The 61489-nt window shown below is 43.0% G+C and overlaps 2 protein-coding genes across 6 annotated transcripts; both read left to right on the top strand.

Moving 5' to 3' along the window:
* Positions 1 to 7482: 7482 nt before the first annotated feature.
* LOC117593903 (serine/threonine-protein kinase nekl-2-like) lies at positions 7483 to 41339 on the top strand. 3 transcript variants are annotated; one of them, XM_034290544.1, is made up of 11 exons: positions 7483 to 9919; positions 18017 to 18120; positions 18337 to 18471; positions 31501 to 31591; positions 31693 to 31796; positions 35054 to 35137; positions 38919 to 38980; positions 39084 to 39164; positions 39999 to 40053; positions 40134 to 40322; positions 40429 to 41339. In XM_034290544.1, the coding sequence occupies exons 3-11, from the start codon at positions 18349 to 18351 to the stop codon at positions 41212 to 41214; spliced, it is 1575 nt and encodes a 524-aa protein (XP_034146435.1). In that variant the 5' UTR covers positions 7483 to 9919; positions 18017 to 18120; positions 18337 to 18348; the 3' UTR covers positions 41215 to 41339. The 3 variants fall into 3 exon arrangements, with proteins under 3 accessions (XP_034146435.1, XP_034146436.1, XP_034146434.1); XM_034290545.1 differs by lacking the exon at positions 7483 to 9919 and having other exon boundaries at positions 17236 to 18120; positions 39090 to 39164; XM_034290543.1 differs by lacking the exon at positions 7483 to 9919 and having other exon boundaries at positions 17236 to 18120.
* Positions 41340 to 47257: 5918 nt separating this feature from the next.
* LOC117593904 (apolipoprotein L3-like) lies at positions 47258 to 57022 on the top strand. Of its 3 annotated transcripts, XM_034290547.1 has the most exons (9): positions 47258 to 47616; positions 47737 to 48539; positions 48684 to 48787; positions 49064 to 49147; positions 53731 to 53792; positions 53902 to 53973; positions 55385 to 55439; positions 55520 to 55708; positions 55803 to 57022. In XM_034290547.1, the coding sequence occupies exons 2-9, from the start codon at positions 48479 to 48481 to the stop codon at positions 56688 to 56690; spliced, it is 1515 nt and encodes a 504-aa protein (XP_034146438.1). In that variant the 5' UTR covers positions 47258 to 47616; positions 47737 to 48478; the 3' UTR covers positions 56691 to 57022. The 3 variants fall into 3 exon arrangements, with proteins under 3 accessions (XP_034146438.1, XP_034146439.1, XP_034146437.1); XM_034290548.1 differs by having other exon boundaries at positions 47258 to 48539; positions 48694 to 48787; XM_034290546.1 differs by having other exon boundaries at positions 47258 to 48539.
* The last annotated feature ends 4467 nt before the right edge of the window (positions 57023 to 61489 follow it).

Raw genomic sequence — 61489 nt, 5'->3', positions numbered from 1 at the left:
CCCCCAAAACATCACCATGCTTCACAGTGGGGATGGTATTCTGTTCACTATAGGCCTTGTTGACGCCTCCCCAAACATGGTTGTGACCATAAAGCTCTATTTTGGTCTCGTCGCTCCAAATTACAGTCTGTCAGAGGCTGTGAGGTGTGTCAAGGTGTTGTCAGGCTTTTTTGGGGCGTTGGCACAGTAAAGGCTTCTTTCTGGCAACCTGACCATGCAGTTCATTTTTGTTCAAGTATTGTCGTATTGTCAATGTCCTTGAAACAACCTCACCGTCTTTTCCAGAATAGCCTGTATTTCTCCTGAGGTTACCTGTGTTTTTTCTTTGTATCCCAAACAATCCTTCTGGCAGTTTTGGCTGAAATCTTTCTTGGACTACCAGACCTTGGCTTTGTATCAAGAGAACACTGAATTTTACACTTTTACACTTAATGAGTATTTGAACAGTACTGTCTGGCATTTACAATGCATTGAATATCTTTTTATATTATTTTCCATCTTTATAAAGTTCCATTACCTTGTTACACAGCTCTTTTGACAGTTCTTTTCTGATCCCCATGGCTCAGTATTTAACCTGCTCAGTACATCCACGTGAGAGCTAACAAAGTCACTGTTTATTTATACACAGACACTAATTGCAATTTAAAAAGCCACAGGTGTGGGAATGATAGTTACAAGGTAAACTATGAGACTAATCTACAGTAGCTTAGAGTATCATCAGTACTTATAGAACAAAGCTGTTTGGTGAGATACAGCAAAACTGTCTCATGTCAACACTACATGTTCCCTTCCTAATAGTTACCTGAGTGGGCAAATTGCCCCTCCTTCCAATAAGGGGCTAAAGGGGCTTTGTAAAAGACCCATTTAAGACAACTGGCCACATACCTACTGATAGATATTGGGCATGAAAAGTAGCTGAATTACACAATGTATGAGAGTATTAATGATCTCTGTACGAAGGACACTAGGTAGGAAATGTGATGACACATTTCTGATGGTTTCCACACATCCTGTCCATACCTCCTTGATAGGAGTTTTCCATCTAACTTTCATAGACCCTATGAATAGACCCATGGACCGTAGGTTGGCACATACCATTGTGAGGAAACCTGTCTTTACTTGATGATATGCATGTATTTTAGTTCTATTCTCTTGTTAGAAGAAGTGGTTCGTTATCTTGTGCTATATGAGGTACCATATCGCAAGCAGTTGGTATCTACTACTGAGGGGCCCCACACAACCTGATAAGCTGTGGAGCCAAGAAACTTAAGAGGGACACTATTAGGCCATGTAAGGTTAGGATGTAGAATACACATATGTGATTGGAAGACAGCTAGATATTGGTGGGGATGTGCTGGGGCATAAAATACTGTGTTCACTTTGTAATCATTGGAGAGAGAAAAATGAGAGAGATGGACACATTTACGAGTATGATTTGTTTCGTAGCTGTTTGATGTTCCATTTGGGTTTAATGGACATCTAAAGTCATAGACCCGCCCAGCTCAATTTCATTCGCTGATTTCGGCAATATTGTTTGAGATATCAACTTTCCTTAGATAACATTTAAAGATAATGGTTCAAAGGTCCTTCACACCAAACAGCATGCAAATCCGTTCAGCGGTCTCGGAGGAGATGTTGTTAACAAGTTTTTCACAGAAGTCAAAATGGAGGCCATATTGTTTGAGATATTAACTTTTCTTATATAACTTTTAAAGACAATGGTCCAGTGGTCCTTTTTACCAATTGTCAACCAAATCTGTTGAGTGGTTTCAGGGGATGTCGTTTATGTGTGTTTTTATTAACGGCAAAATCATGAGAAACATCGGTGATGTTTATAGCGCCCCCAAGAGGTATTTCTGTATGGGACTTTTTCTGTCCATTCTTGAGACACATATGTACTAGTATGTTTTGTTTCATAGCTGTTGGATTTTCCATTTGGGATTAATGAATGTGTAAAGTCATAGACCCGCCCAGCTAAATTTGATTAGCTGATTTTGGCCGTACTATTTAAGATATCAACTTTCCTTATATAACTATTAAAGATAATGGTTCAAAGGTCCTTCACACCAAACGGCATGCCAATCCGTTCAGCGGTCTCAGAGGAGATGTCGTTAACATGTTTTTCACCAAATTCAAAATGGAGGAAAATCCAAGGGGCGAATTTGAACGACCCCAGAGACGTTTTTGGTCAGCATGTGAAGGGGAATATCTGGAATTTGGTTGCATGTCTCTACAACATTCGGTTCATGAGATCTGAGCATCACTTTTTCCATTTTCGACTGAGTGCTACAGCGCCACCATGAGGAGTATGGGTACCATGATGGGTACTTCGTCTACAATCAGGCAAAGTTTGGAGCGTTTTGAGCCAGAGGGGACCGAGCTATGGAGCTCTGAAAATGGCCCTGGAGAATAATAATAATAATAATGAAACGTACAAACATAAAAGGGTTCCAGCAACTTCGTTGCTTGGCCCCCTAATAATAATAATAAAAGATCACAAGTCAACTTATTGGTGACTTAAGTGCAACTTGAGTCCAAGTCTGTAACTTGAGTCACCAACTCATGTGTGAACCTACTCTCATCTGTGCAGAGAACGGGGCGCCAATGGCGGACCTGCCAATTCTGGTGTTCTCTGGCGAACGCCAATCAAGTTGCATGGGCTGGGATGTGAGCACAAGGCCCACAAGAGGATGTTGGCCCTCATGCCACCCTCATGGGGTCTGTTACAAACAGTTTGGTCAGGAACATGCACACCAGTAGCCCGCTGGAAGTCATTATGTAGGGCTCTTACAGTGCTCCTCCTGTTTCTCTGTCTCACAAAAGAGCAGATACTGGTCCTGCTGCAGGGTTGATGCCCTGTGCAGCTTTCCTCGTGTAACGGCCCGTCTCCTGGTATCTCCTCCATGTTCTTGAGACTGTAGTGGGAAGCACAGCAAACCTTCTTAAGTCGGCATGTAAGGATGTGTCATCCTGGAGGAGCAGGACTACCTGAGCAACCTGAATGGGCTGCAGGAACCGCTACCAGTAGTGACAAGAACACTAGCAAAATACTAAACTAAAGAAGAATCAGTCAGGAAGGATAATGAGAGAGCAATTAGGGTTAGCCTTCCTGGATACTCCCCGTGGCATCAGTCCCATAGTAGAGAAACTCCCTAACTTTCTGCAGGAGAAATGGATATCTCAAGGCTCCAGTTTAAAATCCAACAATAATGGCTGGTTCCCCTCATTCAATTTCTTCATTGAATTTATCCACATGAGGCCCGTACCAGGAACAACAATATGTATGCAATGCTGGAAGACTAGAGCAACCGCTAGCAACATCTGAATTCTTTGCATTGTTCAACATCAACAGCGATTCATCTCAATTCTCACTAAGAATGTGTGCAGGACTTGTTGAAATGTCTGGCAGAAAAGCTGGAGGGTTCCGGATTAGGAAAAAGAGTCAGCCTCACTCTTCCACCACTCATCGAGGGCAACCAGATACTTACCAATAGGTCTGAGATACCAACTCCAAATTTATCCTCACCTGAAGTCTGTGGTAAATTACATCCCTGAGCTTGATCCTAATGCCCAAATCCTTCTCTTATTTGGGAGAGACATTGTCAGAGTACACAAGGTGAGACAGCAGATTAATGGTCATCACAACACACCTTTCTCCTAGGGGTTGGACCTGGGCTGGGTTGTGGTTGGAGACGTATGTTTGAGGAAAGTTCACAAACCAAGTGTGAACACCTTCAACATGAATGTTGCAAAACATCTATCCTTCCTTCCTCCTACCTTGCGAGAGCTTGGTGGAACTGAAAGAGGTGTGTCTTAGCGGACAGCGACATGATAGTTCTTCCTTTAATATCGTTCAAGCATGGAAAGAGTTAAAAAACATGATCATGGAGTTTTCCAAAGAATAGAGAATGATCACAAACTCGCTCCATCCGACAAGGATACAGTCTTTTTAAGCGCCATGGGCTCAGAGGACTACAAATAAGAGAATAACAGCTGGGTTGTGTTATGGTAATTCCATCAATTAGAACTCTTAATGGAAGTAAGTACAGAGACACAATTCCCTTGGCATAATAAGCAGTTTATTACTTGCAAGGATAGCTTACAAAATAAACCAACCTGTGAGGAATCTCTGAAGAAAACACAGAACTGTCAGTATTTATAAAGTTCAAAGGGGTGTGGTAAGATACTGCACAGCTGTCAACAATACATAGGCTTTACCCAATGGGCGGGCTGTCCCCCCACCTTATCCCAAGGAACTACGGACACTGTAGGTAACCATTTCAACTCAGAATGGACACACACCATCTGGGCAATGAACAGATACACCTGATGGTTTACACAGATAGACAGATTGACGAAGGACCCAATGATCCTCTGATACCATTCAATGGTGACCATTAACAAATAACGGATCCTTCTCCTACATTCCTTCTCGTATCTAAACTTGGGGACTCAGTTCTTTTAACTAGTAACTCATTTACAGAATTAAGTATACATCAGTTCAAGAAATTCCATAACAGTTGCACCACTGCCCTTCAGGGTGCCAAGACAACCCCTCCCGAATAACTGAGGGCAGGCTCTCATTTGTCTCACCAGCCTGCAGCGTACCTTCAATAAGAAACCAGAAATGAAGCAACAGTGCATTCATGGGAAAGATCTTTGAGAATCACCACACAGAGTCAGCAACCTCCCAACTTTTGGAGCAAATCAGGGAGGTGTTCGATTCCATTGCACAGCAGCATGGGGTTGCCCTCAGCAATGTTCTACTCACCTTCCCAGATCTTAATAATGCCCTTTTGTGGGGTTTTCATCGGCTTCTGAAAAGAGCTAGTGCCAATCACAGCGGACATTCAGCAAATGTTCCACTGCTTTCTTGTGGATGGACTGTGGATTCATGTAAACAAAACATGGTGTACAAACACTAACCAATCTGGAATACCTGATGATTAGATGTAGGCCTTTTTACTTGCCTCTGGAGTTTACATCTATTGTTGTTATGGCAGTCTACTTACCCCTGGATGCTAATGCTAAGCTAGCAATGAAAGAACTACAGGCTGCCATTAGCAAACAGCAGACAGAACACCCAGTTGGTGTTTTGGTGATTGCAGGGGATTTCAATCATTCAAATCTTAAAACAGTTTTTCCCAAATTCCACCAAAATGTCTCCTGCTCCACCAGAGGAGACAATACATTAGACCATGTGTACACAAACATTTCGGAGGCTTACAAAGCCATTCCCCTCCCCCAACTGGGTCAGTCAGAGCACCTCTCATTGTTCCTTCTCCCCAAGTATTTATCCCTCATTAAACGGATGAAACCATCAGCGAGGTCAGTCAAAGAGTGGCCAGAGGGAGCAGACTAACTACTACAACACCAGTTTCAACACACAGACTGGAGACTGTTTGCCACTCAAGCCAGCCTTGACTCCCATACGGACATTTAAACGTGTTTCCTCCGTTCTGGATTACATCAACACCTGCACCAGTGATGTCACCACCCATAAACTAATAAAGACCTTCCCCAAATAATAAAGACCTTGGATGAGGTCTGGCAACTGCCAAAGGCACATGAAGTTGCATTCAGATCTGACGATGAGGAGGCCTACAGCTCATCCAGGGCCAACCTGAAAAAAGGCATCATAGATGGGTAAAAATTACCACAAACGCTTCAAGATCACAACCATTGTGCCAGTGCCAAAGCAGTCGACTGTGTCTAGCCTGAATGACTTTCAACTTGTCACACTCACCCCCACAATCATGAAGTGCTTTAAGAGATTAGTTCTGGCCCACCTTAGGTCCTGCCTCCCCCAACACTGGATCCCTACCGGTTTTCCTACCAGTCAACCAGGTCTACAGAGGAGGCTGAAGAAAAGCCCGCCGGTCCACCAAGATCCCTGTGAACTTTCACCACTGCACAATCGAGAGCATTCTGACAAACTGCACCCCAGCTGCTCCATAGCTGACCGGAAGGCCCTGCAACGAGTGATAAAAACCGGCCAGCACATCACTGGTGCCCACCCTCTGTGAACTCTGTGACCCATTTCTTACCATACCCCCCTCTCAGGGACTTTGTTGCATTACTCCCTTGTACTACACTACCTTGCAAAGCCTGATAATGGAAGTTTTTCAGTTATTAGATGTACATGTCTACCTCAGGAACCTCACCGCTGCTATCACTGCATTTTAGTTGCACACACACCTTGTACATTCAATTGCCTCTTATTTAGAACTATTGTGCTTGCATTTTTTCAGTTTTTACACACGTGTCTACCACAGGGACCTATGGCTACACATGCCACCTTACTACATCACTCCTTCATTTGCCTCATTTGCACAGCTAGAATGCCATTTAAAAATGTTCCCACTTGGAACATACACTATACCTAATACTTTAGCTATTTGCCTTATTGCACATTTAGCATTGACATTTGTACTGCATTTGCCTTCATAACACATCTACACATTCCACTTATAATATACATATACTTAATTCTTGTGAATATGAGTATTTTCTGCCCTCTTTTTGCACTTCTGGTTAGACACAAACTGCATTTTGTTGTACTGTAATTGTACTGTTCAATGACAATAAAGTTGAATCTAATCTAATCTACAAAAAGCACTTCTATGTGTATGCACACAGCACTGTACAGAAAATACACGAGTCGACCAAACCAGAGCGGTGGCATTATGTGTCAACAGAGCACGATTCAACTGATCATGTCTCTAGCCTATTAAATATCAGTTAGGGTTAGGTTAATTAATGCAGAAAAGTATAACACAATTGATTTGGCAGAAGATAAAACAAACCAAAAACATGTGTTTTTTGTAAAAGCATGTTTGAAGTGCAGTTGGGAAGGCCAAACATGGAGACACTTCCACTACATCCACTAGATGGCAGCAGAGTCTGGGTAAAATGTCAGGCCATAATGTTGCAAAATTCATTGAGCAACGGACTCAGGTCTAAAGCAAGGGTAAAGTGTGCTTTACACTTTTGCCACTTTTTGTTCCAAATTGGACACTTTGGACACATTATGATTTTTCACGTACATATCTACACAGAACATACAACAATGCAAAGGTGATTTAAAATAAGGGTTACACACTCCCAGGAATGTTATACATGATGGAAAATTAGCTTCCCTACATAAATGTACTAACTGGAGGCGCGACAAGAAGACAGATCCAATGCCTCCTACACATAGATAAACCTTTTATAATAAGGGCCAAGTTAGCAGACAACACTGATCTAACATCATATGTGCAAACACCACAGTCAACACACAAAGTGGAAGCAATACTATTTACACACCATTTACATTTACACTATTTACATTTAGATTGTTCCAATGATTCCAAGTCCCACAGCCATATCTTTCTGTACTGTCTTTTCTCAGAGGTAAGTTAACAGGAGTAGAAAGGAAAAGAGTAGAAGGGAATAGGAGAAAGAAGGCGGAGACTTATCGACTTCTGGGAAATCTCTGAAATGGCCAGCCAGGTGATGATGTCACAGTGGGGGTCAAGAGCCAGAGGGACCTCCTGAATCACTGTTGGGGAATGAGGCTCATTGTAAGTACAACATTTAACATCAGACCCAAAACTATCAACCCCGGTGCCTTACAAAATCTGCTGTGTGGTTGTTGACTTTACTCAAACACTTGTATAGCACTTAGTCACCATAATAGCTATTTGAAATTGTATACTGCAGTTAGAGTAATGAGATTCTAAGCATTCTTTACATATATTACATGCCTATAACAGAAAATAACACTTCACTCAGGTTTTGACATGTTTTGTTATCTGGCAAAAATGTCCTGGCGGCTGTACGCCCTGAACAAAGACTAGAGCAGTTCCTGCACCCCGCCTTAAATAAACAACATGGCTCTGTGGAACAAAATGTTTTCATAAACCGTATAAGGCCACTCAAGATGAGTACAATCCCTTCAAACTTGTCAGTCCAGAACATAACATTGAATTAAGGCCTGATGCATGTTATCACACGCAAATCCAAAAGGAAAACCTCACCGCTGCCCAGGTCCGAGTGCTTCTCTAACTGGACTTCTCTAATCAGAGCTGTGGCCTTCCTCATCCATATTGCTAGTTCATACAAGCTTGCAGACCGTTCCACAGATTGTAGTGGATGGGCCCAGTGCAACAGACATTGGACACAAGATGAACTGTCTCAAGCTGCGAAGGTCATCATATTTGCAGTCCAAAAAGAGGCCTTCCCAGCTGCAAAAAACCGTGCCCAAGAACAGCTGGGCTGGAATAAGGCTTGATTGGAATTGGTGGCAGTCTCAAGCATGCACCAATGGACTCTGGGGAGAAAAACCTGATGGTTCTGCCCAAACAAAGCCACATTTCCACATTGTTTGTCCACAATCATCATGAAAAGGTGAATCATCAAAGTCGTCACTTCACTGAAGGAGCACTCAGATCTTCTGGTCTTTGGATCAGCAGGAGCAAACGACTTGTCAGTTCAGATGTACATGAATGCATCAACTGCCGACAGCTCTGTGGCAAGATAGATGAGCAAAACATGGCAGACTTGCCACCAGAACACCTAAACACATCTCCCCCCTTTACCTACATGGGACTAGATGTGTTTGGACCTTGGTCAGTTGCCACATGACGGACGAGAGGTGGGTATGCTGAGAGCAAACGTACCTGCCTTAGTATCAGAGAGGTGCACATTGAGGTTATTGAGTCCATGGACACCACCAGCTGCATCAATGCACTTAAGGCACTTTTTTGCAATTCGTGGACCTGTGAATTACATAACATGAGATTGTGGAACAAACTTTGTTGGAGCCAGCAAGGAGCTCGGACTCAGCAAGCAACGACAGGATGCTAATGTTGTAGATACCTGAGTGACCATGGCTGTTCCTGGGAGTTCAACCCCCCTCATGCTTCGCACATGGGAGGCACCTGGGAATGGATGATTGGAGAAGCCCGCAGAATTCTTGACTGCATGCTACAACAAACACATACTCATCTTTCCCATGAAGTCTTGTGCATACTGAAGCCTCTGCCATCATTAATGCTAAACCCCTTGTCCCAGTTTCCACTGACGGTGATTCACCATTCCTCTTGACGTCTGCAACACTACTTACCCAAAAGGCTGGAACTCCTCCTCCACCATGTGAAATCACTGACAAAGACCTACGCCATAGGGCTTCAATCCTCTCATGGGGACGCCCCCAGCCATCTCACAGTTTAATTGTTGCCCTGAAATAGCTCACCTGAATCAAAACAGGTTAGGGCTTGTAAATTAGTTAAAAGGTTGATCCAGGAGTGCTAGCTCTGGGATACATCTAATAGATGGAATGGCTGGGGGGTCCCCAGGAGAGGGTTGGAGACCTATGACCTACACCAAAGCCATTGAAGGCAGGTGTATGTTTTTGCTAAACAGTTTTGAACCCGCTGGAAACGCCAGTACTTACCAACGCTTCAGAGTCATCACAAGTGGAATGAGTCGCTGTGATCTGCAGAAAGGTGACATGGTGCTGCTAAAAAACAGTCACACTACATGTAACAAGTGGCCTATGGCACTGATTACCTCTACCTTTCCAAGCCAGGATGGAAAGATGCAAAAGATCAAATAAAGGACCATGGCTCAAGGTACAATGACCTGCGTCATCGGTCAATGTTCTTTTCTCCAAAGGGGACTGAAAACTCTGTTTTGTTTATTGTAAATAATTGTTAGTGGCATCACAGATGCCAAGCAGGGAGAGTTCAGCCTTCCCGGCCTTATATTTCTTTTAGTTTATTTAGCACTGGTAGTGGCCACAATCAGTACTGCAACAGTAGGAAATGGGAAGTAGAAAGCACATTGTTTACATATTTCTTGATGGATGAATGTTTGCAGGCTGCAACAACATCTTTCATCCATCCTTTGATTTTCACTACCGTAAGCATCGCATGTAAGTTATCTTTGCATTATTTATATGGTCATTTGCCGTGTCAAACAATATTGTTGTAGATTGGCTGTTTATTGTTGTTTAATGTTCATTAATTAATCTACCTAGAATGTGAAAGGTTCAATTTGCTATGTACCAGTAGGATTTGCGTGGAGTTGATATTTGATCACCATAGGAGTTTGATTTTAGGATGATGATTATAAGCAACAATATTAGTTTTCCTTTCTTATTACATTTAGTGATTAATGCTGTGCATGTAATTATCATAACTCATTTTATATGTGTTTTCAATTTCAATTCTTTTCATGGTTTCATGCACTACAAGTAGCTACAATCAAACCAGAGCTTGTGCGCTATACATGTCTCTCATTTAATTAATTAATGGAATTTTGGTTAAGAAACACCATTAGGAGGACAGTATCATTCCCATGGGTAATACTGATATAAACATCACGCTGGCCTGATGTTTATATAACTCAATGGCATTTCCCAGTCATAATAAACATGAATAGTAGCAGAACCTCAACATGATTGAAGCTGTGTGTGGAATCACTTGGTAAAGGAAAAAAAATAAGTTGATAAGGGACAGCACACAAAATAATAACTTATTTGTAATTAAAAAATAATAATCTAAAGCTTTCATCATAATCTTTTTCTGTTTACCTTAATGTTATATGTGTTTTTTAAACAAATAACCACTCATTACTCAGCAATGTTTCCCCTAATGGTTTTGGTTACTGTGCACTGTTTGGTTTCCTGTGCGGAAATTGTGAAAGTTTTGTGCAGCTTTGGTTTGCAATTACAGTAAACGCGGTCCCACTTTCCAGTTAAGGCAGTACAATATTGTGCTTATTTAAACAAAATGAAGCCCATAAGAGTTCTCTACCAACAAAACTAGTGTACCTGATCATATATATTTGTTTATTTAGAAATAGCTTTTAATTTAATTGATGTAGCCTACAGTAATGTTTGAGTGGTGCTCAGTGCTGGCCTACATGCAATTAGTCTGACATGCATGACTTTGTACTTGGTCTGTAACACAGTTGCTCAAAACATGTGGTAAGACAGTCAACTTCCTTTTGAGGTATTTGCATTGATAGGTTCATTGTAAGATACATTTGACAAGCTGATGAAAAACATGAGAGGGTTTATTTAAATTTAGTTTGTTCACATTAGCTTATTGCTCTGGCTAATAATGGTCTAAAATACTGGAGGTTGCAGTGCGCTACTGAGGGAGGGATGATGGCATGTTCCCAAATGTCAGACTCATGGAGTATTTACTCATTGATAGTAAAACATGCAGGGGGGGTTTTGTTTAACAAACACTTTTGAACTGTTGATATTTGAAATTATGCTACAGCATGTAAACAGTTTAGTTACTGAGATGGCAAATGGTATATCTGCATATTGTCCTACTGTATCTCTGATTGGCTCTGACACACAGAACTGTATTGGGTCCAGGAATTAAGGTCTTTATCAGGAGCGAAACAAATAAACTAAACAAAAAACCTGTTTAAACTAATTTCAATTCCCTTCTTGTCTACTGTCCATCAAATGTAAAGTTTTGTTTTGCAGCATTTATTTGATTTGTTTCAAGGTCGAATTTTACAACAACGTTTTTTCCTTGAGTGACTACGTAATATCCACAGCACCAAACATGGTGGATCAACTAATGTTTAGTTTCACAACACAAGTACTTTTTGACAAACACACAAAGAATAAAAAGACACTGATTTTAAGGACAATATTTGGGAGAGCATAGCCATAGAACTCCAATGTGAAGATGGTGAGCTTGTGAATGGCAGCATAGATCTTTTAAGTCCTTCATGGTCTTTGTTTCTATGTTAGCTAGCTAATTTGAGCTAGTGGCTACGTAGGCAGCTATGTTAAATGTTGGTTTCTGTTGAAGTGTATGAATGTAGTGGAAGTGGAAGTATAAGGGTGCCTTGACTTTCCTTGAGAAATCAACAGCTTTCCGGAGGTATTGGTTATATTACACATAACAATAAAATAAAAGTACTAGACCAAATCAAGGTCACATTTTAAAATGTCCCATCAACAATAGGTCCATCTGCTTTTGAACAGGACCTGTAGTAACTTCAATCAGCAGGACAAGGATGAGGTGCTGGACAAGGATGAACGTCAGTTTGAGAAAGGGCCAGGGGACCAGTCAGGGCAGGGCCAGGGGACCAGTCAGGGCAGGGCAAGGGGACCAGTCAGGGCAGGGCCTGGGGACAAGTCATGGCAGGGCCTGGGGACCAGCCAGGGGACCAGTCAGGGCAGGGCCAGGGGACCAGTCAGGGCAGGGCCAGGGGACCAGTCAGGGCAGGGCAAGGGGACCAGTCAGGGCAGGGCCTGGGGACAAGTCATGGCAGGGCCTGGGGACCAGCCAGGGGACCAGTCAGGGCAGGGCCAGGGGACCAGTCAGGGCAGGGCAAGGGGACCAGTCAGGGCAGGGCCTGGGGACAAGTCATGGCAGGGCCTGGGGACCAGCCAGGGGACCAGTCAGGGCAGGGCCAGGGGACCAGTCAGGGCAGGGCCTGGGGACCAGCCAGGGGACCAGTCAGGGCAGGGCCTGGGGACCAGCCAGGGGACCAGTCAGGGCAGGGCCAGGGGACCAGTCAGGGCAGGGCCTGGGGACCAGCCAGGGGACCAGTCAGGGCAGGGCCAGGGGACCAGTCAGGGCAGGGCCAGGGGACCAGTCAGGGCAGGGCCAGGGGACCAGTCAGGGCAGGGCCAGGGGACCAGTCAGGGGGATGAGAGTGAGGGAGGGTTTGTGTCAGCTGTTGGGCAGCAGTCCACAGCCAAAGGAAACGGAAGGGAACACAGAGACCTGTCTGAGGATACCTGGAAAGGAAGGAGGCCAGAGAGCTTTAAAAGAGCCAGGAATAACTGTCAGGTTGATATCAGACAGTTTCTTGTGAGCTTAGCCCCATGTATTAGAAGGCTGTCCGTTGAAAGGCAGACTTGGGTAAAACTTACATTTCAGAAGTTTCTCCATGAGGCAGAGATTGGGGTGATGAATTCTCAGTCCTAAACAAGTCATTAGACCAGGTTACAAATACTATATAGCCTAACCCATGATGGCGAATCAGTCTACCTAATATTAATACTAATACTAATATTTTGTTCTGTTGGAAACATATCTATCACAGTTTTTACAAATAAACAATGCAAAAATTGCAAACTGACTTTTGCTTTACACATGTTTTATTGTCAATTGTCATTTATAAGGTTTTAGAAATGCATAGTTGTAAAAACAAAATACAAAAAGCTGTGAATTATATATATTTTTTTCAATTAATTGTACTAAAATGTAAGTATCAATCAATGTATTCATTACTTATAAAAACTTTTATTGAACACTATATTAGAATGATTTACAAGGAACAACTGAGAATTGGCCATCAGAAAGATAGACCTCTGCACACATGGTCAAACTGCCAAGGAACCTGTCGGACAGGTGGGACAAAATAGTTCTTCAAATGTATTTATAAAGCCCCTTTTTACATTAGCAGTTGTCACAAAGTGCTTTTACAAAACACCTGGCCTTAAACCCCAAGGAGCAAACAACAGTAGTGTTGAATTTCAAACTAGTTCTTAAAAGTATCCCACACCCTCAACATCTCTGCAGATGCCCTGTTTCCCCGAAGGCTTCTGATGGGGCTTAGTAAGCCCTCATCCTCAACTTCATCTCTGCTCATGTCCTCTTCCTCCTTGGTGATGAGCTTCTGGCCCCAAGTAGTGGCAGAGGATGCAACTGGCTTTGATGATCCTGTTAGGTGTGTCTGGACAGACCATGCGACGCTGGTACACTCTCCAGCGCTGCGTAGGAATGCCAAAGGCATTTTCTGATATGCGACGGGCTCTTTGCAGGCGGTCATTGAATATGCGCATATCTTCTGGGATGTGCCGTCCAAGATATGGCCAGAGTAGGTAAGGCTTCATGGGGAAGGCCTCCTCTCCTACCATCACAAATGGCTCTGGCCTCAACTTTGGTGCAGATGGGAGTGGAGATGGTGGTGGCACATTTAAATTCCACATCCGGTATATAGATACACAGGACCCACAGCAGACCACAACAAAGGAAGTGGTCTAGACTATGGTTGGTAGACATAACCCTCCTAGTCAGTTCCCAAGGGTAAAATGTACATAAACAACAGGCTGGCATTTCTCATTCAAATGAACATGAATATTAGCAAAACTTCTACGTACAGTGGGGAGAACAAGTATTTGATACACTGCCGATTTTGCAGGTTTTCCCACTTACAAAGCATGTAGAAGTCTGTAATTTTTATCATAGGTACTCTTCAACAAAAATCCAGAAAATCACATTGTATGATTTTAAAGTAATTAATTTGCATTTTATTGCATGACATAAGTATTTGATCACCTACCAACCAGTAAGAATTCCGGCTCTCACAGACCTGTTTTTTTTTTTTTTTACTGTGCTCAGCTTGGTAAAAAATATAAAAATTATAAACATATTGTTTTTCTGTGGCAGTGCTTTACATTTAGCATAAACATTTTAAACAAATATGACAATAAAAAACATTAAATAAAAAAATATTATATATATATAATTCTTTCAATACCGTATTAGTCTGAATTCCACATTTATGTCTCGATTCTGCAATTCTGTCCACTTTCAAAATGTTCTTAATTAGTGACGTATTGATGACACTTTTAGGTGTTGAAATGACATGACACTTTTGGGTATTGAAATACATACATATACATGCATGTATTTAGTTGTTAGCCCACTTGACTTAAAAGCCAGATATTATGTGTTTGAGATACAGCCTGCCAAATGTTTCATTTTTTAAATATATTTCCCAAATGTACTGTACAATATATTTAGTATGTATTTTCCATCCATCCATCCATCTTCTTCCGCTTCATCAGGGGGCGGGTCGCGGGGGCAGCAGTCTAAGCAGAGATGCCCAGACTTCCCTCTCCCCAGACACTTCCTCCAGCTCTTCCGGGGGACACCGAGGCGTTCCCAGGCCAGCCGGGAGACATAGTCCCTCCAGCGTGTCCTAGGTCTTCCCCGGGGTCTCCTACCGGTGGGACGGGACCGGAACACCTTCCCAGGAAGGCGTTCCGGAGGCATCCGAAACAGATGCCCAAGCCACCTCAGCTGACCCCTCTCGATGTGGAGGAGCAGCGGCTATACTCTGAGCTCCTCCCGGGTGACCGAGCTTCTCACCCTATCTCTAAGGGATTGCCCAGCCACCCTGCGGAGGAAGCTCATTTCGGCCGCCTGTATCCGGGATCTTGTCCTTTCGGTCATGCCCCAAAGCTCATGACCATAGGTGAGAGTAGGAACGTAGATTGACCGGTAAATCGAGAGCTTCGCCTTGAGGCTCAGCTCTTTCTTCACCACGACAGACCGATACATCGACCGCATTACTGCAGAAGCTGCACCGATCCATCTGTCAATCTCCCGTTCCATCCTTCCCTCACTTGTGAACAAGATCCCTAGATACTTAAACTCCTCCACTTGAGGCAAGCACTCTCCACCAACCTGAAGTGGGCAAGCCACCCTTTTCTGACTGAGGACCATGGCCTCGGATTTGGAGGTACTGGTTCTCATCCCCACCGCTTCACACTCGGCTGCAAACCGTCCCAGCGCATGCTGAAGGTCCTGGTTTGAAGGGGCCAACACGACAACATCATCCGCAAAGAGCAAAGACGAAATCGTGTGGTCCCCAAACCTGACACACTCCGGCCCCTGGCTGCGCCTAGAAATTCTGTCCATAAAAATTATGAACAGAACCGGTGACAAAGGGCAGAGTCCAACATGCACTGGGAACAAGTCTGACTTACTGCCGGCAATGCGGACCAAGCTCCTGCTTCGGTCGTATAGGGACCTGACAGCCCTTAGCAAAGGACCCAGGACCCCATATTCCCGAAGCACCCTCCACAGGACGCCGCGAGGGACACAGTCGAATGCAGAGACTTGAGGTACTCAGGGCGGATCTCATCCACCCCCGGTGCCTTTCCACCGAGGAGTTTCTTGACTACCTCTGTGACTTCAGCCCGGGTGATGGACGAGTCAACCTCTGAGCCCTCATCCTCTGCTTCCTCAATGGAAGACGTGACGGCGGGATTGAGGAGATCCTCGAAGTACTCCTTCCACCGCCCGACGACATCCCCAGTTGAGGTCAACAGCTGCCCACCTCTACTGTAAACAGCGTTGGTAGGGCACTGTTTCCCTCTCCTGAGGCGCCGGACGGTTTGCCAGAATCTCTTCGAGGCCAGCCGATAGTCTTTCTCCATGGCCTCACCGAACTCCTCCCAGACCCGAGTTTTTGCCTCCACAACCACCTGGGCTGTAGTCCGCTTGGCCTGTCGGTACCCGTCAGCTGCCTCAGGAGTCCCACAAGCCAACCAGGCCTGATAGGACTCCTTCTTCAGCTTGACGGCATCCCTTTCTTCCGGTGTCCACCACCGGGTTCGGGGATTGCCGCCTCGACAGGCACCGGAGACCTTGCGGCCACAGCTCCGAGCGGCCGCTTCGACAATGGCAGTGGAGAACATGGTCCACTCGGACTCAATATCTCCAGCCTCCCTCGGGATCCAGTCGAAGCTCTGCCGGAGGTGGGAGTTAAAGATCTCTCTGACAGGAGACTCGGCCAGACGTTCCCAGCAGACCCTTACAGTACGCTTGGGCATGCCGAGTCTGTCCAGCTTCCTCCCCCGCCATCGGATCCAACTCACCACCAGGTGGTGATCAGTTGACAGCCCCACCCCTCTCTTCACCCGAGTGTCCAAGACATACGGCCGCAGGTCAGATGAAACGACAACAAAGTTGATCATCGACCTGCGGCCTAGGGTGTCCTGGTGCCATGTGCACTGATGGACACCCTTATGCTTGAACATGGTGTTCGTTATGGACAAACTGTGACTAGCACAGAAGTCCAATAACTGAACACCGCTCGGGTTCAGATCAGGGGGGCCATTCCTCCCAATCACACTCCTCCAGGTGTCACTGTCGTTGCCCACGTGGGCGTTGAAGTCCCCCAGTAGAACGATAGAGTCCCCAGTCGGAGCACTTTCCAGCACCCCTCCCAGAGACTCCAAGAAGGTCGGGTACTCTGCACTGCGGTTCGGCCCGTAGGCACAAACAACAGTGAGAGACCTATCCCCGACCCGTAGGCGCAGGGAAACGACCCTCACGTTCACCGGGGTAAACTCCAACACATGGCGGCAGAGCTGGGGAGCTATAAGCAAACCCACACCAGCCCGCCGCCTCTCACCATGGGCAACTCCAGAGTGGTGAAGAGTCCATCCTCTCTCAAAGAGTCCATCCTCTCTCAAGAGCCCAAGCCGTGCGTAGAGGTGATCCCGACTACCTCTAGTCGGAACCTCTCAACCTCACGCACGATCTGGTAGATGTTATCGGAGCATCAGGGCACATACTTTCAGACTCACAAACAGTTTTTTCCCCCAGGCCATAAGGCTTCTCAACCAGCAACATTGATCTATGCTCATATTGATCACATGATCACCTTAAATGTTCGGATGACTTTCTATACATATTCAATGTACATTAGCATATTTTAATGTACCGTTTATAGGCACTATAACATATATTTATATTAATAATATTTCTTTCATATTGCCCACATACCCCTTTTCAACACTCTTTTTAATTGCTGTTAGTTCACATTGTTATGTATACTTTCTATGTTTTTTCTTTCTATTTTACTTAATGCATACTACGTAGATGTCGAATACCATGTCAAAAGAATTTCACTGCTCAGAACAACACTATGTTATTTTGTGCATTTGACAATAAAAAGACTGACTTGACTTTCAATTCCTTACTTGAAAGCAGTGCCTTGGCTGAAGGGATTTTCCGCTATATTCCTTAAACCGGTCAGTTTTTTCTTAAATGCATGAGAACGCTGGAGTACTGGAAGTCAGATAATCACTTTCGCCTGTAACTTTTCAGACACTTGGGTATTTCAAGCCGATAGTCAAGAGTTAACTTTTACTCCTGTTTACAAAGTAGTGGATATACATCTGTTGTAATGAATGTGGTTTGTCCTATCCTGTTTGTCATTGTTTCAGTATTGATCTATGTTTTCTCAGGTGAGATAGACAAGTGGGTTTATCTAACTCAGCAGTGCCTTTGTGTGTGACAATTGGGCTCATACAGGTAGAAATCGTGTTTCCTGGGAATCAGGCAAGCTAAGGTAAGCGAAGGGCTACGTTTCATGCTGCATTTAAAAACAGCAATTTCACATTTCACAAAATGTTTCTAGATCCATTATAGTTGTTTAAATTGCTATTCATGTGTTGGCATGACACAAACACCCATTTTTATCATTAGATATATTATAGCCTAATGTATATAAAAATATTTGACAATTGAAATATCACATTGAAGTTTTAATATTAACATATTCCAGTGAAAAACAACAATGGGAAACAACCAGAGTCTCCTTGAGAAGAAAGGATACAATATACAGAACGAGATAGAGAATGGTGTCATTGCTACAGACAAAGATGGTGACGCATTTGTAATCAAAGAAATCAAACTTGAGGTGAGTGGGCACAGATATATATGAAATAAATATAAAATATATTACATTTAATATTATATATCATATATTATTACATACTTTTACATAATTTACTTGAAAGTGTATTGTGATTTAAAATGAACACTTCATAAAAATGAACACTTCATTTGGGGTTTGATTTGTAAAATATATTTATAAGCTGATAGAAGAGCAACTTTGACTGAAATAACCACTCGTTACAACCGAGGTATGCAGCAAAGCATTTGTGAAGCCACAACACGCACAACCTTAAGGCTTCCAGCAGGATAATGCACCATGTCACAAAGCTCGAATAATTTCAGATTGGTTTCTTGAACATGACAATGAGTTCACTGTACTGAAATGGCCCCCACAGTCACCAGATCTCAACCCAATAGAGCATACACTCACCTAAAGGATTATTAGGAACACCATACTAATACTGTGTTTGACCTCTCTTCGCCTTCAGAACTGCCTTAATTCTATGTGGCTTTGATTCAACAAGGTGCTGAAAGCATTCTTTAGAAATGTTGGCCCATATTGATAGGATAGCATCTTGCAGTTGATTGGTGGGATGCACATCCAGGGCACGAAGCTCCCGTTCCACCACATCCCAAAGATGCTCTATTGGGTTGAGATCTGGTGACTGTGGGGGCCATTTCAGTACAGTGAACTCCTTGTCATGTTCAAGAAACCAATTTGAAATGATTCGAGCTTTGTGACATGGTGCATTATCCTGCTGGAAGTAGCCATCAGAGGATGGGTACATGGTGGTCATAAAGGGATGGACATGGTCAGAAACAATGCTCAGGTAGGCCGTGGCATTTAAACCATGCCCAATTGGCACTAAGGGGCCTAAAGTGTGTCAAGAACACATCCCCCACACCATTACACCACCACCACCAGCCTGCACAGTGGTAACAAGGCATGATGGATCCATGTTCTCATTCTGTTTACGCTAAATTCTGACTCTACCATCTGAATGTCTCAACAGAAATCGAGACTCATAAGACCATGCAACATCTAACCCACGACCGTAGAGAGCGTTTTAGGTTGGTTAGAAATCCCTGATTTCCCCACCAGGTCCCAGACCTAGACAACGTATCCCTGACACGTTTTTGATCTAACCCACGACTACAGTTTCTTAGTGGTTTCCACACGACTCTCTACTTTTCTCTAAAAGATAACGAAAACTTTTACCGTTTCTCTGGCTCCTGGTGAGGTCTTGGTTCGACGGGATCCTTCACTGTCCCCCGGGACGGCCGCGGATCAACACCTAGGTGGTCCCCCTCCGTGAAGGTCGGCGGGGCTGTCGACACGTTTAATGACCTGTTGTTCCTCCGTCGCCCCGACGGGCAGGTATCGGATCCCGGGTTTCGGCACCAGTTAATGTTGGGTTCAGTTCACCAAACTTCTATATAGTCTATTTTGTCTAATGAGAAAGAACCACACCAAGAGTCAGAAAGACGTTTCAGAAGTCACTTCTGCAGAAGGGAGAGAGCCGTTGATCTCAACTGAGCCAGGAACGAGCCTGCCAGTAGGATTCAACTCAGCAACTCACACTTCTGCATGGGTGAACTCGTTTTTATTTAGAAGCACAGCGTTCAGTAGTCATAACACACATGTCCTTTTCCTCTTGGTTATCTCTAGTTGTTATTGCATACTGGAACATCTTGTTATTGCTCAAAGGTTGTACTGTCTCTGAGCGTTATAGGTAGGAAGCATGTGGTTTCATATCTGACAGTAATGAAAACCACATAACTGTTTCAATTGGAACATGTTATTCTAGGCTTTTAGATAGACTGGCGAAAGCTTTCACAATGATTGCGACAGACCCTATATGAAACATTAACTTCTTACAGTTTACAATCACAACTTGATTCCTTTTGATTTGTAAGGTTATCAATTACATACTCTTTAAAAAGGTGTCCAGTGAAAAGCTAATTGATATCAAATATACAGTGCTCAAAAGTTTGCATACCCTTGGAGAATTGGTAATATATTTACCATTTGTAAAGAAAACATTAGTGAGCAGGCAAAGCACGTCTTTTATTTATTTTGGTATTCACATTAATGTGTAGGTCATAATAGAATGACACAATCATAAAACAAAGCATGGCAACAAAGAACAAAATGAAGTGACCCTTGATCAAAAGTCTGCATACCATTGGTTCTTAATACTGACAGCGTCAATGACAGTGTGCAGTCTTTTGTAATAGTTGTCTATGAGGCCCCAAATTCTTGCAGGTGGTAGAGCTGTCCATTTGTCTTGGCAAAATGCCTCCAGGTCAAGTAAAGTCTTTGGTCGTGTCATGACATGTATGTTTGAGATCTCCCCAGAGTGGCTTGATGATATTAAGGTCAGGAGACTGAGAGACTGTCACAACTGATATCAGGACAATCTAAGACAGGCACTGTTTGAAACATTTTAAATATCTTACTAATTTATCATAGATCATAGCAAACGCTTTATGAATTGAATATATTACAGCATACGATAATAAGATAGAAGTGTTGTTTTTGTTCTCTACAGGAAAACAGGAAATAAGACTGTTAAGGGTAGAAATGATCTGATGAACTGCCTAAAAGAGCAGAGTTGTGGTTAAGGGTGATAAAACCTCACTTGTTTCTATTTTCATTGCTGTGTTTCCTGTTTTCCCCGTATGTTCTAGAGTAGATGAAGTGTAGAAAAAGGGCAGACAAAGGGCATCCTGCCCCAAGTGTCACATTATAACTGTTTCAGTGTACATGTAACCAATACGAAGGAAGAGAAATAGGACAGGGCGGGCTGAGGAAGTATTCAGAGTTGTTTACTGAGGGGTATAAAATGTATGTGTTTTTGACCCAGCAGACATCTGTAGATAAACTAGTCCATCCAGGAGAGGTGGACATCAGAGGTCCGAAATAGACTAAATAGCCAATTCTTAATAAATAAGCTAGGTCAACCCAGGAGTTGATTGCAGATGGTCCATATTTGACAATAAGAGGCCTAACATAAACTAAGTCCGCCCATGGAGAGGTGGAAGTTGTAGATCTGTATTATCTTGTGGACAGTCATTATTCTAGGAATTATTGGATGGTTAATCCATCAAGTAATACAGAAAGGAGATTCACAGTAAAATCTCCGGGAGAGGAGTCGAGTAAAGAGAGAGGAGACGAAGATTATATAGGTGAAAATAGGTGTTATTGATCCATAAAAAAGGAGGGAAAGTAGATATGGGTCAGTGTTGTGGTTCTAGTTTGAGTTGTGAGGAGACTAGAGAAGAGTCTCAGGAAACAAAGAGTGGAGAAGAAGATGAGACAGGAGATACGAGATACATGAGAGAAAATACTGTGTATCGCCCCTTTAGCATCAATGACAGCGTGCAGTCTTTTGTAATAGTTGTCTATGAGGCCCTGAATTGTTGCAGGTGGTGTAGCTGCCCATTCTTCTTGGCAAAATGCCCCCAGGTCATGCAAAGTCTTTGGACGTCTTGCATGAACTGCACGTTTGAGATCTCCCCAGAGTGGCTTGATGATATTAAGGTCAGGAGACTGTGATTGCCACTCCAGAACCTTCACCTTTTTCTGCTGTAACCACTAGAGCAGTGCTTCTCAATCTTTTCTCTATGACGTACCCCCTATCAAATTTTTTCCCAGCCAAGTACCCCCTGACCGGCCCCAACCATTTGAGATAGAAATAAAAGCTATGACTACGATATAGTGACGTGCCATTATTATGAGATTTATTAAACATTGTAAATGAAAAACATTTGCAATATTAAACATTTGCAATAATAGACATTTGCAATAATAAACATTTGCAATAATAGAAATTTGCAATAATAAACATTTTCAATAATAAAAATGTTGACTGGCCCCAAGCATGTTTGATAAAAGAAACCTATATAAATTATATATATATATATACAGTGTATATATATATATATATATATATATACAGTGTATATATATATACAGTGTATTATATATATACACTTACCTAAAGGATTATTAGGAACACTGGTTCAATTTCTCATTAATGCAATTATCTAATCAACCAATCACATGGCAGTTGCTTCAATGCATTTAGGGGTGTGGTCCTGGTCAAGAAAATCTCATGAACTCCAAACTGAATGTCAGAATAGGAAAGAAAGGTGATTTAAGCAATTTTGAGCGTGGCATGGTTGTTGGTGCCAGACGGGCCGGTCTGAGTATTTCACAATCTGCTCAGTTGCTGGAATTTTCACGCACAACCATTTCTAGGGTTTACAAAGAATGGTGTGAAAAGGGAAAAACATCAAGTATGCGGCAGTCCTGTGGGCGAAAATGCCTTGTTGATGCTAGAGGTCAGAGGAGAATGGGCTGACTGATTCAAGCTGATAGAAGAGCAACTTTGACTGAAATAACCACTTGTTACAACCGAGGTATGCAGCAAAGCATTTGTGAAGCCACAACACGCACAACCTTAAGGCTTCCAGCAGGATAATGCACCATGTCACAAAGCTTGAATAATTTCAGATTGGTTTCTTGAACATGACAATGAGTTCACTGTACTGAAATGGCCCCCACAGTCACCAGATCTCAACCCAATAGAGCATACACTCACCTAAAGGATTATTAGGAACACCATACTAATACTGTGTTTGACCTCTCTTCGCCTTCAGAACTGCCTTAATTCTATGTGGCTTTGATTCAACAAGGTGCTGAAAGCATTCTTTAGAAATGTTGGCCCATATTGATAGGATAGCATCTTGCAGTTGATTGGTGGGATGCACATCCAGGGCACGAAGCTCCCGTTCCACCACATCCCAAAGATGCTCTATTGGGTTGAGATCTGGTGACTGTGGTGGCCATTTCAGTACAGTGAACTCCTTGTCATGTTCAAGAAACCAATTTGAAATGATTCGAGCTTTGTGACATGGTGCATTATCCTGCTGGAAGTAGCCATCAGAGGATGGACATGGTCAGAAACAATGCTCAGGTAGGCCGTGGCATTTAAACCATGCCCAATTGGCACTAAGGGGCCTAAAGTGTGTCAAGAACACATCCCCCACACCATTACACCACCACCACCAGCCTGCACAGTGGTAACAAGGCATGATGGATCCATGTTCTCATTCTGTTTACGCCAAATTCTGACTCTACCATCTGAATGTCTCAACAGAAATCGAGACTCATAAGACCATGCAACATACTTCCAGTCTTCAACTGTCCAATTTTGGTGAGCTTGTGCAAATTGTAGCCTCTTTTTCCTATTTGTAGTGGAGATGAGTCGTACCCGGTGGTGTCTTCTGCTGTTGTAGCCCATCCGCCTCAAGGTTGTGCGTGTTGTGGCTTCACAAATGCTTTGCTGCATACCTCGGTTGTAACGAGTGGTTATTTCAGTCAAAGTTGCTCTTCTATCAGCTTGAATCAGTCGGCCCATTCTCCTCTGACCTCTAGCATCAACAAGGCATTTTCGCCCACAGGACTGCCGCATACTGGATGTTTTTCCCTTTTCACACCATTCTTTGTAAACTCTAGAAATGGTTGTGCGTGAAAATCCCAGTAACTGAGCAGATTGTGAAATACTCAGACCGGCCCGTCTGGCACCAACAACCATGCCACGCTCAAAATTGCTTAAATCACCTTTCTTTCCCATTCTGACATTCAGTTTGGAGTTCAGGAGATCGTCTTGACCAGGACCCCACCCCTAAATGCATTGAAGCAACTGCCATGTGATTAGTTGATTTGATAATTGCATTAATGAGAAATTGAACAGGTGTTCCTAATAATCCTTTAGGTGAGTGTATATGATGTGTATAACATTTTAGCTCAAAAACACTTACACAAAATATTTACAAAATTAGATTTTTGATAAATAATCATCTGTAATGTGGATATAATGACTAAGTGGGTAAAGGCAAATAATAGAACAGTTACAACAGTCTGGTAAGTTCAGAAAATGAAATCACTTTACTGTAATGCAGCCTTTAAAACCAGGAAAAGACAACACTATATCGCATATTACGATATTACGATATCCAAAATCTAAGTCGATATCTAGTCTCATATCACGATATCGATATAATATCGATATATTGCCCAGCTCTAGTTGCACTTATAATTCAGTGTGAAACATGTGCTTGTGCTTCACTGAGGATCTTGGTCATCCTCGGTGGCAGGGAGGACACAGCAGTGATCAGACTTTTTTCCAGGCCTAGTCTGTTTCTCTGCTTTGTTTTGATCACAGTCATTGCAGAGAATGAGGCCTCACACAAATATGTGGATCCAAAGGGCAGTATCTGCTGCAAAGCTTTTTCTCCCAGCTCAGAGTACTCCTTTTTTACACACACCCAAAACTGCGTTAGAGTGGAGTTTTCATATTTCATCCGTAGGCCATAGTCAGATGACACATCCAAGAGTTTTTCCTGGTGACAGAGAGGGAGCATGTTTCTGATTTCTTCTGACAAAATAATGGGTTTCTCACCCAACTGAGCTGTGCAGATTTCTCCTCCATGTCAGGAAAGTATGAGTTAAAACTCACAATCAGGTTGGCCAAATGTTCTTCTATGACAGACTTCACTGGTGCTCTGTTCACATCTTTCCTGGAGAGGAAAACATACACCTAAGAAAAGAAGGTGAGATCCCCCTGTACACATGCCCGTTTCCACAACTCTGCTTTCTTCAGAAAACCACCCACCTTGTCATAAAGGTTCAGAACGTGGGTGTCCTTGCCCTGCAGACACACATTTAGCTCATTCAATTTGCTGAATATATCTGCCAGATAGCACAGCTTTGCAAGCCAATCTTTATCTTCAAACAGGGTGGCATATGGAGATCTTTGCTCTGACAAAGAGGTGTGCACCTCCGCCCGTAGTTCCAACAGCCTGTTCAGTAACCTCCCTCGAGATAGCCAGCGCACTTCTGTGTGTAGCTGCAGTTGTATGTGTTCAGCACCCATGTCCTCACAAAGGCGGTGAAACAGTCGTGCATTGAGTGGCCTTGACTTAATGAAGTTAATCAATTTATTGCTGTCATTCAAAACGTCATGCAACACAGGACTTATATTTTTGGATGCCAGTGCTTCCCTGTGTATGACACAGTGATTCCACTGCACTTCTGGATGTTTATTTCTAATACGCGCCATGAGCCCTTTTACACAGCCTGTGATTGACGCAGCTCTGTCAGTGCAGACACTCATGCAGTTTTTCCAGTCCAGCTCGTTTTCAATGAAGAAATTATTCACAACATTAAAAAGGTCCTCTCCTGTTGTTTTCCCCTCTAAGCTCTTGCAGATAAGTACATTTTCATAAATGTCGTTGATATCCACATACCTCACAAAAGCAATGAGTTGTGCCTTGCCACTGACATCGGTCGACTCATCAAGCTGTAGTGAAAATGTTTCGCCAAGTTTTCCCACAACTTGTTCAACAATATCCGCTCCCATTCTTTCTATTCTGCGGGAAACGGTGTCATTAGACAAAGGCACCGTTTTTAATTTATCCGCGGCATTTTGTCCAGCATTGTCTCAGCTAATACAACAGCGGCTGGGAGTAACAGGTCCTCAGCAATCGTGAACAGCTTTTTTGCTTTAGCCACGAGCAGTGACACCGCGTATGACGCCTGTAGCGCTTTGGCTGATGTTGTGGAGACTTTTCGCATTGTTTCCTGCGATGATCTAAACTCAGCAAGTTTTCTCTTGAAAAAGTCTGGTGGTTTTCCAACATGATACTGATGTTTGGTGCTGAGATAAATCTGGAGGTGCGCCGGTTTCATCGAGCTGTTAGCTAGTTTCTCCCCACAGAAAAAACACAATGCCTGGGGAGGGTTGCCGTTTGTTGCCGTGAATCCCATCAGAACATACCCCTCCTGATATTGACGGTATTTTGTTGGCTCCACTTTGGCTTTCTTTTTTTCTTCATCCTCCCTGTTCTCCGCTGTAGTATTACTACGTTTTAACCAGGATTTCATTTAAATGTCTGTTTGTTTCCAGTAGAGTAACTGGCTTCCCGCTAGGTGTGATTCAAATTCTTCTTCTCTGATTTAGGTAGTTTACAATCAAACATTTTATATAAAAATGTGGTTTACATAAACATTTTATTAAACCTATTTTTTATTAAACGTATGATATTTTTAGTAATCATGGATGATTTTGTATATATTTTAAATTAATTAATAATTTAAATGAATTAATCTATTTTTTTTTATGAATAATAATAATAATAATAATACATGGGATTTATATAGCGCTTTTCAATGACCCAAAGACGCTTTACAAAAACAAGCAAAACAAAGAACACTGAGAAATAAAATATACAACAACAAAGGGGCTATGGGAAGGCTTGTTTAAACAGAAATGGCTTAAGGCGGAGGCGGAAGGTGTTAAGAGAGTCAGAGTCAAGGATGGATTGTGGCAGTGAGTTCCAGAGCCGGGGAGCAACCCTGGAGAATGCCCTGTCACCAAAGCTCCGTAGCTTGGATCTGAGGATGATGAGGTGGCCTGCTGTACAAGAGCGGAGTGAGCGTGAAGGTTGATAGTGTTGAAGAAGGTCCGAGAGGTAGGGGGGAGCAAGTTTGTGGAGGGCTTTGTAAGTCAGGAGGAGTATTTTGTATTCAATGCGCTGTTTGACAGGGAGCCAGTGAAGCTCACAGAGGATGGGGGTGATGTGCTGCCAGGACTTTGAATGAGTAAGAAGCCTCGCAGCAGAGTTTTGAACCATTTGGAGCTTATGAGGTATGAGGAGTTGATGCCGGACAAGAGGGAGTTACAATAGTCAAGACGGGAGGAGATGAATGCATGAATCAGAGTTTCAGCTGCAGATGGGGGGAGGGAGGATTTGAGTTTTGCAATGTTACGAAGATGAAAGAAAGATGATTTGACAGTCTGTTTAATGTGTTGCTTGAAACATAGGGTGGAGTCAAGGATGACCCCAAGGTTGCGAGCACAGGGGGAAGGAGAAACTACAGTGTTGTCAATGGTGAGAGAGAATGTGCCAGTTTTACTAAGGGTGGATTTGGTGCCAATGAGAAGAAGTTCTGTTTTTTCACTGTTGAGTTTGAGGAAGTTGTGATGCATCCATATTTTTATTTCAGAGAGACATGATTCATAATGGGCCAGAGGTGGGTTGGTGAGAGATTTGGTGCTGAGATAAATCTGTGTGTCATCAGCGTAGCAGTGGAAATTAAGGTTGAAGTGGCGGAGGATCTGACCAAGGGGGAGGATGTAAATAATGAAGAGTAAGGGACCCAGAACAGAGCCCTGGGGGACCCCCTGCGTGACTGTAGATATTTCAGATTTTTGGTGACTGAGGGAGATGTAATGGGTTCGATTTGTGAGGTAGGTTTGCAGCCAGGAGAGTGCGGTTCCCTCAACACCCAGACCCCTGAGCCTGGTGAGGAGGATCTGGTGGCTCACGGTGTCAAATGCGGCACTCAGATCCAGGAGAATCAGGATGTTGAGGGAACCAGCATCAGCAGAGATGAGGAGGTCATTGACAACTTTGAGTAGTGCAGTCTCTGTGCTGTGGAGTGGGCGGAAACCAGACTGGAGGGGTTCAAACAGGTCATTGTGAAGCAGGTGTTGTTGGAGTTGAGAGGCAACCGTCCTTTCCAGGGTTTTGGCAAGGAAGGAGAGGTTGGATATCGGGCGGAAATTGTTCAGGATGGTGGTATCTAGTCCAGGCTTCTTTAAGATGGGAGTGACAGCAGCAGTTTTATAGATGGATGGGACAATGCCATGGGTGAGGGATAGGTTAATGATGCGTGTGATGTAGGGACAGAGTGCAGGCAGGCAGGCTTTAATGAGAGAGGCTGGAATGGGATCAAGGGAACAGGAAGTTGATTTGGACGAGAGTATAATTTTGGTGATATAGTCAGAGTCAATGGGGGAGAATGTATGAAGGTGAGTGCAAAGGACAGGCGGTGGACAGAGTGAGTAATCAGCGGTTGGAGAAAGGGAACAGGGAAACTGACCTAACAGTGATGCATTGATTTTTTTGATTTTGTCTTTGAAGAATGAAAGGAAAGTGCTGGCAGGGAGAGTATGTGAGGTATGGTTGTTATGGCGAGGCTGAAGTAGCTTGTTGACTGTTGAGAATAAGGTATGTGAGTTCATATTAGAGCTACTGATAATGTTGCAGAAGTAGGAGGACCGAGCAGTACTGAGGGCATCTCTGTATGTAGAGAAGTGATGTTTGTATGCTTCGGTGTGAATAGTGAGCCCCGTTGATCTAGCCAGGCGTTCCAGGCGTCTGCCAACCTGCTTCAGAGAACGGAGCTCAGGAGTAAACCAGGGAGATGAGGTGGTGAATGAAACATGCTTAGCTCTAAGTGGTGCCAGAGTGTTAAGGGAGGAAGAGAGAGCGCTGTTGAACTGATTTGCCAGATCATCAGGGTTGTTGGGAGCATGTTCCAGGGGTAGTGCAGAGCAAATGGCAGTGGAGAGATGGAGAGGGTCGACAGCTTTGATATTACGGAAGGAGATTAGACGCTTATCAGTGTTGTGGGGTATTTTGGAGGAGAAAGAAAAATGTAAAATCTTGTGATCAGACAGGGGGAAAACAGAAGGGGAAATATCTGAGAGGTTAAGGCCGACAGAGCAGACAAGGTCGAGTGTGTGGCCCTTAATGTGAGTGGGGAAATGGACGTGCTGGGTGATATTAAAACAGTCCAATACAGCAATAAAATCAGAGGCAAGTTTGGAGTTTGGTGTGTCAACATGAATATTCATATCACCGAGCAGGAGTAGGTGGGGTGAGGAAGGTGTAATGATTGTGAGTAGGTCTGCTAGATCAGATACAAATGATTTGTTGTGTTTTGGGGGACGATATATAAGAATGGTGGTCAGGGAGCATGATGCTTTGAAAGCAATGTATTCAAATGAGGAGAATGAGGTAAATGACAGTTCAGTTAATTTGTTAGTGGAATTGTATAATACAGCTAGGCCACCACCACGACCAGTGAGACGGGGGTGGCACAGATAATTGTAACCAGGGGGAGTAGCTAAATTGAGTGATAAAAAATCATCTGTCAGTTGCCAGGTTTCCGTGAGAAAAAGGAAGTCCAGTTTGTTATCCAGTATTAATTCATGTAGCAGTGGAGCTTTATTGTTAATAGAACGGGTGTTGAGGAGAGCAAGATTGGTAGTTCGACAGGGTGCAGTGGGGGTACAGATGGTCATAGGTTGGAGGGGGCGAAGAAAAAAATGATTTATAGTTCGATATGGAGGGTATCTAGGGGGACGGGACTGAGACCATATGGAGATTATGTTGCTATAGGTGTTAGAGTTGGTAGACCAGTTACGTCGGGAGCCTCGATGTTGATAGAGACGTCTACAGAAAATGCCAGACGCACGGGCACGCTGGGTTACAACAGGAGGAGGTGGGTAGTTGTTATTCAAAGCTAGTAGATCCAAACGGGAGTAGAATATTGTAGGAGGACGAATGTTGGGTGTGAGCCTTAATAATCCAGGGTACAATGTCAACAGCAGAAGTAGGTGGAGGTATGGTTGCTGATACATGGCAAAGATTATGGATCCAGTTGAGTTGACAGAACAATCACACGGAAACACAAGACAGACTATAAAACCAACCTAGCCAGTACCAGACCCTGGCTGCTAAAAGACCCCACAGCACACACAGCCCTCACCAGTAGACAACAGACAAAAAGACAGTGGTGACTTACTCAGAGTAAGTCGTCTGCTGGAGCCCAGGTCACAACAAACAGGTGAAGACCAGGATGACACAACGCAGGCCAAAGAGGGATATATGAACTGTAGAGCTAGCCAGCCAGCAATGTGGTAGTCTGGAGGAAAGTATGAGACAATCAAGTTTAAAACGTGTTTCAGGTGAAATCCGGTGTGATGTTGATTTTATCAAAATGCAGAGGTGTCCATTGAAGTGGAATAAAATCGGAAGTCCTTCAACACAGTTCAACGCGGTTGTAACATTAGCGTTTCGGCTACCCAGCTCACAAACCACGCCAAGATTAGCTACTAGCTTTATGATGTTAGTGATTTTCCAAAACGAGGCAGCCGACTGATGTCCAACTTCACATCCAGAATAGCCAGAGGGTAAAGACAATAACATAAAGCAAACCCATAAAAACAAAAGACAAACAATACGTTACAAGGACAGTTTCTAAGGAAAAGCGGCAATTCAGAAACAACACCAGCAGATACTCTCCCCGGAAGTCAAACGGACAAACGGACAAACGGACGAGGTGTCAACACACCCATCATCACCCATCATCACCCAATAATCTTTCTTCCCCCTACAGTACCGCAACGTACCCCTAGGGCTACACGTACCCCCATTTGAGAATCACTGCACTAGAGGGTCAACTTGGCCTTGTGCGTAGGGTCACTGTCGTCCTGGAAAGTCCAAGGGCGTCCTATTCACAGCTTTCGTGCAGAAGAATGCAAACTGTCTGCCAGTATTTTATGATAACATGCTGCATTCATCTTGCCATCAATTTTCACAAGATTCCCCCTGCCTTTAGAGCTCACACACCCCACATCAGTGAGCCACACCCGTGCTTCACAGTTGGAATGGTATTCTGTTCACTATAGGCCTTGTTGACCCCTCTCCAAACATAGTGCTTATGGTTTTGACCATAAAGCTCTATTTTGGTCTCTTCACTCCAAATTATAGTGTGCCAGAAACTGTGGGGCATATCAAGGTGTTGTCAGGCAAATTGTAATTGGGCTTTATTGTGGCATTGGCGCATTAAAGGATTCTTTCTGGCAACTCGTCCATGCAGGTCATTATTGTTAAGTATTATCGTATTTTGCTCCTTGAAACAACCACACTTTTTCCAGAGCAGCCTGCATTTCTCCTGAGGTTACCTGTGGGTTTTTCTTTTTATCCCAAACAATTCTTCTGGCAGTTTAGTCTGAAATCTTTCTTGGTCTACCTGACCTTGGCTTGGTATGCAGATTTATGAGCACAACTGTAACTTCCCATTGATTTAAAAGGAAACACAAATTTAAAAAAGGTCACATAAAAACCTCTATTACCTCTATTGCCCAGTATTTAGTATGTATTGTGTACTGTTTTTTTGCTTCACCAGACTGCTGATGCTCAAAACATACTCTCTAAGATGAGATCTCTCATGGAAATAAGTCACCCTCATATTGCAAGCTACAGAAACTCTTTTCAAGGTAATTAATATTCCTAAGTTATTTTTCCGTTTTGAGAAATAGTTTTATAGAGGCATTTAAAAACATAGTAATATTTTCACACAAACTATGTATTTTTACAGATGGTAATAGTTACTATGTAGTTATGGACCTTTGTGAGGGTGGAGATCTGTCACAGAAGATAAGAGAGAGAAGGAAGACTGGGACCCCTTTCTCAGAAGAACAGGTGTTTCAGTTTAATATCATATTAGTTAATTAGTTAACCACCCACAGGAGGGACCATAAGGGGCCGGTGCGGAGAGGATCGGGCGGCAGTCGAAGGCAGGGGCCTAGACAACCCGATCTCTGGACACGGAAACTAGCTCTAGGGACGTGGAATGTCACCTCGCTGGCGGGGAAGGAGCCTGAGTTAGTGCGTGAGGTTGAGAGGTTCCGATTAGAGGTAGTCGGGATCACCTCTACGCACGGCTTGGGCTCTGGAACCACACTCCTTGAGAGAGGATGGACTCTTCACCACTCTGGAGTTGCCCATGGTGTGAGAGGCGGCAGGCTGGTGTGGGTTTGCTTATAGCTCCCCAGCTCTGCCGCCATGTGTTGGAGTTTACCCCGGTAAACGAGAGGGTTGTTTCCCTGCGCCTATGGGTTAGGGATAGGTCTCTCACTGTTGTTTGTGCCTACGGGCCGAACGGCAGTGCAGAGTACCCGACCTTCTTGGAGTCTCTGGGAGGGGTGCTGGAAAGTGCTCCGACTGGGGACTCTATCGTTCTACTGGGGGACTTCAACGCCCACGTGGGCAACGACAGTGACACCTGGAGGGGTGTGATTGGGAGTAACGGCCCCCCTGATCTGAACCCGAGCGATGTTCAGTTTTTGGACTTCTGTGCTAGTCACAGTTTGTCCATAACGAACACCATGTTCAAGCATAAGGGTGTCCATCAGTGCACGTGGCACCAGGACACCCTAGGCCGCAGGTCGATGATCGACTTTGTTGTCGTTTCATCTGACCTGCGGCCGTATGTCTTGGACACTCGGGTGAAGAGAGGGGCGGGGCTGTCAACTGATCACCACCGGGTGGTGAGTTGGATCCGATGGCGGGGGAGGAAGCTGGACAGACTCGGCAGGCCCAAGTGTACTGTAAGGGTCTGCTGGGAACGTCTGGCCGAGTCTCCTGTCAGAGAGATTTTTAACTCCCACCTCCGGCAGAGCTTCGACTGGATCCCGAGGGAGGCCGGAGATATTGAGTCCGAGTGGACCATGTTCTCCACCGCCATTGTCGAAGCGGCCGCTCGGAGCTGTGGCCGTAAGGTCTCCGGTGCCTGTCGAGGCGGCAATCCTCTAACCCGGTGGTGGACACCGGAAGTAAGGGATGCTGTCAAGCTGAAAAAGGAGTCCTATCAGGCCTGGTTGGCTTGTGGGACTCCTGAGGCAGCTGACGGGTACCGACAGGCAAAGCGGACTGCAGCCCGGGTGGTTGTGGAGGCAAAAACTCGGGCCTGGGAGGAGTTTGGTGAGGCCATGGAGAAGGACTATCGGCTGGCCTTCAAGAGATTCTGGCAAACCGTCCGGTGCCTCAGGAGAGGGAAACAGTGCCCTACCAACGCTGTTTACAGTAGAGGTGGGCAGCTGTTGACCTCAACTGGGGATGTCGTCGGGCGGTGGAAGGAGTACTTCGAGGATCTCCTCAATCCCGCCGTCACGTCTTCCATTGAGGAAGCAGAGGATGAGGGCTCAGAGGTGGACTTGTCCATCACCCGGGCTGAAGTCACCGAGGTGGTTAAGAAACTCCTCGGTGGCAAGGCACCGGGGGTGGATGAGATCCGCCCTGAGTACCTCAAGTCTCTGGATGTTGTGGGGCTGTCTTGGCTGACACGCCTGTGCAACATGCCGTGGCAGTCAGGGACAGTGCCTCTGGGATGGCAGACCGGGGTGGTGGTCCCTCTTTTTAAGAAGGGGGACCGGAGGGTGTGTTCCAACTATATGGGGAACACACTTCTCAGCCTCCCCGGGAAAGTCTATGCCAGGGTTCTGGAGAGGAGAATACGGCCGATAGTAGAACCTCGGATTAAGGAGGAACAGTGTGGTTTTCGTCCAGGCCGTGGAACACTGGACCAGCTCTATACCCTCTACAGGGTGATGGAGGGTTCATAGGAGTTTGCCCAACCAATCCACATGTGTTTTGTGGATTTGGAGAAGGCATTCGACTGTGTCCCTCGCGGCATCCTGTGGAGGGTGCTTCTGGAATATGGGTCCTTTGCTAAGGGCTGTCAGGTCCGCATGGAGCTTGGTCCGCATTGCCGGCAGTAAGTCAGACTTGTTCCCTGTGCATGTTGGACTCCGGCAGGGCTGCCCTTTGTCACCGGTTCTGTTCGTAATTTTTATGGACAGAATTTCTAGGCGCAGCCAGGGGCCGGAGGGTGTCAGGTTTGGGGACCACACAATTTAGTCTGTGCTCTTTGCAGATGATGTTGTCGTGTTGGCCCCTTCAAGCCAGGAACTTCAGCATGCACTTGGACAGTTTGCAGCCGAGGTTGAAGCGGTGGGGATGAAAATCAGTACCTCCAAATCCGAGGCCATTGTCCTCAGTCGGAAAAGGGTGACTTGCCCACTTCAGGTTGGTGGAGAGTGCCTGCCTCAAGTGGAGGAGTTTAAGTATCTAGGGGTCCTGTTCACGAGTGAGGGAAGGATGGAACGGGAGATTGACAGACGGATCGGTGCAGCTTCTGCAGTAATGCGGTCGATGTATCGGTCTGTCGTGGTGAAGAAAGAGCTGAGCCGCAAGGCGAAGCTCTCGATTTACCGGTCAATCTACGTTCCTACTCTCACCTATGGTCATGAGCTTTGGGTCATGACCGAAAGGACAAGATCCCGGATACAGGCGGCCGAAATGAGCTTTCTCCGCAGGGTGGCTGGGCGATCCCTTAGAGATATGGTGAGAAGCTCGGTCACCCGGGAGGAGCTCAGAGTTGAGCCGCTGCTCCTCCACATCGAGAGGGGTCAGCTGAGGTGGCTTGGGCATCTGTTTCGGATGCCTCCGGAACGCCTTCCTGGGAAGGTGTTCCGGTCCCGTCCCACCGGGAGGAGACCCCGGGGAAGACCTAGGACACGCTGGAGGGACGCTCGGTGTCCCCCGGAAGAGCTGGAGGAAGTGTCTGGGGAGAGGGAAGTCTGGGCATCCCTGCTTAGACTGCTGCCCCCGCGACCCGGCCCCGGATAAGCGGAAGATGATGGATGAATGGATGGATCATATTAGTTTTGTTCCAAGCTGACTATTTTACATATGTTGTTTGGATAAAAGATCATCAACTGTGCAGTCCGGTATTACATTGGTTTATCATTGAAGATATGTTTACCTGACCAGGCTTTTTTGCAAATTAGGCAAGTTCTTCTGCAGCTAGTCAGCCTGGAACACAGCCATTTACATCATTGCATCCAAACTATGTTGCTCCATGTTAAACCAAAAATATTAACTGTATTTCATCCCAGATCATGGACTGGCTTGTTGAGATCTGCATGGCTCTGAAGTGTGTCCATGATAAGAATCTTCTTCACAGAGACCTGAGACCACAGGTAAACACTGGCCTTTCAAAAAGTGCGTATTTATGATATAGAAATTGGGGAACAAAACAGGAGAGTGTTTCTTCTATAACAGCAGTGGGCTGGATTCAGACCCATTCTGCATTGGGTCTAGTCCCCTGGACCATCCTAGGCCATCACACTGGTCTGTCATGTGGTTCTCAACACCCTGATTGGGGAACCCCAGGTTTCATTGAAATAGCACACCTGATTCAAATTGTCTACCATTCTGAATTTACAGCCTACAGTCAGCTGTATATTTATTTTCTTTGAATCCACTTATAGAAGGTAATCATGTAATACATTTAATGTCCCAGATACAGAATGGATGCATTGTCATCTTCTCAACAGGAGACACACTGGTCACTGTGGACCCTTTGGTTTTCTAGCTCTTTTACCCTTTGTCAAAGCAGCTCTGGTCAGGTTATGGTCTTAGCAGCACCAGTCTCACTGGGGACAACACTTACATTATTCACAAAACGGCCAAGAGTTCCCTAAAACTTCAAACAGCCAAGCCATCCCTGTCAGATTATGTGAAAAACTTGGGAATTCTAAAATAATTCTTATACTACATTCACTGTAATCCTGGTAAAATATTTTATTTTTTTACTCCGATTTCTTTATTTCTTAAATTGGTAGATGTGCCACACTTGTTTGTGCAGTTGGGTACTTCATCCTAATGTGATTCTGGAGAGATTTTCACCTGTAATATTGTATAGGACATATATATGTAGTGTTCACAAAACAGTTGTATGTGCTTCAATAGTTTCTTGTGGCTAAACATTATTTCACAGAGTGAACAATGCATTATGAAGCTCACAATCAAAGGCAGTTCTCTTCATTAAAACGCTTCTCTTACAATTTAAATGGACCAACATTAAATTAACGTGAGGTATTAAACATTGTGGTAACATCCAATAACTAAATCCATGTAACGATATATACATGATCAAATTGTAAATCACCCTCTGGATAGATCTGGGCCCTAGCTGTTTCCCAAAGCACTATGATCTTCATAAAATGCACTTATGTGCCTCGATATCTTCAATACGTTTCCGAAAGCATCATTACTTAAGTGGCACGTATAGGTGGCAAGTTCATTAACGAGTGTTCCGGACCACTCGTTTGTCCATCGTAAAAGGAACTTAAGTGTTTTTATGTCTTCCTTTAACATGAGGAGTGATCGCAAACAGATAATATTAAGGCAATAGAACGAACAAAAATTATCAAAACAGTTTGAATTTGATCAATTTATTTAGACAAATTCTATAATAAGTGCGTGAGTGGATGAAAATATAATTTAATGCAATTGGTCAACTGAGGATAAAGAAAAACGTATGTTAAACAAGTAAAAATTAAGAAAAAAATCTAAATTAACTGTTGACTAGTCTGAAACCCCGCATCGTACTGGTCCTGTCTTTGATGGGTGCTGGTGCATCTCTACCTCGTCAAGAAGAACACTGATTTCTTCAGCTCTGAATGCTTGTTTTCTTCTGCGTTCCATTTTTAATCCAAACAATTAGAATGGATTTTCCTACTATGCCTCATATTCCCATATAACCATTAATGTGTTAAATGCTGTAACAGGCTATAATATAGCTACCGGAGGAACCGGTTTGATGTGACGTGATCGATTTCCTAAAATATAATTTTGATTGGCTGAAGTCCGCACCATTGGTTGGATATAACGGTTTCCTCCACACTTCTTCGAGTTTAACATTTTCGTACTGACACCTAGTAGAATACATCGCCAACGATATTATATATGCTTTTGGTATGTAATCCAGCTGGCTACAGTCAGCTGTCTATTTTCTTTCTCCGAACATCAAACATGGGCTAAGAAAATTATGCCATGTTTGGTGTTTGGAATGGAATTTGGCCATGAATACATTTTAATTAATCATAATGTCCCATGTGTATTTTACACATAGTGCCTTCACTGTGCATGTCCTGACAACATAAGTGCACATAAATTGCAGTTATAATGGACAACGGCAGTATAGGCGGAAATCTGTCAATCAAATTTCAATCAAATCAATCAAATTTATTTATAAAGCCCTTTTTACAACAGCAGTTGTCACAAAGTGCTTTTACAGAGACACCCGGCCTTAAACCCCAAGGAGCAAACAACAGTAGGGTTGAATTTCAGTGGCTAGGAAAAACTCCCTAAGAAGGTTGAATTTTAGGAAGAAAACTAGAGAGGACCCAGGCTCAGAGGGGTGACCAGTCCTCTTCTGGCTGTGCCGGGTGAGATATTAAGAGTCCAATTGGACATTTCTCTGGGCTAAATCCAGAGTTTATTAGATTTTATACTAGGTCAGAAGTATGACCAGGTGGACAAGGACAGCAACGGGCCCCCCAAACCATAAATTTATTAATTTACTTTGAAGAGGTTAATATTAACTGTTTGCGATCACTCCACGCATGTTGAGGGAGCCGCTATTTCACAAGAACAGTGCCTGTTAGGATCGGTTAAAATGGACCAACGAGTGGTCCGGACCACCCCTCAATTATCGAGCGATGTTACGTGCCACTTAAGTAACGATGCTTTCGTGAAACGCACAGAAAAATTACGACGCATTTACGTGCATTTTACGATCATCTTAGTGCTTTGGGAAACCGGGCCCTGAGCTGTTGCATTTGTGTTCATTTCTAAATCACAACAAAAAAATTCTGTTAAGTTGGTGTTTCCAGAATGTTTTATTTAGTGTCAGTTTCAATATTTTCTGATTTTATTTAATTAAACAAATGTTTATTTCTGGTTAAATATTAAATTATAAATATTAAATTACAAAAAGTTATCTATTTATAGCAACTTATTATTGATTAGAAGGCTACAGGAATCTGCCCCCTTCCTCTGTGGCTTATTTCTAGGTGAAAATCAATATTGACATTATTTGAAGGAAAAGTTTTGGCAAGCCACGTGCACAGGCTGCTATAGTGTTTCCAGTTTAGCAACTGTATCAACAGTTTTGGACAGTTTTTTAGACCCCTCTGTCCTAGTGATTTTTGGTTGATTGAACTCTGGTACTCTGCTCAATCTCTACTGCCCCCCTAATACTCATCAACAATGTTGCGGGGGCAGCAGTCTAAGCAGGGATGCCCAGAAGCATATTTTGAAATGAAGCAGCGTGCTTGTGCACTGATAGGAAACTACATAAACGATAACCAATGAAACACAGACTAGATACAAATGTGCCACTGAATCACACAATTACAAGCCTACTAAAGTTAGTTGCAGGAAGACAAGCAATATCTACCATGGTATTAAAGATGAAGCCTGAGCAGATAGCTAGTTTGCTTTGTGTTATAAACCAAATGGTTTGGACTCAAAATTATGTTTGAAGTCTCTAATATATGAAACCTTATAGCAGAAAGATGACAAATAAGTAATTTTTACTTTGATAACCAGTTAGTACCAATAATGCCTCAATCAGGGTTTGTGGTATAATGTCAGTATAACATGGGTAAGGCCTGTGTCCAGGTGCAAGGTAATGGGGAACACTACTCTTGTATACGCTTGTATACTAATAGCACATACCATACAGTAAAGTAGTTCAGGAAAACAACCAATTGTTAATCCTATGGGAGTTTCTGAGGAGAGGTTTGTGAACCACTAATGACCAGAGGAATTGTGTTACATTTATTATGTAATTATCTAGAATACAGCCTTTTGGCAGGACAATGAACTGTATTATTTCATGTGATATAAAGTGTGACGTTCCATGTGGCTTTCAGTGAACAATCCATAGGTCTATTTCTTTTCATTCAACAGAATATCTTCCTCACTAAGTTTGGGACACTTTGTTTGGGAGATTTTGGAAGAGTCACTGAAAAGTGTGGTACTTTTTTGATAATAATAATTACATGTAAAATAAATTCCAGTACATCAGAGATGTATCCCGTTTGATGATTGACTGCTGTGTTTCTGTTCTACCAATGGTAGAAGACCTTCAGATAATGGAGAATTGGCCTATTTAGGTCCAGAGATTCTGAAAGGTGGAACTTATAACAACAAAAGGTAATTTCAAAATGTTTCCAAACAAATTATATCAATAGCAAAATGGAGGCATGTGATAAAATATGTTTGGCCTGAAGAAAAGATAACTCACACTGAGGTCATGACCCCAAATTCAAGATCATCACAAAGCAAGGATCCAAACAGTCCTTGTATTATAAATAACTACTATTTTTTTATGAATAGTATTATTTACACATGATACTGTACATTGTGGTTTTGTTTCTCTTAAACATGACATATGACATCGGCAACAGGACAGAGGAAATGGTTACAAATTTCAGTGACAGGATGGCACAAAACCATTTATGTCTAACATCTTGCAAAAATCATCCAGTGCCCCCCATTTGGATGCCAAAATGTAGTTAACCTTCTCTTTTACCAAGAACCGATGGACATCGTGGTGCCCTGAGAAAAAGTAGGATTGTCCCAGTGAATAAAATATGTCATGTAAAATGTTTATATTAAATTGTGTATTTTAGCGTTGCCAGAACATTCTAACAACTTGTTTGATTCCACATATTTCTATCAAGCATAGAGTTGAACTTGCACTTCCATCCTCTCAGGCCCTGGGTACAATTTAGGCATTTCATATAATCACTGGCCATTAAAGAGAGTTTTGTAAAATCCCTTTCTCCATGCATTGCTATATTTGAAAAAGGTTGAGTTTAGCTAGCTAACACAAATGAAAACAACATAACCAGGAGATTTTATTTTGTGTCATTTCTTTCACAAGGTACACTCATTTGACACATGTGGGAACATGTCATACTCTTTAGCTAGAAAGCATCACATATTTGGCCTACACAATATAGTGTTATTTGCCCCTCTTTGCAGTGATATATGGTCCCTGGGGTGTGTGCTGTATGAGATGTGCATGCTTCAGTCTGCAGTAAGTTAGACTTCCATCTCAATGTTGGCCACTTGATAATAAAAAAAAGCTGTGTAATATTGACAGTTCTTTCTTTACAGTTCCATGCAGAGAGCACAGTCAACCTCATCCCTAAAATATTAGGTAGCTCTTACCCATCTCTCCCAGCGAGATTCCCACCTGAGCTCCGTGACCTGCTACGTGACATCTTCCAACAAGACACATCCAGAAGGCCTTCTGTTGATGAAATTCTTGCAAAACCCTTCATTATTTGTTTCCTCAGGGAAAAGGTTTGAAAAAAGACCATTTGTATGTTAATTTGTTTATTTATCTGTTCAATAAATAATTAATTGATTATACCAATTGATTAATCAGTCTGTAATAATTTGTTTACAGAATTGGAAAACAATGAAAGTACTCCAGACAAATGTGGACAAGCTGAAAGCGTTGGCAGACGGCTTGGAGCGTGTGCACCAGGGCACCACCATAGGCAGTCTGACAGGAGGTGTTATTGGGGCCGCTGGAGGAATCACCTCCATAGTGGGACTCATCCTAGCTCCCTTCACTCTGGGCGCCTCCCTAATCGTTACTGGGGTCGGTGTTGGGGTGGCTGTCGCTGGTGGAGCCACAGCCGGAGTATCAAACATAACCAACATGGTCAATCAGTCTACAGACCGAAAAGCCATCAAGAACATCATCAAGGAGTTCCAGGAGAAGATGACCTGTGTGGTGACATCTATCCAAGACATGGCTAGGGGGTTGGAGGCACTGAGGACAAGTGTCCACTTTGACGCAGAAAGTTACCAATCTACAAATGAGAATGCGTCAAGGGCTAGTGCACGAGTTGTAAGGGGCCTAGGGGGCATTCCTGAGCTTGTCCGATTGGTCCAAGTGACCAACATCGGCAGGGTTGCAGCCCAAGCTGCCAGGGCAGTGCGTGTGGCAGAAGTGTTAACAGGAATATTCTCAGCCTTTTTTGTAGCGGTTGATGTTTTTTTCATCGCTGTGGATGCCAAAGAGATCCACAACATTCGACAAGTGAAGGCAAACAAGCAGTCTGGTGATACCTCAGAGGCTGAGGTTAAGTCAGAGACCATGAAGTTCATCCAGACAATCCGACAGACAGCTGATCAGCTGCAGGATAGCCTGGATGAACTGAATAGCGTAATTTCAGACCTGTAATAACTGAGTGTATAGTCAGTTGAAGTGATGCCAAAACAACAAATAGAGCAGATTTTATTCATTCAAGTCATCATCATCTTCCGCTTATCCGGGGCCAGGTCACGGGGGCAGCAGTCTAAGCAGAGATGCCCAGACTTCCCTGTCCCCAGACACTTCCTCCAACTCTTCCGGGGGACACCGAGGCGTTCCCAGGCCAGCTGGGAGACATAGTCCCTCCAGCGTGTCCTAGGTCTTCCCCGGGGTCTCCTCCCGGTGGGACGGGACCGGAACACCTTCCCAGGAAGGCGTTCCGGAGGCATACGAAACAGATGCCCAAGCCACCTCAGCTGACCCCTCTCGATGTGGAGGAGCAGCGGCTCTACTCTGAGCTCCTCCCGGGTGACCGAGCTTCTCACCCTATCTCTAAGGGATCGCCCAGCCACCCTGCGGAGAAAGCTCATTTCGGCCACCTGTATCCGGGATCTTGTCCTTTCGGTCATGCCCCAAAGCTCATGACCATAGGTGAGAGTAGGAACGTAGATTGACCGGTAAATCGAGAGCTTCGCCTTGCGGCTCAGCTCTTTCTTCACCACGACTGACCGATACAAGAAGCTGCACCGATCCATCTGTCAATCTCCCGTTCCCATCCTTCCCTCACTCGTGAACAAGACCCCTAGATACTTAAACTCCTCCACTTGAGGCAGGCACTCTCCATCAACCTGAAGTGGGCAAGTCACCCTTTTCCGATTGAGGACCATGGCCTCGAATTTGGAGGTACTGATTCTCATCCCCACTGCTACACACTCGGCTGCAAACCGTCCCAGTAAATGCTGAAGGTCCTGGTTTGAAGGGGCCAACACGACAACATCACCTGCAAAGAGCAGTGATGAAATCGTGTGGTCCCCAAACCTGACACCCTCCGGCCTCTGGCTGCGCCTAGAAATTCTGTCCATAAAAATTACGAACAGAACCGGTGACAAAGGGCAGCCCTGCCGGAGTCCAACATGCACTGGGAACAAGTCTGACTTACTGCCAGCAATGCGGACCAAGCTCCTGCTTCGGTCGTACAGGGACCTGACAGCCCTTAGCAAAGGACCCAGGACCCCATATTCCCGAAGCACTCTCCACAGGACGCCGCGAGGGACACAGTCGAATGCCTTCTCCAAATCCACAAAACACATGTGGATTGGTTGGGCAAACTCCCATGAACCCTCCAACACCCCATAGAGGGTATAGAGCTGGTCCAGTGTTCTACGGCCCAGACGAAAACCACACTGTTCCGCCTGAATCCGAGGTTCTATTATCGGCCGTATTCTCCTCTCCAGAACCCTGGCATTGACTTTCCTGGGGAGGCTGAAAAGTGTGATCCCCCTATAGTTGGAACACACCCTCCGGTCCCCCTTCTTAAAAAGAGGGACCACCACCCCGGTCTGCCATCCCAGAGGCACTGTCCCCGACCGCCACGCGATGTTGCACAGGCGTGTCAACCAAGACAGCCCCACAACATCCAGAGACTTGAGGTACTCAGGGCGGATCTCATCCACCCCCGGTGCCTTGCCACCGAGGAGTTTCTTGACTACCTCTGTGACTTCAGCCCGGGTGATGGACAAGTCCACCTCTGAGCCCTCATCCTCTGCTTCCTCAATGGAAGACGTGACGGCGGGATTGAGGAGATCCTCGAAGTACTCCTTCCACCGCCCGACGACATCCCCAGTTGAGGTCAACAGCTGCCCACGTTGGTAGGGCACTATTTCCCTCTCCTGAGGCGCCGGACGGTTTGCCAGAATCTCTTCGAGGCCAGCCGATAGTCCTTCTCCATGGCCTCAACGAACTCCTCCCAGGCCCGAGTTTTTGCCTTCACAACCACCCGGGCTGCAGTCCGCTTGGCCTGCCGGTACCCGTCAGCTGCCTCAGGAGTCCCACAAGCCAACCAGGCCTGATAGGACTCCTTCTTCAGCTTGACGGCATCCCTTACTTCCCGTGTCCACCACCGGGTTCAGGGATTGCCGCCTCGACAGGCACCGGAGACCTTACGGGCACAGCTCCGAGCTGCCACTTTGACAATGGCGGTGGAGAACATGGTCCACTCTGACTCAATATCGCCAGCCTCCCTCGGGATCCAGTCGAAGCTCTGCCGGAGGTGGGAGTTAAAGATCTCTCTGACAGGAGACTCGGCCAGATGTTCCCAGCAGACCCTTACAGTACGCTTGGGCCTGCCGAGCTCTTTACCCGAGTGTCCAAGATATACGGCCGCAGGTCAGATGAAATGACAACAGGTCGATCATCGACCTGCGGCCTAGGGTGTCCTGGTGCCACGTGCACTTATGCTTGAACATGGTGTTCGTTATGGACAAACTGTGACTAGCACAGAAGTCCAATAACTGAACACTGCTCAGGTTCAGATCAGGAGGGCCGTTCCTCCCAATCACGCCCCTCCAGGAGTCACTGTCGTTGCCCATGTGGGCGTTGAAGTTCCCCAGTAGAACAATAGAGTCCCCAATTGGAGCACTTTCCAGCACCCCTCCCAGAGACTCCAAGAAGGTTGGGTACTCTGCACTGCCGTTCGGCCCGTAGGCACAAACAACAGTGAGAGACCTATCCCCGACCCGTAGGCGCAGGGAAACGACCCTCTCGTTCACCGGGGTAAACTCCAACACATGGCGGCAGAGCTGGGGAGCTATAAGCAAACCCACACCAGCCCGCCACCTCTCACCAGGGGCAACTCCAGAGTGGTGAAGAGTCCATCCTCTCTCAAGGAGTGTGGTTCCAGAGCCCAAGCCGTGCGTAGAGGTGATCGCGACTACCTCTAGTCGGAACCTCTCAACCTCTCGCACGATCTCAGGCTCCTTCCCCGCCAGCGAGGTGACGTTCCACGTCCCTAGAGCTAGTTTCCGTGTCCAGTGATCGGGTTGTCTAGGCCCCCGCCTTCGACTGCCGCCCAATCCCCTCCGCACCGGCCCCTTATGGTCCCTCCTGTGGGTGGTGAGCCCACGGGATGGCGGTCCCACGTCGCTCCTTCGGGCTGAGCCCGGCCGGGCCCAATGTATTCATACTATTCAATTATATGACTAAAACAACATTGTATGTGCACAGGTTTTGAACCTTGTCTCTTCTCAGATGCGTCTAATAACTTCATTATTAGGTCATAGAAATCTAAGAATGTATCCCAGACAGGTCTACTATTGAGTACACATTAAAGCTTTAATTAAAAATTGTTCACAGAGATAATAAAGTAGTAAATCTACCTTTGGGCTATTTATTTAAAACATTAAACTGTGGAGTGTATTAGCAAATATTAATTAACCACAAATAAGATCCTCATTTGGATCACTCATAGTAACTCACCTTTGTAAAGAGAGGCTTATTACTGTAGTTACACATAACAGTTAACACTTGCAGGGAAAGGTGGGTGTGATTCACTGGGCCTGAGGCTTGGCAGGGCCCACTGATCTTAACAATGTCAATGTCATCTGTGAGGGGGCCTATGCTAGGTCCTGAGGATTCCTGGTGACTGCCACTAGCCCTCTGTTCTTCTCTCCCCTTGTGATAGGCTGTCTTCCCTCAACGCTATTTCTCTGTCTGTTCACTCGTTTTAGTTACAGCCTTTGCTGACTGACTAAACTGTAGCTTTGCTCGATAACTCCAGCTACCACTGACCTGACCACATACAGTACTAAGTTACTTATCTGGCTTCCACTCGAAGGTGACAGCTGAACTAACAACATATTGTACCAACTGTGTCAAAGTTTCCTGTTTACTCATATGCACACTAAAGTACACATGATATTTAACTTTTTTGGCGAATGTACACTCTTGACTATTGGTTCTCTACTTGCTTCTCTTGGTGCCACCTGCTGCCTAGACATCTCACGCCACTTCACCCTTTTACGCTCTGGCCTGCCTTGCGCCAAATGAATTGCTGTCCACAATTATCCTTCAGCATTCAATTGGCTCTTTCGACTGTTAAATATCATCATTTACAGGAGCTAGCTAGCTAACTGAATTTGGTATGCCAATTCTGATAAGTTTACATAATCAACGACGGTTAGCTTTCTCATTCATTGATTAAAAACATGCTAAATAAATGTAAGTATGTTCTCATGTTGCTTTCTGCAGTATTAATGCCGCATAGAAAGTGATTCTACCCTCCCTCGTATCGATTGTCATTTTTGTGGAGCAAGTATAATCTGAATTGCACCCCCCTCTCCCCTATCAGCTGAGGGCCCCCTAGAGGTCGGGGCCCAAATGGGGCAATACTGTTAAAATTATTTTGATGAAGATATCAATTTGCTTGCTGTTATTAGAGGAATTATTATGGACAATGACTATTTAAAATATCTGTCCACATCTTAATGGATTGGATTGCATTGCAGACGTTCTTATTTGTTACTAAAGTCAAATAAACTGGACAGGTTCCCAACCTCTAGGTAGCAGTCAGTTAGGGAAATCAACAGTTTACAGATGCCATAGAATGGGGGCTGTGATTCCAGGAACATGCAATTTGTTGTTTTTCCTAGAAATATGCAGCTAAATCAAATGATAAATACTCTTCATCAAGGTTGGAGAGACAGCTAGAGAGAGTTCTAAAAAAGTGGAGACAACATGTTTCATTCCACATCCTGTATATAGTTACGCAGGGCCCACAGACGACCAAACCAAAACGAAGTAGTTCACACTAATGATGGGCAGGCAACACTATTAGTCCATTCCCACGGGTAATATTGACATAAACAACAGGCTGGCCAAAACCCAACTCACTGGCATTTCCCAGTCATAATGAGCCCTCTGTTTTCGCCTTCGCCTAGTGCTATTCTTATATCGATTCCTGTGTTTTGACCATTGCCTGATTTGCTCCTTGACTCTGTCTCTAGCCTTGTGATTCTGCATTTGTGAGTGTCTCGTGATTTTGACCCTAGCCTGTACGACTATTCTGCGCTTTGCCCTACCCGGAGTCATTACATTGGTAAAGCCACATGTAATGACTTTACCCACTCATTACATGTGGCAAATAATATATCTGCATATTTCCCTACTGTAACTCTGATTGTCTCGAACACACACGTCTGTATTGGGTCCAAGAAGTAACAAATGAAAGGAAAAAACTACATAAAGTGTCTCAGTTAGGTGTTGGGCCACCAGCTGTAAGGACAGCTTTAATGAGCTTTGGCAAAGATTCAAATGATGTTTGGAACAAAATCACACACATTTGTTTTTCTATTATGGGGACCTGATACCTAACAAATAAAACTAAACTTATACCCTGAGCTGGAACTTTTGCCAGTGGGGACCTGCCAACATCTCTGAACATCTTTATATCCTGCACCATCAAAGAGTCATTGAGTAATTTGATGTTACACCTGAATATTCTGACAAAAGGGGTAGTAGCTTTGACACAATACACACAAATATATACATATACATACACACACTTACACACATTTCAAACAGCTTGCACACATTGTACTTAAATATGCATACACCCACACACACATTATTTTCACTGTAAATATATTTAGCATCTCCACAGGTTAAATAAAGACACGTAACTGTCTTACATGAAACGTGTCTGTGATTCTGTTTCATGCTCCTCTTTGTTTTTGCCAGACTGTGTAAGCGGAGCCGGCCAAGAAGCGCGAATGTCTCTTAGCTGAGTGGTTAGAGGCGCGGATTTCAATTTACATAGCATAGTTCACATTGCGTAGTGGTTAGCAAATGAACTGTCATTGTTTTCTAATAAAACAAACCAGCCATGGATTGATTGTAGTCATTGTTTTCATTATAGGTACTGTATAGCTATTATAGCTAATAGCAATTATATCTACAGCAATCTCTTTCTAATTTAATGTAATAAATGTAGTGTAGCGATCCTGTTATACCTGTTGTTGGTTTGGATGTTAACTAATGAAGGGACCTAGTAACGAGAACCATAGAGTTTCGATTAATTGATTTGACAGTGTAAGAAGTAAACAGACACATCTCTACACACGTATCTCGTTCACCCACACCCACTGTTTAAATAGCGTAGTGGTTAAAGACAGTCTATCACATCATAAACCAGGGATCGATCCGGAATAGCTTTTCTGTGTGACAGCGTCTCAGTACGGTTCGCTACTGAAATGATTGTCAACCTTCAATTTTCTGCCCTTCTCCAGAAGTGTGTACTACTTCCAATTCCCTTCATGAAAGCCTTGCCTTGGCTTTTGGGAATTTCCACTATATTCTTTTCACCGGTCTTTCATTTTTTAAATCCATGAAAGGGACTGTGCAAATGGTTTGTCCCTTCAAATCCCTTCTTGTGAAGAACTGGAAGGCAGCCAATGAGATGCGCCCATAAGTCAGCTGACACTTTACTATGTCAAGCTGATTTGAAGCTTTCACTTTCACTTCAGTGTAGCGTAGTGGATTTTTTTTAAACAGTTGTTGGTATGAATTTGGCTTACGCTCATCCTGTTTTTCATTGTTTTAATATTGATCCACCATTGCTCAGGTAAGATGGACAAGTGTGTTTGTCTAACTCAGGGTGTCTTTGTGTGTGATGATCAGGCTCATGCACGTAGAGATCCTGTTTCCTGGAAGTCAGGCAAGCAAGGGTAAGGTAAGTGCTACGTTTCATGAACTATGTTTAGACTACAATATTATGTATGCCTGCATTAAAAATATAGCATTTTTATATTTCACAAAATGTTTCTATTTCCATTTTAGTTGTTTCACTTGTTATTCATATCTTGACATGACACAAACACCCCTTTTTATCATTACAAATATTATAGCTTACAGTATGTACAAATATTTGACAGTTAAAAAAAAGTTTATATTAATAAATATATGTGGGCACTGGGAACCAATGCATTTATTTTGTTTCTTAAATGTTCTTTTTGTTTGTGTTTTGTTACTGAATTATCAGAGTAAAGAAGGCATAAAGATGGTCAGATCAAGGAGTGGAGTCATGTTAAGTGGCATATTTCAGGTTAAAACCATGCCTTTAGGTTCATTAAGTGGTTAATTAATATTTTATCTTTACTTTTACTTCATGAGGAACTTTCTAAAGTGTGCTCTCTAGGACTCAAAACTGCTATTACTTCTATTGCCCGGTATTTGGTATAAACAGCTCCGGAGACCACTGCACCTTTTTCTTTCCTTTCCAAAAAAGTCAAAAAGGAAGGTGTGGAGTGAGGAACAGAAGCGTGGTTTAGTGGTCTCTTAATTTTTTCCGGAGCTGTATTTTGTTCTGTAATTTTTGCTTCAACAGACATTAGATTTGAACACGGATGCTGAATACTCTGAGATGGGAACTCTACTGCAAATAAGTCACCCTCATATTGTAAGCTACATAAACTCTTTTCAAGGTAACTAGTATTTCTAGGTCATTTCTTTGTTTTAATAAATTATAAATAATAAATATTTTGGAGGGGTTTCCATAGACTAAATTATTATGTAATTTAAATTTAAAAACATAGTATTCTTTCCCCATGAACTATGTATTTTTGCAGATGGTAATAGTTACTATGTAGTTCTGGACCATTGTGAGGGTGGAGATCTCTCACAGAAGATAAGAGACAGGAAGGAGACTGGGATCCCTTTCTCAGAAGAACAGGTATTTCAAATTAAAAGCATATTAGTTGTGTTCCTGGCTGACTGTTTTACTGATGTTGTTTGCATAATAGGTTGCATTTCAAGTCATCAACTGTGCTGTCTGGTTTTACATTGGTTTATCACTGCTGATATGTTCATTTTACCTGGTGTTTTATTAAATATGACAAGTTCTTCTGCAGCTAGTCAGCCTGGAACACAGACATTTTCATTTATAACACTGCATCCAAACTATGTTACTCCATGTTAAACCAAAGTTATCAACTGTATTTCATCCCAGATCATGGACTGGCTTGTTGAGATCTGTATGGCCATTAAGTGTGTCCATGACAAGGGCCTACTTCACAGAGACCTGAGACCTCAGGTAAACACTGGCTTTTCAAAAAGTGTCTTTATGATATAGAAATTGGGGAACAAAACAGGAGAGGGTTTCTTCTGTAACAGCAGTGGGCTGGATTCAGACCCATTCTGCAGTGGGTCTAGTCCCCTGGACCATCGTAAGTCACCACATTGGTCTGTCACATGGTTCTCAACACTCTCATTGGGGACCTCCAGGTTTTCCATGTATTTGATCTATTCAAGAAATAGCACACCTCAAATGGTCCACTAATCATTATGCTTTTGATTACATGAATTGGAGCCCTGTGCTACAACAGAGATTAGCAGGGTAACTTTATTCACTCTGAGTTCAACAGAGGATAACTGTATGATAAAAGCGGCTTATAATTCTTACGTAGATAAATGTGTATCACAACATATTATTTAGAAGTACGGTGTCCTATGAAAGTACCCACAATGTTTGGCAAGAATTCCAAAATACTCTAAAAACCAAACTCTACAAGTAGAGTACAGAATACTTTTGCAAGGTATTATATTTACTTAAAATGGAATTGTCTTGAGATGTCTATACAGACATAATAATTGTAAGTATACTACTTTAAGCAATATTCTCAGAAATTTTATAAAAGAAGTGTAAAAGATATGTTATTTATTTGTCATGTCCGTGACCTGTGATTGCATTGGTTTATTGTACTCACATTCTACTGGACTCTACAAGACACAAAGTAGTAGGGGCAACAGGCAAGTTGTGACTACCGACATGTTTGATCATGAAAGAGTTTCTGATTTCTATGAGGGGCGGAGCGTTCTCTACATTCTGGATTTACTGGCAAAAGCCGGCTGTCCCATATATTTTTTTTTATCCACTTATAGAAGGCAATAATGTAATACATTTAATGCCCCAGATACAGAATGGATGCATTGTCATCTGCTCAATAGGAGACACACTGGTTTTCCAGCTCTGCCTCATCTATGTGGCTCATCCTGTAATGAAAATCAATATTCACTTTGTTTGAAAGAAACGTTTGGGAACGCCACATGCACAGGTTGATATTGTGTTAAGAGTTTAGCAACTGTTCCAACCGATTTGGCCAGTTTTGTTGACCCCTATATCCCAGAGATTTTTGGTTGACTGAACTTAGGTACTCTGCTCGATCTCTACTGACCCCCACCAACGAAAAGCATGCTTAGGAATGAAGTAGGGTGTATCGACGAGGGATAGAATCAGGACACAAGCGCAAGGAGAACAGAGGATTTCTAAATGGAAAATAAAAATATTTTTGCAATGCAAAATGCATGTAGAATGTATGATGAATATACAGTGGGGCAAAAAAGTATTTAGTCAGCCACCAATTGTGCAAGTTCTCCCACTTAAAAAGATGAGAGGCCTGTAATTTTCATCATAGGTACACTTCAATTATGAGAGACAAAATGAGAAATAAAAATCCAGAAGAATCCAACTTTTTTTTAATGAATTTATTGGTAAATTATGGTGGAAAATAAGTATTTGGTCAATAACAAAAGTTCATCTCAATACTTTGTTATATACCCTTTGTTGGCAATGACAGAGGTCAAACGTTTTCTGTAAGCCTTCACAAGGTTTTCACACACTGTTGCTGGTATTTTGGCCCATTCCTCCATGCAGATCTCCTCTAGAGCACAGACTTTCAACTCTCTCCAAATATTTTCTATGGGGTTGAGATCTGGTGACTGGCTAGGCCACTCCAGGACCTTGAAATGCTTCTTACGAAGCCACTCCTTCGTTGTCCGGGCGGAGTGTTTGGGATCATTGTCATACTGAAAGACCCAGCCACGTTTCATCTTCAATGCCCTTGCTGATGGAAGGAGGTTTTCACTCAAAATCTCACGATACATGGCCCCATTTATTCTTTCCTTTACACGGATCAGTCGTCCTGGTCCCTTTGCAGAAAAACAGCCCCAAAGCATGATGTTTCCACCCCCATGCTTCACAGTAGGTATGATGTTCTTTGGATGCAACTCAGCATTCTTTCTCCTCCAAACACAATGAGTTAAGTTTTTACCAAAGAGGTTTTTTTTGGTTTCATCTGACCATATGACATTCTCCCAATCCTCTTCTGGACCATCCAAATGCTCTCTAGCAAACCTCAGAAGGGCCGGGACATGTACTGGCTTAAGCAGGGGGACACGTCTGGCACTGCAGGATTTGAGTCCCTGGGGGCGTAGTGTGTTACTGATGATAGCCTTTGTTACTTTGGTCCCAGCTCTCTTCAGGTCATTCACTAGGTCCCTATGTGTGGTTCTGGGATTTTTGCTCAATATTCTTGTAAAAATTTTGACCCCACGGGGTGAGATCTTGCGTGGAGCCCCGGATTGAGGGAGATTATCAGTGGTCTTGTATGTCTTCCATTTTCTTATAATTGTTCCCACAGTTGATTTCTTCACACCAAGCTGCTTACCTATTGCAGATTCAGTCTTCCCAGCCAGGTGCAGGTCTACAATTTTGTTTCTGGTGTCTTTCTGGTGGACAGGTGTCTTTTATACTGATAATAAGTTCAAACAGGTGCCATTAATACAGGTAACGAGTGGAGGACAGAGGAGCCTCTTAAAGAAGAAGTTACAGGTCTGTGAGAGCCAGAAATCTTGCTTGTTGGTAGGTGACCAAATACTTATTTTACTGAGGAATTTACCAATAAATTCATAAAATATCCTACAATGTGATTTTCTGGATTTTCTTATTTTGTCTCTCATAGTTGAAGTGTACCTATGATTACAGGCCTCTCTCATCTTTTTAAGTGGGAGAACTTGCACAATTGGTGGCTAACTAAATACTTTTTTTCCCCACTGTATGTCGAATACATGTATAAAAAAAAAAGCATTTCTGGTGTGGAAATTTATTTCACCTTTTATTCTGAAATGTATTTAGAAATGTATACATATATTTAAATGTATTCAAATTACATTTTAGGTATCAAAATGTATTTCACCTTTTATTTCCGAAAAGTATATCGAAATGTATAAATACATTTCAATTATATTCAATTGTATTTCAAAACAATTAATGTTCACAGTACAAAATGATATTCATGTAAGACTTATATTTTTTCACTTTACTGTTTGAAGTAGTGGTTAGGACACTGAACATCATGGGTATGAGACACAGCCTGCCAAATGTTACATTTAAAAAAAAAAAAAATAAAAAAAAAAAAATATATATATATATATATATATTATTCTGCTCTTGCTTTAACAGGTTAGCGTAGCAGATAGCTAACATAAGATCCTTGAAATAAAGACCCAGGAAACCGGAGTAGAGAGAGGCCTTTAGTATCTTTTATCTGTAAAATTGTGAAAACATAATAATATGGCATTACAAACTGCCCATATATACATATACATGAATATGCAACTTCAGTCTAACATATAGCTATCCCCTAGGACAAATTAGCCATTATCATGACTAGTAAGCATTTAAGTTAACTTTAACATGGATCTCTATGGAGCAATGGCAATCGCGATTAGCATAACCATGGATCAAAACAGGAAAACCAACGGCAAGAGAGTAGGGACAACATTTAGAGAACTCAAATGCAATACAACTTTACACCACTAGATGTTTTTAATTCAACACAAAGTGGGGGCAGAACATATATATTTCTCAAATGTATCTCCATGTTGTGATGCATTTTGTAATATTATTGTAAATGTAATTTTTAAATGTAAATATGTTTTAAAAAACATTTAAAATGTATATACTTTCTATATGGGACATTTAATGACGAACCCAAAACATGACAAATAAGAAACTAAACGTCAGGAACAAACAGAACAACGTCACATCTGGGGAAACCAGTACAAAGACCAACAGGATATACTGTGGTAGCAGGAACTTAAATAGGTTCTGTGATCAGGGAAAACAGGTGAGTGCAATAATCAAAGAAAACAGGTGATGATGTGAGGGAGAGAGGGAATTGGATTCACGTGACATAGATGCTTGTGCATTGATAGGCACACAAAGGTACATCTGAAACTACATGAACGATAACCAATGAAAGACTGGACAAAAATGTGATGCTAAATCAAAAGAAGCCTAATAAAGTTAGTGGCAGGCAGACAAGCATTATATACCACCATATTAACGATGAAGCCTGAGCAGCCAGCTAGTTTGCTTTGTGTTATAAACTGCAGTGTTTGAACTCTGAATTACATTTAATTACATTCATGACACAGTAAAAAAAGTTATGTTTACTTTGATAACCAGTTGGTAGCAATAATGCCTCAATTGGTGTTTGTGTTATATCATAAATATAACGTGGCAACGCCTGTATCCATGTACAAGGTAATGGGGAAAACTACTCTTAACCCTTGTACATTGATAATAGCACATACCATATAGTTAACTAGTTCAGGATAACTGCCAATTGTTAATCCTACGGGGGCCTCTGAGGAGAGGTTTGTGAACCACTAATGACCTGGGGAATTGTGTTCCATCTCTTGTTTTAAAGAAAATGATCTAGAATACAGCCTCTAGACAGGACCATGAACTGTATTATTTGATACATTATTTATGAAGTATCAAGTTCTATGTTGTTTTCAGTAAACAATTAACATTTCTTTTTTTGACACCAGAATATCTTCCTCACAAAATTTGGGACACTCTGTTTGGGAAATTTTGGAAGAGTCACTGAAAAGTGTGGTACTTTTTTGATAATAATTACTTGTGAAAATATATACTATTGAGGCAGAGTTTAATTTGTTTGATTAATGAATGCTATGTTTCTGTTCTACCAATGCTTAAAGATCTTCAGAGAATGGAGTATTGGCCTACTTAGGTCCAGAGATTCTGAAAGGTGGAATATATAACACCAAAAGGTAATTTCAAAATGTTACATCAATGTTATATCAATAGCAGACATCAACCCTTTGATAAAAATATTTCATGCTGAGGTCATGGCCCAAAAAATAGTGTCCATGTTCAAGAGGATCCAACTGATTGATCCACACTGTCCTTGAAACATAAACAACTACTATTATTCTTTTTTATGAATTATATTATTTACCCATGATACATTGTGGTTTTGTTCCTCAATCAATCAATCAATCAAAATTTATTTATAAAGCGCTTTTTACAACAGCAGTTGTCACAAAGTGCTTTACAGAGACACCCGGCCTTAAACCCCAAGGAGCAAACAACAGTAGTGTTGAATTTCAGTGGCTAGGAAAAACTCCCTAAGAAGGTCGAATTTTAGGAAGAAACCTAGAGAGGACCCAGGCTCAGAGGGGTGACCAGTCCTCTTCTGGCTGTGCCGGGTGAGATATTAAGAGTCCAATTGGAATAATAAATAAATTTCTCTTGGCTAAATCCAGAGTATATTTGATTTTAGACTAGGTCAGAAGTATGACCAGGTGGACAAGGACAGGAACAGCAACGGTCCCCCCAAACCAGGTAATCCGCAGGTGTGGACCAGGACCTCATCTCCTTCTAAAATTTAAAATTGGAGGAAACTGAGAAAAGTTAGTAGTACATCCCTCATGTCCCCCAGCACAATAATATAGCAGCGTAACACCTTGGAAACTGAGACGGGGGGGTCCGGTGACACTGTGGCCCTACCCGGGGGAGGCCCCGGACAGGGCCCAACAGGCAGGAAATCAATCCAACCACATTGCCAGGCATCAACCAAAGGGACACCCACCAACCGCAACCCCCCTGAATGAGGGCCGAGTATTGCTAGTAGCGTACAGCCCAACTGCACAAGTGCGCAATAGAGAATCAACAACAAGCCAGTGACTCTTCCCCCGAAGGGCATTGGAGGGAGGGCATCCCAGTGGCGAGTTCCTCTTGAACTCACCATATGATGCAACCGACTGAAGTGGTGAAATGGCCGCAAATTGCACAGTGAGATAAAGGCACAGCTGATATCTAACATACATTTTCCGTAAGCATCTGTCAAAAATCATGCAGTTGGATGTTTTAAATGTTGTTAACCTTCTTTATGACCAAGAACTGATGGACATAGTGGTGCATTAAAAACAGTTTAGTAAAATCCCTATTTCCATCCATTGCTTTTTAGGAAAAGGTAGATTTAACTAACTAACCACAAATGAAAACAACATAAACATGAAATCCTTTTCCTGACAATTTTCTTTAGAATGTGTATGACTTGCGTAATTTCTTGCACAAGGAACACTAATTTGATGCATGCAACAGTCTGTACTGTCAGAAAACATCAAATATATGGCCTGCACAATATTGACATATTCACGTATTTGACCCTCTTTGCAGTGATATATGGTCCCTGGGATGTGTGCTGTATGAGTTGTGCATGCTTCAGTCTGCAGTAAGTTATACTTCCATCTCAATGTTGGTCACTTGGTAATGAAAAAAAGCTGTGTAATAGTAACTGTTTCTTCTTCACAGTTTACTGCAGAGAGCACAATCAACCTCATCCCCAAAATATTAGGTGGTCCTTACCCATCTCTCCCAGAAAGCTTCTCACCTGAGCTCTGTGAACTGCTGTTTGACATGTTCCAACAAGACCCATCCATTAGGCCTTCAATTGCAGAAATCCTGGCAAAACCCTTCATTATTAGTTTCCTTACAAAAAAGGTTTGCAATACGAGACAACATTACATTAAATATTTGTTCATACATAAATTCATAATTCACAAGACAAAATCAGTCTGAATTTATTTGTTTGTAGAGTGAGAAAACTGTGAAGGGAATGCAGGCAAATTTGGACAACCTGAGAGCGTTGGCAGATGGCTTGGAGCGTGTGCACCAGGGCACCACCATAGGCAGTCTGACAGGAGGTGTTATTGGGGCCGCTGGAGGAATCACCTCCATAGTGGGACTCATCCTAGCTCCCTTCACTCTGGGCGCCTCCCTGATCGTCACTGGGGTCGGTGTTGGGGTGGCTATCGCTGGTGGAGCCACAGCCGGAGTATCCAACATAACCAACATGGTCAATCAGTCTACAGACCGAAAAGCCATCAAGAACATAATCAAAGAGTTCCAGGAGAAGCTGAACTCTGTGGTGGTTTCTCTGAAAGACATTGCTGAGGGATTGGAGAGGCTGAGTGTGAGTGGCTCCTTTGACACAGAAAGTAACCAATCCACTGCTGCGAATCTGTCAAGGGCTGGAGCACGAGTTGGGAGGGGCCTAGGGGCCATTCCAGAGCTCATCCGATTGATCCAAGTGGCCAACATCGGCAAGGTTGCAGCCCAAACCGCCAGGGCCGTGCGTGTGGCAGAAGTGGCAACTGGAATATTCACTGTTTTTTTTATAGCAGTCGATGTGTTCTTCATCGCCATGGATGCCAAAGAGATCTACAACATCCGACAGGCAAAGGCAATCGAGCAGTCTGTTAATACCAGTCGTTTAGAAGTGATGGACACTGATTCAACCATGGAGCTGATCCATGAATGTGAAGAACCAGTTCCTGAACCCAAGCCTGAGGTCCAGTCAGAGACCATGAAGTTCATCCAGACTATCAGAGAGACTGCTAATCAGCTACAGGAGAGCCTGAATGAATTGAGTGATGTCCTTTCATTCATTCCGAAGATAGAAGACTCTTACTGGGACAACTGAGAGTTTACTTTGTCAAAGTGATTTTAAAATATGAAGAAACAAGACATAGAGATGTAATTAATCTCATTGTCTTTTCAGAGATCCATGTTTTTTCCCCAGACATCTCTACTGCTGAACTTTTTTTTTTTTGTGTTTGTATATTCAATTGTATGTATATATTATATTCTTACAAACAATGATGGCAGATGTATTACACAATTCCAAAATTATAGCAGTTAAATGTCTCTGCTTGCAAGTCTTAAAACTTGCAACGTTTCGATCAAAAGACCTACGTCAGAGGCATAAAACAACCGTGATGAACAAGGCATATATATATATATATATATATATATATATATATATATATGTGTCTTGATTGAGTGTGTGTATGTACAGTGGATCTAAAAAGTCTACACACCCCTGTTAAAATGCCTGGTTCTTGTGATGTCAAAGAATGAGACAAATCAAATCAGGGTAAATCATGTGAGAACTTTTTCAACCTTTAATGTGACCTATAATGTGAACAATTCAATTGAAAAACAAACTGAAATATTTGAGGGGGAAAAATAAAAAACTCACAATAACCTGTTTGCAAGTGTGCACCAAATCTGTCAGATCTCCTGTGCACAGCCCTCTTCAGATCACCCCACAGATGTTCAATTGGATTCAGGTCTGGGCTCTGGCTGGGCCATTCCAAAACATTTATCTTCTTCTGGTGAAGCCATGCTTTTGTGAATTTGGATATGAGCTTTGTGTCGTTGTCATGCTGAAAGGTGAATTTATCTTCAGTTTTCTAACAGGCGCCTAAAGGTTTTGGGCCAAAATTGCCTGGTATTTGGAACTGTTCATAATTCCCTCCACCCTGACTAAGGCCCCGGTTCCAGTTGAAGAAAAACAACCCCAAAGCATGATGCTGCCACCACCATGCTTCACTGTGGGTATGGTGTTCTTTGGGTGATGTGCAGTGTTGTTTTTGCACAAAACATCTTTTGGAATTATGGCCTAAAAACCTTGGTTTCATCAGACCATAACACATTTTCCCTCGTGCTTTTGGGGGACTTGATGTTTGTTTTTGCAAACTTCAACCAGACTTGGATGTTTTCTTTGTAAGAAAGCTTCCATCTTGCCACCCTACCCAATAGCCCATTCATATGAAGAATACAGGAGATTGTTGTCACATGTAGCACACAGCCAGTACTTGCCAGAAATGCCTGCAGTTCCTTTCATGTTGCTGTAGGCCTCTTGGAAGCCTCCCTGACCAGTTTTCTTCTCGTCTTTTCATCAATTTTGGAGGGACGTCCAGTTCTTGGTAATTTTCTCCACTTGATGATGACGGTCTTCACTGGAAATTATTTTATACCCTTCTCCTGACTGATATCTTTCAAAAATGAGATCCCTCAGATGCTTTGGAAGCTCTCAGTGGACCCTAGCTTTTGCTCTGAGGTGCAACTAAGAAACTTTTTGGAAAATACTACTAGAACAGCTGAACTTTATTTGTGATTAATCAGAGTGACTTTGAATGATAGCAGGTGTGTAATGACTTCTATTTAACATTCATTTTAATGTGACTGGTTATTTCTGAACACAGCCACATCCCCAATTATAAGAGGGTGTGCACACTTATGCAACCAGGTTATTGTAAAGTTTTACATGAAAAAAATTCCCCTCAAAGATTTCAGTTTGTTTTTCATTTGAATTCTTCACATTATAGGTCACATTAAAAGTGAAAAAAAATCTGACATGATTTTATCACAAACACCTAGGATTTTAACAGGGATGTGTAGATTTTTTATATCCACTGTATAAAAAGTCATAATCAATGTGTGTGTTTTAAAAATACAGAGCCATAAGCCTATAAATGTAATCAAAGTATTCAAAGTCATTAATTATTATGTAACCGAGAAAACTGATTTTAAACTCTTGATTGATATTGTAAGCATTTAAACTGATTTTAAACTCTTGTTTGATATTAAAAACTCTTGATTAATATTGTAAGCATGTAATCTGATTTTATACTCTTCATTGATATTGTAAACTTGATTAATATTGTGAATAAATTCTCCTCAAACTTTTCTATAAATGTCTGATGCATACTTTTGGAATAACCATAATAACGAGAATTAGGAGGATGGAGCAGCTAATGAAAAATATATATTTTAATCCCGCTCACCCTGGGTCTTTCGGGGGAAAGGGGCGACTTCGGAGAGGTGTTGCGCAAGAAACAGCAAGTAGTATAAATGACGGACCTGTAACTGATTGGCTGTCCGGTCAGGAAACGTATACTCTCCATAAGCCAGTGAGTTAAACATACCTGTGAAATCGGGTGTTTACCACTCAACGTTTATCCCAATTCCAGGCTGACTTGTGTGATATGCAAGCTTTTGCTGATAAAAATTATGGAAATCGCTACATGTTAACGGTAATAGATATTTTCTCAAAAGTAGCTTTTGTGAGAGTGTTAAAAAGAGCGGGGCTGAAGTGACTAGGGCTTTTGCATCTATTTTGAAAGAGAGTGGAATTCCCAAGAAAGTCCAAACAGACTCTGGAAAGGAGTTCTTTAATCGTACATAAAAAAAAAATATGAGCGACCACAGTATAGTCCATTTTGCTACGGGTTCAGATTTAAAAGCTTCAGTTATTGAACGTTATAACAGGACTTTGAAGGAAAGGATGTGGCGATATTTTAAGCGATTATGATGGAGAGTCTATCGAGGGTACCTTTTATAAACAAGAGCTTCAAAAAGTGAATATAACTAAAGACAAAGTTGTTCATGTAGATGAGATTTTGAAACGAAAAAAGGAGAAACACACATTTGTCAGGTGGAAAAACTGGCCGGAAAAGTTCAACAGTTGGGTCCTAGGGTCGGCGGTATTGAATGCAACAGGATAAGGATAAAATAACTACCGCTGATTTCAACAATCATGGAAACCTCAGGTTTTCATCTGACTCTGCCCAGCAATGCCTCAGCCGAAATATATCCAAACAACAAAAGTTCTAATTTCACAACAAATTTTGCCAAACCTATAGAGCTACAGGGGAGCTGGGAGGTAGGTCTTGTGGAGATTATATACCTGCATAGCTGGACAAATATCCTGAAAAATATCAGACTCAAAGCCGGTTACTATAAAAACATAGATGCGGTTGTCTATGGGATGAACAATGCCTTAAATGAGAAGATTAATAATGAGTTTTTAGGTTATGATAATATTCAAAAGCGAGTACAAATTGTGAGTGAGGAAACCCAGTCAGCTATCAAGACTAGAGGCAGTTTAGCCTACATTTTTGGGATGTGTTCTGACAGATTGTTGGAAACCAAATATAATTTGATCCCACTGCCTGTCGACGTACATGCAGGATTTTATAACGTTTGTGTACAGGGATATTATATCTTTTCAAAGGGTTGGAGACAGTTTTGTGCCACTCCTACGGACAGTTCATATAGAGGGAACAGACGGAGATATTATCACAATTAATTATACGCGGCCACACTATGTACCAGTAACCAATAAATATATTGAAAACAGATTGAGATTAAGACGGATCAGAATAAAAATATAGTGTTTGATTGGGGTAAAGTGATTGTTAAACTCCACTTTCGACTGGTACAGTCTTCTTTACATATTTAAAGATGTTACACAATCCGCAACTTGACCCTAACCGGTACATATCTTATTATGTTGATCAAGTAGGGAACGGACTCCCTGGTTATTATGGCTCCCTACTATGTATGGTTCAGGGGTATTTCGTCATCTGTTTAGAATGGTTTTATCACTAATGAAAAGAGGCTTTAGTATAGCTAAACCACATCTGAAACTTGCGGTGAAAAATATTGTGGGTGAAGTTCTAACGAATGTTATGAGTAAATGTACAGCATCAGATCCTGAACAATAAAGAGGATCTAGTGGACTCATGATGCTGGTTCGCAGAACTAAAAAGAGACCCCCTGGTGTGTGGATGCCTCCCCCTAAAAAGAGACCCCCTGGTGTGCGGATGCCACCCCCTAAAAAGCCAAGGTCAACGGTTAAAACAAAATCATTAAGTCAGAAGCAATGCAATGGCAGGAGGTCTGCAAAAGGAATAGGTGAAAGTATTTTCAAAAAAAATTACTGTCAGCTGAAGCAATAAAAACGGAGCTCAACCTTTTTTCGGCCCCCATTACATTACATTTTCTATAGATAGTGCAAATTATGTCGAGATAATGCCGATCTCGGCCCTTACAGAGAACAGCCCTATAGAATTTTATATCCTCGGTTACGGTGAGCAAAAGTTGGACCTGAATAACACTCTGCCTGAACTTCAGCATCAAAATGACCAAGAAAGATGTCGGTAATATTCCAGCTGATGCCAAGGTGGCTCTCATTAGTTATCCTCTGGCTACCATATTTTCGCAAGTGGACGAGACATTAGTAGATTGACTCATCAGTCAAAGCAGCTCTACCTCCCCCTACAGGGCAATAATGGAATGTTTACTAAATTACTCTGTTGACACAACTAAATAAGCCATTTGCAGCCGGCTTGTTTAACAAAGATACAGGAGGCGATATGGAGTCCGTCGACCCCGCAGCCGTTCCACCTACTGCAAATAGAGGGTTGATAGCACGTTCCGGTTACACTAGAAATTCCCAAAGGGAGGATCTTTTGGGAGCAAAACATCAAGAGATTTTCTTTCAAGAGCGTTTACTCCAAAATGCCGTTGATTTAATAATCAAGTTATCAAGAGCAAAAGTTTAATTTTGTCTGATGGCTGCAGCCGACAGAGATTTTAGCTCAAAAGTGCTGAGTGCCTCGCAGTTTGTGAAAAACTTTCTGTATCTCCGGC

The sequence above is a fragment of the Esox lucius genome, chromosome 24, assembly GCF_011004845.1.
Source record: "Esox lucius isolate fEsoLuc1 chromosome 24, fEsoLuc1.pri, whole genome shotgun sequence".
NCBI lineage: Eukaryota > Metazoa > Chordata > Actinopteri > Esociformes > Esocidae > Esox > Esox lucius.
This window is presented reverse-complemented; position numbering and strand designations above follow the sequence as displayed.

Bases quoted from the DNA above. Each gene is read 5' to 3' on its own strand.
- LOC117593903 (XM_034290544.1), top strand. From the start codon at position 18,349: ATGGGAAACAACCAGAGTCTCCTTGAGAAGAAAGGATACAATATACAG. The intron at 38,981-39,083 runs GTGTGGTACTTT...CTGTTCTACCAA, and splicing joins TTTGGAAGAGTCACTGAAAA to TGGTAGAAGACCTTCAGATA. The intron at 40,323-40,428 runs GTTTGAAAAAAG...ATTTGTTTACAG, and splicing joins TTTGTTTCCTCAGGGAAAAG to AATTGGAAAACAATGAAAGT.
- LOC117593904 (XM_034290547.1), top strand. From the start codon at position 48,479: ATGGGAACTCTACTGCAAATAAGTCACCCTCATATTGTAAGCTACATA. The intron at 48,540-48,683 runs GTAACTAGTATT...GTATTTTTGCAG, and splicing joins CTACATAAACTCTTTTCAAG to ATGGTAATAGTTACTATGTA. The intron at 49,148-53,730 runs GTAAACACTGGC...TTTTGACACCAG, and splicing joins ACAGAGACCTGAGACCTCAG to AATATCTTCCTCACAAAATT.